The sequence below is a fragment of the Salvia splendens genome, chromosome 10 (genome assembly GCF_004379255.2).
Source record: "Salvia splendens isolate huo1 chromosome 10, SspV2, whole genome shotgun sequence".
Taxonomy (NCBI): Eukaryota; Viridiplantae; Streptophyta; class Magnoliopsida; order Lamiales; family Lamiaceae; genus Salvia; species Salvia splendens.
Window position 1 is genome coordinate 20,611,553 of NC_056041.1, and position 71,340 is coordinate 20,682,892.

Below are 71,340 nucleotides of genomic sequence, written 5' to 3' on the forward strand. Positions count from 1 at the left end.
TTTGGAGGTTGCTGATTCTAGAGAGAGCCCACGACGCCATTTCTCTTCTCTTTCAATGCTGTGTTCCACTCTGTTTCAGAGAAGTCTCTTTGATTTATTCGCAATTAATTACAAATATAGTATACCTATTAACCATTTAATACTCTAATGTGTTCCATGAGTATAATATAATCTATACATATATAAATGGGGAGTTTTGAAAAAATTTACAAAAAATGTCATTTTATTTATAAAATTATATTAATGTTAAAAAGTAATAAAAACTATATTATGGTTAAAAACGTGTGATTAAAAGGGCCTATAAATTTTGCACTTACATCAGCAACGTGATATGAAAAAAAAGGACATTAGGATGACTGAAAGTCATTCATAGAATTCCAAACATTAAATCTTCTATAAATTTGAATTCCTTTAATTAAAAGTATAATTTCAAAAAAATTTTGCAAGTTCTATATCATCACCCCATCGCCTTTATGATTTTATTCGTACATAATGTATTGTATTCTCTATCAGTAAAATGGACATTAGGATGACTAAAAGTCATTCCTAGAATTCCAAACGTTAAATCTTCTATAAATTTGAATTCCTTTAATTAAAAGTATAATTTCAAAGAAATTTTGCAAGTTGTATATCATCACCCCATCGCCTTTATGATTTTATTCGTACATAATGTATTGTATTCTCTATCAGTAAAATGGACATTAGGATGACTAAAAGTCATTCCTAGAATTCCAAACGTTAAATCTTCTATAAATTTGAATTCCTTTAATTAAAAGTATAATTTCAAAGAAATTTTGCAAGTTGTATATCATCACCCCATCGCCTTTATGATTTTATTCGTACATAATGTATTGTATTCTCTATCAGTAAAATGGACATTAGGATGACTAAAAGTCATTCCTAGAATTCCAAACGTTAAATCTTCTATAAATTTGAATTCCTTTAATTAAAAGTATAATTTCAAAGAAATTTTGCAAGTTGTATATCATCACCCCATCGCCTTTATGATTTTATTCGTACATAATGTATTGTATTCTCTATCAGTAAAATGGACATTAGGATGACTAAAAGTCATTCCTAGAATTCCAAACGTTAAATCTTCTATAAATTTGAATTCCTTTAATTAAAAGTATAATTTCAAAGAAATTTTGCAAGTTGTATATCATCACCCCATCGCCTTTATGATTTTATTCGTACATAATGTATTGTATTCTCTATCAGTAAAATGGACATTAGGATGACTAAAAGTCATTCCTAGAATTCCAAACGTTAAATCTTCTATAAATTTGAATTCCTTTAATTAAAAGTATAATTTCAAAGAAATTTTGCAAGTTGTATATCATCACCCCATCGCCTTTATAATTTTAATCGTAGGTAATGTATTGTATTCTCTATCAGTTTTATGATTTATATGTTTTCTAAACTATGTTATGTTATCTTTTATGTTTATCTTATTTTAGTTCTTCTCTTTATTTTTGGTAAAATATTTTTAGTACTATTTTATTGCGGATAATATAGAATAAAGATGGAACTGTTTTACATATATCACCATTTTTTGCAGCATCATGTAACCTTAATTTTTGCATCTAACACTTGGCCTGTCACACGAAAGTGAAAAGAAAAGGTGAGAAGAGAAACATAGTAATAGCATCTCCAATGGGAGAGGTAAACTAATATAATTACCATATTTATCTTTTTTTTAATGAAAAATCATTCTTCAATGGGAGAGGTATTTGAGAAGATATTATACTTTTTCTCAATTTGAAGAGGTATCTTTACCTCCCCATCAATGGAGAGGTAAAATCTTATAAATATCATATTTGTCTTCTTTTCATGAAAAACTGTCTTTGACGATCTCCCAAACATCGACATGTTTGAATTGTTTGGCGGTGTCGTCGAAGTAGACTCGCAAAGCCGACCTCAGAATGTCGGCTCCAGTGGCTCCGCTTTGGTAATGAGCCGCTTCACTCTTGTAGATGACGCAGAATTTTTTGACCTCTTTGTCGACTCGGTCAAAGTGAGCGCGGAGCATCTTAAATGTGCTGCGGCGGGACCCCTTCGGCTTAATCTCGTGGTAGGCCTCGATGACCTTTTCCCAGAAGCACTTCCGGGATTGTTGATTCCCGACGATGGGATCGTACGAGACGTTGATCCAGGCGTTGTACACAACCAGCGTTTCTTTGGGGCTGTACGGATGCCGGCATAGATCCTCCTCCTCCTCGTCGGCCTCCGCCTCCGCCCTGGAGCTTCCACCACCTCGGCCTCCTTCCGGAGTGGGTTCAACCGAATAATCCTCTCGAATCTGGGATAATCCCTGTGAATACCTCGGGGCGGAGGGACGAGCGTATGCATCCACATCAAAATGGGGTGGTTGGTACCCCCGCGGCATCGAAGAACTCTGGCTGCCCGGTGTTATGGAATTTGGGGCAAAACTGAACTATCATTCTTGTAGTTGGAAACTATCATTCTATGAGTTTCAAGCTATCATTCTATGGGTTGTGAACAACTTAGAAAGTTCAAGGACTGATATGCAATAGTTCGGGGACTAATATGCAAATTCTTGTATTTTTCCGTTTGTATTTCCCTCACAATTATTTGAGTATGAAAGGAGAGGGAGTTAGTTAGATTCTTCACTTCTGGAGCCGAGCTGTAACTAGCAAAGAAGAGAAAGAGTTTTTCATCTTGTGTTAGTTAGAATTCTTCCATACATTGAATAAAAGTTCTCCACCAATTTTCATCTGAGTTCAGAGTGTTTTCTTGACTTAATCATTTCAATCAATTGTGTATTGTATTCTTGTTCGTTCCGAGTTTGATCTTGGCTGTGCTCGAGGTCTGGTTTTGATTGCATTAAGATAGCGATTGCAAATTGGCGCCGTCTGTGGGAACGAGAGAAGACAACGCATTCGACAATGTCTACCGCGAAATTTGATGTTGAGCGGTTCACCGGCGAAAATGATTTCGGCCTATGGAGATTGAAAATGAGAGCTGTTTTGATGCAGCAAGGAGTCTGGGATTATGTGAAATCCAAGACGGACAAGAAGGAACTTGAGGGGGTGGATGCGACGAAAGCGCAGGAGCTGGAATATAAGGCATATAGCTCGATCGTCTTATGCCTCAGTGATAGGGTTTTGAGGGAAGTCCAGAAAGAAGATGATGCCGCAGGAGTATGGGAGAAATTGGAGAAAATCTATATGGAGAAGTCGATCTTCAATAGGTTACATCTCAAGCAAAGATTGTTCAACTTTAGATTTACTGACTCCAAGAATCTGGCCAATCAGCTCGAAGATTTTCGAAAGTGTATGGATGATCTTGAGGGTGTTGATGATCCTATGAAGGATGAAGATAAGGCATTGATGTTGCTGAATGCTCTGCCTCAGAATTTTGAACAATTCAGAGACTCCATACTTCTGGGGAGAGATTCCAAGGTGACTTTGGAGGAAGTGTATTCTGCACTTAAATTGAAAGGAATGCAGAAATCCATCAGCAAACCGATTGATCATGCAGCTGAGAGTCTGAATGTGAAAGCAGCCTCAAAGAAACCGTTCAAGTTCAAGAAACCATCATCTGATAAATGGAAGCCAAAATCCACAAAAGATGGGGACCAAAAGGAAACTAGAAGCTGTTTTTGGTGTAAGAAACCAGGACACATCAAACAAAATTGCTTTGCTTGGAAGAAAAAGCAAGCTGAAAATCATAAGGAAGAAGGAACTGCAGCTATCACTGAAGAAATTGAAGAAGCTAGAGCTCTGAATGTGGTCCAGAGCAGTCCCATATCCAAGTTATGGATCATGGACTCTGGCTGCAGTTTCCACATGTCCTCAAATCTTGAGTGGTTCTTGGATTTGAAGGAGTCAGATGGCTCGGTGTTGCTTGGAGATGATCACGTTTGTGATGTTAAGGGTGTGGGGAAGATATCCTTGAGGATGGATGATGGATCTTTGAGAACTCTCACTGATGTGAGATACATTCCATCCATTAAAAGGAATCTGATATCCTTGGGTCTTCTTGAGAAGAATGGCTATAGATTGACTCTTTTTGGTGGAGAGATGATTGTCACAAAGGATGGCCAGGTGATCATGAAGGCTGTCAGAAAAAATGTACTCTATTATCTACAAGCTGAGGCAGTAGCTGGATCGGCTAACTCCACTCAACAGACCATCAATTGGCATGCTAGGCTGGGCCATGTGGGAGACACTGGGCTGATGCAGCTGGTAAAGCAAGGCATTATTCAGATGGCTGAGTCAGAGATACAAAGAGCCATTGGATCATGTGAAGAGTGCATTCTAGGAAAGAGCAAGAAGCTGCCATATGGAGTAGGCAAACATAATTCAACAGAGCCTCTCCAATATGTTCACAGTGACATTTGGGGCCCTGCACCAGTAAATAGCATTGGAGGAGGCAGGTATTTCTTATCCTTTGTTGATGATTTTTCAAGAAAGGTTTGGATAATGATCATGAAAGAAAAATCAGAGACATTCCAGAGATTTCAAGAATGGTGTACTGCAGTTGAGTTAGAGAAAGGAAAGCATTTGAGGTGTTTTAGGACTGACAATGGGCTGGAATTCTTGTCCCATGAGTTTGATGAATTTTGTAAGAGAAAGTGGATTAAAAGGCATAGAACGGTCCCTCACAACCCACAATAGAATGGGGTTGCTGAGAGGATAAATAGAACCATTCTTGAAAGGGTAAGATGCATGTTGATAGCATCTGGAATGTCAAAGCCATTTTGGGGAGAAGCAGCCTCCACTGCTGTTGTTTTAATCAACAAATGTTCCTCTGGTGCTATTGAGAATCAGACTCCGGATAGTAGATGGTATGGATCTTGTGGAGACTATTCCAGATTGAGGCCATTTGGGTGTAGAGCATATGCTCATATCAAACAAGGAAAGTTGGAGCCAAGGGCTCTCAGATGTGTGATGATAGGCTATCAGGTTGGAGTTAAAGGTTACAGATTATGGTGCTCTGAGGAGGGAAATAAGAAAGTGGTGATTAGTAGGGATGTTATTTTCAGGGAATCTGAAATGCCTTTCCTCAAGAAGCAAGTTCAGACTGTTGAGTTTGAGGTGGAGGGTCAGAGGGAATCTACATCAGATGCTATGAGATGTTCACCAGAAACCAATGTTGGTGGATCCTCTGAACATGAAAGTAACAGCAGGACTCCACAGAGACTGATTGCCACAGACAGACCCAGAAGAAGAATCAAGCTTCCCTCCAGATTTCAGGAGTTTGATATGATGCACTATGCATTGGCTATAGCTGAGGAGATGGACTATCATGAGCCTTCAACTTACAAGGAAGCAATAAGAAGCCCAGAAAAGGATCAGTGGCTATTAGCTATGCAAGAGGAAATTGATAGCTTGTACAAGAATCACACATGGATTTTGGTGTTAAGGCCAACTGATCAGCAAACAGTTGGATGTAAATGGATTTTCAAGAAGAAAATCGAGGTTTTCAACAACAATCAAATCAGGTTCAAAGCTAGATTGGTGGCTAAGGGATTCACACAGAAAGAGGGGGTGGACTACAATGAGATTTTTTCACCTGTGGTTAAACACAGCTCCATCAGAATTTTGCTTGCAATTGTTGCACAAAGAGATTGGGAATTGGAGCAACTTGATGTTAAAACAGCCTTTCTTCATGGAGAGCTTGAAGAAAAGATCTACATGGAACAACCACCTGGCTTCATTCAACCAGGGGATGAGGGAAAAGTATGTCTATTGAAGAGAAGCTTGTATGGGCTGAAACAAAGTTCAAGGCAGTGGTATCTCAGATTTAATGAATTCATGCAGAAAATTGGGTTTGAGAAATCTTTGTATGATCACTGTGTATTCATCAAGAGAAGAGGTGGAGTTGCTGTGGCATATCTACTATTGTATGTAGATGATATGTTGATTTCTGCTAAGCATAAGGAAGAGGTGGAGCTAGTGAAATCTGATCTGAAATCTGAGTTTGAGATGAAAGATCTTGGGAATGCTAAGAAGATTCTTGGGATGGAAATTATCAGAGACAGACATCACAAGAAGATATGGCTGACTCAGAGGGATTATATCAGTAATGTGATCAAGAGATTTCAGATGGATAAAAGTAAGCCAGTGAGCATGCCACTGAGTCCACAATTTAAACTCAGTGTGAATCAAAGCCCAAAGGATGATGAACATAGAAGAGAAATGGATAAAATCCCATATGCAAACATAGTGGGAAGTATCATGTACACCATGGTGTGTACAAGGCCAGATATCAGCCAAGGAATAAGTGTTGTGAGCAGATACATGGCTGATCCAGGTCTGGAGCATTGGCATGCTTTGAAATGGATACTGAGATACCTAAATGGAACTCAGGATTATGGAATATTGTTTGATGGGAGTAAGGAAACTGAAGAGCAGCCTCTGATGGGATGTTGTGATTCTGATTTTGCAACCAATATAGACACAAGGAAGTCCCAATCTGGTTATGTATTCTGTTTGTATGGTGCTGCAGTCAGTTGGAGATCAAGTTTGCAATCTGTGGTGGCTCTCTCAACAACTGAAGCTGAGTACATTTCTATGTCTGAAGCTGTAAAGGAAAGCATATGGCTGAAAGGGATCTGCTCTGATTTTGGAGTTGATCAAGAAACTGTGACAATATTATGTGATTCAAATAGTGCTATATGTCTATCCAAACATCAAACATTCCATGAGAGGAGTAAGCATGTGGATGTCAAGCTGCATTTTGTGAGAGATGAGGTTGATAAAGGCTCGGTGAAGATTCAAAAGGTAGCAACTGAGCACAATGCATCTGATATGCTTACAAAAGTGTTACCCGGTTCAAAACTGAAGTATTGTATGGATTTGGTGAATCTAATCCAGCTAAAGTGAATGAAAGAAGTTGGAAGTGTTTGGAAGTTTGTTCAGTTGTGTCCCAAGGTGGAGATTTGTTATGGAATTTGGGGCAAAACTGAACTATCATTCTTGTAGTTGGAAACTATCATTTTATGAGTTTCAAGCTATCATTCTATGGGTTGTGAACAACTTAGAAAGTTCAAGGACTGATATGCAATAGTTCGGGGACTAATATGCAAATTCTTGTATTTTTCCGTTTGTATTTCCCTCACAATTATTTGAGTATGAAAGGAGAGGGAGTTAGTTAGATTCTTCACTTCTGGAGCCGAGCTGTAACTAGCAAAGGAGAGAAAGAGTTTTTCATCTTGTGTTAGTTAGAATTCTTCCATACATTGAATAAAAGTTCTCCACCATTTTTCATCCGAGTTCAGAGTGTTTTCTTGACTTAATCATTTCAATCAATTGTGTATTGTATTCTTGTTCGTTCCGAGTTTGATCTTGGCTGTGCTCGAGGTCTGGTTTTGATTGCATTAAGATAGCGATTGCACCCGGTGTCGACGAACCGGAACCACCACCCAGGACATTGTACATGCCCCCAGTCGCCGAACGCGTTGATGTCAAACCCGTCGGAGCCGCCACCGCCAGAGTTTCCGTCGCCGGACATTTTGTGATGAGAGGTTAGATGAAAATTGTAGAGGATATGGAGATGATTTGGGAAGAATAGATGTGTATTTGTGTGTGATATGAGGATGAATTATGAGTATTTATAGAGTAAAAAAATAAAAAAATAAAAGAAAAAACGGTCAAAAAACGGTAATATTACCGTTTTTCAATTTTTTTTAATTCGAATTTAAAAAAAATAATTTATTGCATCAGCGTGACGATGCCCACTCGCGGGCCAGCGAGTGGGCGTCACGCATGGCGCCGGAGCGCGCCACGTCGCGCGGGCGCGTGGCAAGACGGCTCGCCATCCGTCTCGGCGGGCTGGGGACGAGACGGGGGGCTGCAACGCGTCTCGCCGCCGTCTCGTCCCTGTGTGACGGGTAATGTTTGATTCGATTCACAGGGAAACTATGTCTCAATTTTATGTAATTTTCTGTCTTTTCAAAATAATTGTTTTAACTTGTGGTTAAGGATTTTTTTTGTTTTGGTCTATTAATATCGTATATTGTTTGGCAACAACAAATACACTCTTTCAACTCAAATTTTCCATCACTATTCACTCTATTCATTAGATTATCATGTTAATGTATTTGTTGTAGGTGAAGATTTTTTTGTCTATTAATATAAATATATGTAGTTTTATTTATAATTTTTTATTTTTAATTATTGTGTTTTACGTACAGTTTCAAATTTTTGTTCACAATAATTTAATATTATATACACATTTTTAAGGAAAATACAATGTACCGTGCATCGCACGGGTGTGATACTAGTCTTTTTAATATTCAAGTGTTAAAAAGCGGAGTACTACTCCGTCCCAAGGAATATTTCCTTGGGCGCCACGGGAATTTATGCAAGTTTATTTTGTGTGTGAAGTGGAGAGAGTAAAGTAAGAGAGAATGAATAAAGTAGAGATAAGGATGTTTCTATTTTTAATAATGTGTTATCTTAATTGGGACAAATAAAAAAAGGAAAGTTAGTCATCTTTAGTGGGACGGATGGAGTACTATTTACTTTTATAATTTATTATGGTAATAAAAATGTTGAATTTTAATTTATAGTAAATCAAAAGTATTCAATAGATTTTGGTAGCTTGGGTCAGGTATCATATACACAGATGCACAAGGGGTCGTCTTCTCCATTATAAACACATCACCCAATTGGTCCGAATACGGAGCCGTCATATCGGAATGTCAACAATTACTACTACAGAGACCTGATGCGGTAGTTGTTTGGGTTCGTCGTTCTAATAATACATTAGCACATATTATAGCTCGTAACTCTTTTATGTACCCTCCTTGTATATTTTGATCTTTTATTCTGGATTGTATCGTTAAATAATTTTAATTAACCCATCGTTGTTCTTTCGAAAAAAAGTGTCACGACCGCCCATACTAGGGGTGTTACAAACGAGGCGATCGTGACCTAGGGTCAAACATTTAAGTATAGCATTTAAGGATAACAGTTCATAAGAAATGCTCAATTAGCTTAAAAGAATAGTATTTTAGTTCAAAAATATATATATAGCAGCGGAAATAAGGTTTCAAAGAGAGTCAAGGATGACGCCTATGTATGAAGACACAACGCATCCAAATTCCCTATGCCGACTCAACATCCACCGCAACATCCCGCTCAACCTGCACATAGGGAAAACACATGCAGGGCTGAGTACTTGTTGTACTCAATGGGCTCATGCCGAAAACATTTTCATAAAAACAGTTATGTCATCCATACCAGTGATCTCGAGTTTTATGTAGTTAAGAAATATCACGAGAACACAAAAATATTTCAAAGTCTGGCCAGACAATCAATCTCCCCACTTTCTCATCAATCATTCAATCACATTCTCTTTCCATAGTGCGACGAAAGTGTGGCCACACTATTCGCCCACGAGACCGGCCGACTAGCAAGGACGGCTCACGATCCCACTTGTGTACACAGCCTGATAGGGTTTGCGGCCCTACTCAGACCCGAATTCGTTTCATTCATTCATTACAGCCATATAGCCTAACGGAGCAAGCTCAGACGAACTAGGCATCAGGCAACAATCTCATAAACAAAACATCATGGCATGACATAACACTTTAAACCACCCTTATTTCTCCATAATCATACTTTTGAAAGCGTAAAAGAGTTTAGTAAAAGAAAGCCCACCTCGTTCTCTTAGCAATTCACACCCCAACTTAGCAACTCTCGATCCTCGAGTTCACGAGTACACAACACCCTTGTCAATGACAACACAAGTCAGCCTCACACAACATCATCTTACTATGCATATCCTATCGCTTCTCTCTCGTCGTTTTCCTCAATTTCCCAAACCCAGCATACGTCACATAGGTGTAAGACACGCGTAACACATTTCAACTGATCACAAGTGATTTCAACATTTAAACACGTTTCTTGGACATACATGCATCATATAACACTTTTAAATCTTGAAACTAGGTGTCATTTTAATAAGGCAGAAAACTGGCAGAATTGCGCGACCGTTTTGTAAAAATTACTATAAAATCACCCAACCTCAAAAGATGCTAAATTTTGGTCACAATACATAGGACACATTCAAGTTCATCCATGAAAATTTTCATATCGAAATCACGCCATTTAGTCAGTCATTTCACATATTGAACTCTCTGGTTAGAACATATAATTTCTGACAGTATTGCGCAGTAAACTTCAAAAATTCACCAAATATTCATCCTTCCTCATATGACGCTAAAATTTGGTCACAACACATTAGATACATTCAAGTTCACCCAGTTAAAATTTCACACTGAAATCATATCATTTGGTCAGTCAAAACATTTATGCAACTCTCTGATCGGAACATAAAATTCTAGCAGTACTGCGCAGTTCATTTGAAAAATTCATCGTAAATTCATACGATGTCTAATAAGGCTGAAATTTTCACAAGACTCAGAAGACACTTCAAATTTTCATCTAGTTCAAGAATCACATCGATCGGAGGTCATTTGGTCGGTCAAACAGATTTCGAAACATTCTGGCCGAGAACACACGTTACTGGCAGAATTGCGCAGTCAACTTCAAACATTTTTCAAAAATTTATATTTCGACAAAAAGGGCTGAAATTTATACGAGACACAGAAAACAACTTGAAGTTTACTCAGTAAAAATTTCATAGAAAAATTCGTTCGTTTGATGGGTCAAATACAGATCATAAGTCACTGGTCGTGCATCACAGATTTCTGGTTCAAGTTCGAAAATAGGGTTTTTAAAACTTCCACAACACAAACACCGATTTTTCATGCTCGATAACACATAATCATGCTTACACGTTCCTCATACACATATTTGCACATAAACTCATATTATTCACCAAATATTTCAATCCAACACACATGATTTCAATCAACAGCGCAAAATCAAACAAGTTCTTACGAAACACACTTTCCCTCCCGTTAAACTTGCGATCTATCAAACTTACACCCTCTACATGCATGTAGGACTCAAGAACATGGTCAAAACGGGTAGGATGATAGAAAGTGAACAATATACCTTCTTGAATCAAGAAAAACGAACGGTAGAAACAAACGTTGACACGATTCGTCCCTCTCCCTTCACCACTGCCACGAATCCGCCGTCGCGGATCCGCCGCCATCGGCTCCTCCTCTCTCTTCTCTCTCTCGGATTCTCGATTTCGAAAGAAATGAAATGAAATGAAAGGAGGTTGTATTTATAGAAAATATTTTCATAAAAGACAAAAATTCACGTCTTTTCGTTTCGATGTGACGCGTAATTAATGCAGCGTTGAAAAACGTGCCTGATGTGACGCGATTCTTATCCAATTGGAAAACGTGCCTGATGTGACGCGATTCTTATCCAACTTTTCGTCTCGATTTGTTGTCGAAAGTGTATTTGATACGTGGTTTATTCTTTCGTGTAGGTAACGATTTAATGGGTCGTTACATTCTACCCACCTTAACAGAAATTTCGTCCCGAAATTTGATCGTCTTACATAAACAACTCAGGGTACTTTTCTTTAATTCCATCTTCTAACTCCCACGTGGCTTCCTTGGAACCATGGTGTTTCCAACACTTTCACGAATGCTATTGACTTGTTTCGCAACTCTTGTATCTTCCGATCTAGGATTGCCTCTGGCCTTTCCTCGTAGCTCATGTCGGGGTTTAGGATCACTTTTTCTTGACGAATCACATGCTTGGGGTCAAACACGTACATTCCCAAACTGGGAGGTAACGCCAAACTGGGAGGTAACGCCAAACGATACGCTACAGGACCTACTTCATCGATAAACTCGTACGGTCCTACAAAGCGCGATTTCAACTTTCCCTTCATTCCAAACCTCACAACTTTTTTCGTCGGGGGTACTTTCAAGAACACTTTATCACCAACGTAGAATTTGATTTCCGTTCGACGCACGTCAGCATACGACTTTTGCCTATCTTGAGCTTTCTTGATCCTTGCGCGGATTTGATGCAAAATTTCGGTCATTTCCTTTATAGCGTTGGGTCTTAACATCTTCCTCTCGCCAACTTCATCCCAATATAGTGGGGATTGACACTTCCTGCCATATAAAGCTTCATACGGAGCCATATCGATCGTCGCTTGGTAGTTATTGTTGTAGGTGAATTCAACCAACGGCAGAACAGTTTCCCAACTTTTCCCTCAATCTAAGACAACGGCTCGTAGCATATCCTCAAGCGTTTGAATCGTCCTCTCTGACTGTCCATCCGATTGCGGGTGATAAGCAGTTCTGAAGTTCAATTGCGTGCCCAAATCTCGTTGCAAACTCATCCAAAACTTTGATGTGATTTTCGTATCGCAGTCGGACACAAAAGTCTTTGGCACTCTATACAAACGTACAATCTCACTCACGTAGATCTTAGCTAATTTTTCCGATCCATAGGAAATCTTTAATCGGTAAGAAGTGCGCGCTTTTAGTCAGTCGATCGATAATCACCCAAATCGCAGTGTTTCCCTTATGTGACTTTTGCAAACTCATCACGAAGTCCATGGCTATATGCTCCCACTTCCATTCGGGAATTTCGAGTGGTTGCAACTTCTCATATGGCCACTGGTGTAAGGCATTCACTTGTTGGCACGCTAGACATTGTTCCACATGTGACGCTACGTCTCCTTTCATCCCATTCCACCAAAAACGTTGCTTCAAATCTCGATACATCTTCGTACTTCCTAGGTGAACAGTATAAGGCGTATTGTGCTTCACTTATAATCTCATCTTTTAGCGCCTCATCGCTCGGCACACCTAATCGTCCATCGTACGTCAAAACATTACCCGCATCCTCACGATAATGATCGAGCTTCTCGGCTCTCACCTTCACACGAAATTCTTTCAACTTCTCATCACGTCGTTGGGTTTCTATGAGCTTGGTTCTCAAATCTGACTCAATCACTAGCGTCGTTATTCTTTCTCCTACTGTCTCGGGCTCTTTTACTATTTCCAATCTCATTCTATCGAATTCGCGAATCAACGCTTCCTCTTGCGTTAGGAAATAAGCTATTTGCGGTTGGTTCTTCCTACTCAAAGCATCGGCTACTGCGTTCGCCTTGCCCGGATGATAGTGAATACCACAGTCATAGTCTTTCACGACTTCTAACCAACGTCATTGTCGCATGTTTAGCTCCTTCTGCTCAAAGTACTTGAGACTCTTATGATCCGTATATATCTCGCATCTCACTTCATAGAGATGGTGTCTCCAAATTCTCAGTACGTACACTACTGCTGCTAGTTCCAAATCATGGGTCGGAAAATTCAGCTCATTCGATCTCAACTGTCGGGAAGCATACGCTATCACTTTCCCATCTTGCATCAACACGCATCCAAGTCCTAGTTTTTTTTTGTATCAGTAGAGACGGCGAAGTCCTTGTTGGCTGCCGACACCGTTAGAACAGGTGTTGTGGTCAACTTTTCTTTCAACAGTTGGAAACTCGCCTCGCATTCCAGCGTCCAAACCACTTTGATTCCTTTCTTCAACAATTGTGTCATTGGTCTCGCGATTTTAGAGAATCCCTCAATGAAGCATCGGTAGTATCCCGCCAATCCCAAGAAACTGCGGATTTCACTCGGCATTTTCTGCGATTTCCAATTTTGCACAGTCTCAACCTTTGCGGGGTCTACTTGAATCCCATTTGCCGTCACAATATGACCAAGAAAGTTCACTCGAGTCAACTAAAATTCACACTTACTAAACTTGGCATAAAGTTTCTCCCTTCGTAACGTTTCCAACACAGTTTGCAGATGCCCTCCATGTTCCTCCTCATTCTTCGAGTATACTAAAACATTATCGATGAAGACTAACACGAACTTGTCAAGGTACTCGTGGAAAACTCGGTTCATCAAGTCCATGAAGACGACCGGGGCGTTGGTCAGTCCAAATGGCATCACGACGAATTCATAATGGCCATAACGAGTGCGAAAAGCAGTCTTAAGTACATCCTCTCGTCGGACCTTTAGTTGATGATATCCCGACCTCAAGTCCATTTTTGAAAATATGCCCGCTCCTCGAAGTTGGTCAAACAAATCATAAATCCTCGGCAGTGGGTACTTATTCTTCAAGGTCATCTTGTTGAGCTCACGATAGTCGATGCACATTCTCATCGTTCCATCCTTTTTTTCTTTACGAACAACACCGTCGCTCCCCACGGTGTCACACTAGGTCGGATAAAACCCAAGTCTAACAATTCTTGCAACTGAATCTTCAACTCTGCCAACTCTTTAGGGGCCATTCGGTATGACGCCTTCGATACTGGCGCAGGCCCTGGTTCCAAATCAATAGTGAACTCTAATTGTCTGTCGGTTGGCGGTCCAGACAAAGCTTCTGTAAAACACATCGAGAAAATCTAGTACTACTGCCACTTCTTCCACTCTCAATTCCTTCCTTTCCTCTCCGTTCAAGTACACAAGATACGCCGGACGCCCTTTCCTTATCATCATGGTTGCTTGCAATGCGAAGATTATAGAGGTTTGTCGATTTAAAGAAATCCCTTACAAAAAAAAAAGTCGGCTCGTCGCCAGGGGTTTGAAAAGAAATTTGTCTCTGGCTGGTGCATCACTTTTACGCATGTTTGAGTATAGAAACTTATTCCCCCGTGTGCATTCGAAAAGCTCAACCCCTCCCTTTTCTCCAAGTCTAGTATCAAGAACTCGAAAATTGATCATGCAGTCTTACTTGGATATGAACTGAATTCAAAATTGTAGCAACACTGCTGAATGTGTCTTAATCAGAAAGGTTGTAGAATTAATCAAGAAAACAAGAACAACACTTCTAGTTCGACTCTTTTAGATCTCATCACCAACTTGCAGAAATTGGTTTGAAAAAGTAAGGCAGGGTCTAAGTTTCATTGATCTTGATCATGTTCATTCTGGAAATTAAGGTTTCAAATAAACTCATAAAGGTTGAGACTTTACTTCTGACGAGAGCTCGAAAGAATATGAGATAGGCCTTGAAAACAGGATGAAACTGAATCAGGTCTCAAATTACATAGTAGGCTGCCAAATAAGATATTTCAATTGTCAAATCAAATTTGCAAAATCAATGAATGATGGTTCACACATGTCATGACACGAGATGATCAATCGTGGGAGGATTTAGAAGCATAGACAAATGTCATGAGGTAGCACTGATCATGGTTCGACGACATCATGTTATTGAATAATGGTGTCACATCAATGGATTCACAGGGTTGCAACCAACGTGAAGTGAACTTTTTTTTTTAGGAAGATCGGCTAGATCAACCACGTTAAGGAAAAAGAGACACAATAGCCTTAACTTGGTGTTGCAGAAAAAAAAACATTGAGCATGAAACAATATGTGTAGTGAAACTGAGCAAAAACAAAAATTTCACTTCTGCAAGGAAGAACTTGCCGCATGCATAGTTACGAAATAAAAAGGTGTACAAAAGTTCCAAGAAGAATATTCCATCCTTTGAAGAAACATGTTTGGGAATGAGATCGTACTGAAAGTCATAACTGCAAACAACTTTAGAAATGAAGCTCAAAGGCGGAAGTTCATAAAGTCAAAATATTGTCCTTACAAAAGATGAATCAAAGAAGACTACTAATCAAGATGTCCAAAGTTACAAAGACAAGCACAAATTTTCAAGAACTGAAAAATGAGTCATGACATGACATAGGAAAAAGAAATAATGAGCATTACTTGCAAGGTTTGAGTCAAACAGAGTCTTAAATTGAACAGGGCTCCCCGTTAATCGAAAGAACGTAGAAATAATTTCTTAGGATCCAAGTAAGTACTGCTGATTAAAATCATTCATTATAGCCACGAGGGTCACACTCTCTCGTTCATCTTTCTGAGGCCGAACATGGTAACATCGTTCTACGAAATTGCGGATTCCAAGTTGAGATTCATCGTGTCGTTACAACTAATAACAGTAGTCGAAAGCCATATCTTCATATATTCCTTGCACGTGATAATCGTCATTTTCTTAAAACGTTGTAGTTATACTCGCGCTCTCAACATGATATAACGGTCGTTTTCGCCGAATCGCTACTTTTGACCGAAGATCGGATTTATCTATTAGATCGCAGGTATGATCTCTACATCCGTTGTAGGATCATTTCGCATCTCTTCTTGCCTCGAACATTTTCTCGTTTGGAACATCTCTTCAATTTGCACTTCTTCTTTTCTTAAACTCTTTATCATATGCTACGTCCTTTCGCATTCTCCTTGTTCTCGTCATTCAGGGAAAAACGATTCTGAATTTGTAATCATTCGATAAAGTTCGAGTTCACACCACATATTTCCATTTGTCCTATCACTCGGAAAAGTGATATTGCAGTTGTCAACAACTAAATTCGATATCATTTAATCTAACATACTTCTTAGGCACTCTATGTTCGCATACAAAGTTCATAGCGTCATTCCAAGAAATAGAAAATTTTCATGGTCCACTGGTCTCCATCCTCTATCTCGATACTCTAGTCTCATATCTCGATAATTTGGAAATTTCGCCCCACTTTTCATTCTCGTTCGTTTTCATTGCTCGGGGAAGCAATAGGTGAGTTTTCAAATTAGAACTACGGTCCGCGTGGTCAACTAGGTCTACATCTTCGGCACTCTAAGTTCACGACACATTTCATCATCTCGTAGATAGCAAAATATCACAACAAGTACTATAACACACGAAATTTTCACATCTCAAAGCAAAACACTTTCACACTTCTCATTATCATTTAAAACTTTTGAAATAAAATTTTCTTCAGACTCTCACACTTTCATCAAAATTTTCACATCTCACTTTCAACTTTAGAGTAAAAGTTTTGACTCAAAACTCAAAACATACTTGAACATCCACTTTCATCACTCGTATAAAACACTCCATAGAATAACGCTTCATACTTCGCACCTCATAACATATATAACATCACACTTCCATAGCTAAATTTTCCAATCGAAAAGGAATTTTTTTTTTTTTTTTTTTTTTAAAAAATTTCAAAATTTTTTTTTTCATTTTTTTTTACAACTTTCCACAACATAAACATTTTTTCCTCAATCAAACTCCACTAGACAACGAGTCATTAATATTACAAAACATCAACCACAAAATCATTTTTCCATTTTTTTTTCTACATATCAAACCATGCAAATCTTTCAAAACTCATAACACATTTGTATTCCAAACAAAACACTCATGCACTTCACATATATGTTTGAAACAACATTCTTAGATTACTCATTTATTTTCTAAAAATTTTAACATTCTCAAAACAACTCATCAACTTTCGTCATTCATGTAAAACACTCCATCATCCTATGTTGACATGCTCACGTCGTAGTACTTTCACACATATAAAACATACTTAGTCATCATACTAGTCTTGCTCATGCTCCATATAATCACATCATAACAATATCATGATCAACATACCACACGTGCTTAAATTTTCATGTCAATCGTACTCATATTCCACATAATCATATCATCAAAATTCAGCTTCACGTATAACATTCATTCACATGCGTACACTTGCCAAAACATCCTCATCATATCATCATCAATTTCATACATCTATCTCACATTCTTTCAACAACTTAAAACATACCTCACTTTCTTTGGTTGAGCGTGATGCTTTGGATGTTGAGCCTTCATGACACTCCAATTTAAGGTTTACTATTCTAGACTTAAGGTGAAAGAAGACTCTCGGACCAGAGCGAAAGAACGAAGCTCTGATACCACTCTGTCACGACCGCCCATACTAGGGGTGTTACAAACGAGGCGATCGTGACCTAGGGTCAAACATTTAAGTATAGCATTTAAGGATAACAGTTCATAAGAAATGCTCAATTAGCTTAAAAGAATAGTATTTTAGTTCAAAAATATATATATAGCAGCGGAAATAAGGTTTCAAAGAGAGTCAAGGATGACGCCTATGTATGAAGACACAACGCATCCAAATTCCCTATGCCGACTCAACATCCACCGCAACATCCCGCTCAACCTGCACATAGGGAAAACACATGCAGGGCTGAGTACTTGTTGTACTCAATGGGCTCATGCCGAAAACATTTTCATAAAAACAGTTATGTCATCCATACCAGTGATCTCGAGTTTTATGTAGTTAAGAAATATCACGAGAACACAAAAATATTTCAAAGTCTGGCCAGACAATCAATCTCCCCACTTTCTCATCAATCATTCAATCACATTCTCTTTCCATAGTGCGACGAAAGTGTGGCCACACTATTCGCCCACGAGACCAGCCGACTAGCAAGGACGGCTCACGATCCACTTGTGTACACAGCCTGATAGGGTTTGCGGCCCTACTCAGACCCGAATTCGTTTCATTCATTCATTACAGCCATATAGCCTAACGGAGCAAGCTCAGACGAACTAGGCATCAGGCAACAATCTCATAAACAAAACATCATGGCATGACATAACACTTTAAACCACCCTTATTTCTCCATAATCATACTTTTGAAAGCGTAAAAGAGTTTAGTAAAAGAAAGCCCACCTCGTTCTCTTAGCAATTCACACCCCAACTTAGCAACTCTCGATCCTCGAGTTCACGAGTACACAACACCCTTGTCAATGACAACACAAGTCAGCCTCACACAACATCATCTTACTATGCATATCCTATCGCTTCTCTCTCGTCGTTTTCCTCAATTTCCCAAACCCAGCATACGTCACATAGGTGTAAGACACGCGTAACACATTTCAACTGATCACAAGTGATTTCAACATTTAAACACGTTTCTTGGACATACATGCATCATATAACACTTTTAAATCTTGAAACTAGGTGTCATTTTAATAAGGCAGAAAACTGGCAGAATTGCGCGACCGTTTTGTAAAAATTACTATAAAATCACCCAACCTCAAAAGATGCTAAATTTTGGTCACAATACATAGGACACATTCAAGTTCATCCATGAAAATTTTCATATCGAAATCACGCCATTTAGTCAGTCATTTCACATATTGAACTCTCTGGTTAGAACATATAATTTCTGACAGTATTGCGCAGTAAACTTCAAAAATTCACCAAATATTCATCCTTCCTCATATGACGCTAAAATTTGGTCACAACACATTAGATACATTCAAGTTCACCCAGTTAAAATTTCACACTGAAATCATATCATTTGGTCAGTCAAAACATTTATGCAACTCTCTGATCGGAACATAAAATTCTAGCAGTACTGCGCAGTTCATTTGAAAAATTCACCGTAAATTCATACGATGTCCAATAAGGCTGAAACTTTCACAAGACTCAGAAGACACTTCAAATTTTCATCTAGTTCAAGAATCACATCGATCGGAGGTCATTTGGTCGGTCAAACAGATTTCGAAACATTCTGGCCGAGAACACACGTTACTGGCAGAATTGCGCAGTCAACTTCAAACATTTTTCAAAAATTTATATTTCGACAAAAAGGGCTGAAATTTATACGAGACACAGAAAACAACTTGAAGTTTACTCAGTAAAAATTTCATAGAAAAATTCGTTCGTTTGATGGGTCAAATACAGATCATAAGTCACTGGTCGTGCATCACAGATTTCTGGTTCAAGTTCGAAAATAGGGTTTTTAAAACTTCCACAACACAAACACCGATTTTTCATGCTCGATAACACATAATCATGCTTACACGTTCCTCATACACATATTTGCACATAAACTCATATTATTCACCAAATATTTCAATCCAACACACATGATTTCAATCAACAGCGCAAAATCAAACAAGTTCTTACGAAACACACTTTCCCTCCCGTTAAACTTGCGATCTATCAAACTTACACCCTCTACATGCATGTAGGACTCAAGAACATGGTCAAAACGGGTAGGATGATAGAAAGTGAACAATATACCTTCTTGAATCAAGAAAAACGAAAGGTAGAAACAAACGTTGACACGATTCGTCCCTCTCCCTTCACCACTGCCACGAATCCGCCGTCGCGGATCCGCCGCCATCGGCTCCTCCTCTCTCTTCTCTCTGTCGGATTCTCGATTTCGAAAGAAATGAAATGAAATGAAAGGAGGTTGTATTTATAGAAAATATTTTCATAAAAGACAAAAATTCACGTCTTTTCGTTTCGATGTGACGCGTAATTAATGCAGCGTTGAAAAACGTGCCTGATGTGACGCGATTCTTATCCAATTGGAAAACGTGCCTGATGTGACGCGATTCTTATCCAATTGGAAAACGTGCCTGATGTGATGCGATTCTTATCCAACTTTTCGTCTCGATTTGTTGTCGAAAGTGTATTTGATACGTGGTTTATTCTTTCGTGTAGGTAACGATTTAATGGGTCGTTACAAAAAGATAGCATCAACAGTATCCGACATGGTTTTGAAGAACTATGGTGTAGCATTTTAGATGATTATTTGATCTTATCCATTTTCACTACATTTATAAATGAAAATAGTTTATACCGATGTAAAGCCCTCTTACTATAGTATCATAGAAAGAAATAGAAATTTCAGTTTGGGAATTCTGATGTTCCATTCATTGTCATTCACTAGATTTGTGAAGTTCTAATTTTTAGCTCGATTTAACTCGTAGAAAACTCATTACCAATAATTGTACTAGTACTTTCTAACTATCAATTGTTAATTTACTTATGAATTGTCAATAATTGGACTTGAATGCATGACCTAAAACCTAGCAAAAAGATTATGCAATAGTGGAACCAAAATGAAACATTTATAGATTAGATATTCCTCAGTGTTTCTAGCATATATTACAAGCTGAGTTAACTTCAATCCTTGAGAAGTTCACTTGCCATATCTTTGTAGCTTACTTTCCGTTTCTTAACTGCTTTATTTTCTGCATCCATTCCCACTTTATATTCTTCATTGACTGGATCTGGAACTCTTGTTCCAGCCTCTTCGCGAACCGGTCCCACACTCTCCACCTTGTTCGTTGCAAGCCCCGGTAACATGCTCAGTAGCATTGATTGAACCGGATCAACATATTCTTCACTTGGGTTCTTGCTGCTGCTCTGCCCGACACCAGACTTGTCAAATCTTGCCTTGTAGTCGCTCTGTTCTGCAATCTCTTGTTCGACTGCTTTGCCAGTATCTGATTTAGGACCTTTCACTGCCTCGGTCTGATGCAAATCGGGAACGGGCTGTTGGCTTGAAGTGTCGCGGAGCCTCTCATTTGTTGTTGGATTGGGCTTGAAATTTCCAACCGTAGTTTTCTCATCTACTGCTGCTGCTGCGCCTTCATCTGATTCGTTGTCGTTGATCTCGACGGGCTTGTTTCTAAGCCGGGCTGCCCTTGCTCTTCTAGGTTGGTTTAGAGCTGCTCTCTTTCTACTGTCAACCTTCGCGGAACTCCCACAATCTGCGCTGCTGACTTCAAAGTGTGCCATGTCACCAGAAGAAGCATCATTATCGGATTCATATTCACTGATCTTAGCAGGCTTTTTTCCAGCCCGTGGTCTTGTTTTCTGGGGCAGATTGGCAAGTGGTTTGCGTTTTCCGGTACTCGTCCCGGTGGGTCCGCCTCTTCTCCTTTTCGTGCCCCTATCCGGCAAGCTGACTACTCTTGGCTTGTGTGGTGCAGCATTCTCTTCTCTCACCCCTCCAAAAGAAGATGAAGCATCTCTGGACAAGCTATCATTTTCTTCTCCAACAAGTTTGTGTTCATCACTGCAAGTAACAGCACATACACAATAAATACAAGATAGAATTAAATTGTTGATTTTTTTTGGCGTTAATATCATAGCACAAGCTCGTCGTTTAGGAAATAAAAGACATACCAACCTCCCACCCTCCTAGAAAGCTAGAATTAGTCCGTTCGACTACCCAGAGTGTTGATTTCAAGTTACATTCTTTACCCAAACCAGTAGTAGTGATGGTTACAGAAATTTTATTGTTCTGAAAGGTAGTTTCACCTAATACATTCTCCATTACTGAATCAGACAGTCACAATATCGGGAAAAAGTTTAATTCTTTTAGAGCTCCTGCACCATCCCCACAGTGGGGCTTATCTATGTGTCAGAATCTGACAACCGTCGTCTCACCAATAGAATTTCAGCTACACTGTTACTACCAGGAATCATATTACCATGAGTCACTATGATACAATCATATCATAACATACTAGAAAACATTCATAAAAACACTTACCTCTCCCCACTTGATACTTGTTGAAACTGCAAGGGCTTCAAATTATATATGTCCTCAGGCAACTTCTGGTTTCTCTCAAAACAATCATCTAACCACTGGGACTTTACAATTTGCAAACTTCTACGGTGCAAAAGAAGCCTCTGTGCTTCAGAAAAACTGACACAACAGAGAAAAGAAAAGGTCATGATCCTTTGACATTGAAAACTCCTCAAAATTCGATTCAAAGCAATGATCTAGTATTCTAGTTCAATTCCATTTTCATTTAAATGTGATTAAATCATGCCACCGTCTACATAGAGATGAATCAATGGTCTACGTGTAGTTCCTTTGCATGTAAAGAATATAATTTCACTTATAGAAACACTGACAAGAATTTAACAAATAAAAATCAATGATAAACTAACTTCAAGCTGGAACAGCAGCTAAAATAATGACTACATTTTGTGTGATGGAATTACTTATGAAAACCTTAAACTTTAATACAACTTTTTTTCCTTCAAAAACACTAATTAATGGTGGAGGATTAGAAAACACCAACCAGTGTCATACAATAGGAAGAAACCAAAAGTGTCACACGACTTCATTTCCACAGCCAGATTATATTTTACTAGAAAGCCTAAAAATGCTTTTTATAGCATAGCTCACCTATTCAAAAGTGTATCTAAGTCGAAACCAAGTTCTGGACTACAGACAATCACCAAATGAGTAGCATGAGAAAGAGTGTCTGCAATACTGCCACCTCCAGTGCAGATTGCAACCTTCATCCTTCTAATAGCTAGTTCAAATGGAACTTCCCAGTTTCTATATTTTCTGAGTACCAAAGAAAAATGAAAGTAAATGCCTCAAATGCTTACCAGGATGAAGTTAATTCCAATCAAATAATAAATCTCAAGTATCTTACAAAGATTGCCTTGGTAGGTGGAAGTAAACACGCCAACCATGAAAGCGAACCCACTCCTCCCTGGGACAGAATTTCTTGCAGTACTCTATCGCTTTGGAGTCTTCAATCTTATTGATGTTGTTTAATATCTGCAAAGCAAGTAAGCAACATTAAACCCAATGAAGATGGAAATAGGCTTAACGTCCGTGTTTGATACAGTAAATTTATATCTCCCAATTCACAATTTCACACTAAGCAATAATAGCTAACCTTCTCATGAGATTAAACATGTATAACTAATTAATATGCGTACCTGTTCCAGTTCTGTCACATTCAAATCCAAAAAGTAGGAATCGGAGAACTCATCAACTTCTTCTTCCAGCTTTTTCTTTGTTTCCTCGGATAGAAAAAGAAAATACCTTCAAGGAGAAGAGAACGGCCAGTTAGAAAATAAAGGAAATAATCCAAGAGAGAGAGAATTGCTAATAAACGAGTCTATGACTGACTTTGGGTGTAAAGGGAGAGACTGCTTCTGTGTACAACATTCAAGGAGCCAAGAGTAATGAATAACATCTCCCTGGCGCTTTGCAGCTTGAAATTTGATTCCTATTAAATATATTCAGCAGTCATTCCTTTTGAAGCACATGTTACTTTACTTTTCTTAAAGTTGATGGCCAAGTTTTGTTACGTAGAGTGACTAGAGTCAGAGATTGTTCGGACAAGAGTGACTGACCTTTACTTTCAGATGCTATACAGTGAGTAACCGTACTGTTCAAATTCATTGAAAAAGTGCCGCCATTCTCAACCACCAATTTGTGCAAGGAATCAAGAGAATGCAATATAGGCACGTTAACAAAGTCTAAATGTCAAAGAAGACCAATTACGAATGAACTTTCGTCATCGACTATACAAATTAGAAGGTGTCATGATAAGGTATCTGTGCAGCATTTGACAAACATTACAAGCTCTTCAAGTGACTTTCAGAAGTAAAAGATAAAATTATGATTAATTCTTCAGTCTTATTCAAGTTAATAACATAATACCATGCTAGTGTTAAAGGTCATGCTGCATTCCTCTCATGGATAGGAAACATCATAATCAAGATGCATGATAAGTCAGTGATGTAAATGTACGTGGTAATAGGATACAGAATATCATGTTTGAAAATATCGATGTTTCGCCCTTAACCCCAGAAACATCAGTTTGAATGAAATGGGAAGGAACAACAGAGACATATTTCTTTGTTCCTCTAGATAACTTTTTACGTCTTGGGTTATTTTCTGGGATAACTGCGTCGTCCATTGCCCTTTGCATAGTACCATTGCTTGAATGGACTAATTCAACAAAAGCTGCAAGAGGTAAATTGGTCTACATAAGAAATCCTAAAGTGGATGAGAATGCTTGTCACTAACTCACACTGGACATCAAGGCACTCATGCCAAGGCTTGTCATATCTAACTCGATCAATCCGCGGAAATCTCAAGCTATATGGAGCAGCAAATACCTTGATCACCAAAAATTGCAAATTATATTAAATTAATTCCACTGGACACTGCCCAGAAGGATATAGGGTAGTGTTGCAGAATTAAGTAATTGCAGAGAGTTAATAATAAGAATAAGAATAAGAATAAGAATAATAATATTTAAAAGGAAAAAACAAATTTACAAGAAACTGGAGCACAATCAAAGTCCCTGATAGTTTTAAGTATCACTGCACAATGAAATACTTGTACGCAACTATGCAAAAAATGAAGCAGTTCAATTTGCATACCTCTGACCTGACTGTTCGAATATCACTGGTTATGGAAACTATAATTGATCTGTGTATACAACAAGGTAATGGTAAGAAAATAGATAAAAACTTTAACGAGTTGTACATATCACTGAAGCTTTCAGCTCACTTTTCTGGGCTCTCAACCCAAACATCTGGCCTCTCTTTTGAATTATTTGTAACTTGATAAAAGTTTGGAGGCAGTTTCTTTGGATATTCATATTTGCTGGAATAGAGAGTACAATGTAGGGAACTGTTAGGGCATAGTGTTGACCGTTTAAGTAGAAACAACTCAGCAAAAGAGTAAGAATGCATGCATCTTTGTGGTATGCATATAAATAAGAAGTAACGGAATGTATTAAAAAGATAAACAGTGGCCGAAGTTCCTAAACAACAAACTATGTAAATTATGATAAATATCAAAATTGGTGACAGTTTCCCAGCAGGAATTCTAACAATGTGCAGCCAAAAAACTTGTAAACCCGATTCCCAATCTCAAACATGGAGTAGTTAATTAAGAGTCACCTGAAATAGGGCTTCAATTTGGTGACAACAGTATTGAGCTCTTCGTCAGAAAGTCCTGTACCCACTCGGCAAAATGAAAGAAATCTGCAAAACCAGAAAAATCAGAATCGCAGATAATACCAACACGGCAACTTTGATGATGAAACCCCCCACAGCATTCCAACGCTAACTATCTTCCAACTAATAGGAGTAGACTGCAGTAAATACCATTAATATGCTATAGTATATGAGGAAGCAAATGCATTCTGAAAAGGAGAAAGAAAATTTAGGTATAAGACGAGCTAGGGTACATCATTTACTTCTGTACAAAAATATACCGCAAAGTCCAAAAATAAAAATATCCATTTACATCAGGAGCTTCACTGATTATATTGCATACAAGATAAACAGGGTTTTAGTATTCCAATTACCTAATGTCAAACAAGCAGTAGGAATCTTAAATCAAAATAAATATAGTTAGTATGGCAAGATAATAGTGTACAATTAACATGACTAAAAAACAGGAATGATGGTTTAGGGTGTTGTGTGTTGTATGTATTGTCATTTGTAAGAAGCAGAACTTTTAAATGAGAAGATAAGATACAAACAGTGGATAAGGAATCCACTCCAAATCTTTGCCTATTAAAAAGAACCTTATTTTAAAATTTTACGGCCCAAAATGTTACTAAGATCACATGTGCCGAAGTTCCACCGGGAGAGCGGATCCAGAAGCGGGGCGAACCCATTTGAGAAATAAAAGTGGATAAGCGAAACAAACGATTGGTTATGGAATGAAGGTGCCGATATAATGATGGAGACCACAGCAAAGGAAACATCCTCCCTCCAAATATCCTCCCCAAATCTCACTCTAACACAGCCTACAGCTGGAAACTCCACCGCTTGAAAGAAAGATGGATAAACTCTAGAACTAGATTTCGATGGCATGCATCTTTTTTCTTGCATAACTTACTAAGAATTTATCTTTCTCAATATAGCTTCAAAGATGTCAGGCCAAGATATTTGAATGAAGGACTTGGGGATATCTAGTTAATATTAGGACATGGAACATTTATTAATCAAAGCAAGGTTGTTCCTCTCTCAACAAATGTATACTTGCCTCTCTCAGCTGAAACTAAGCTTCTTAGCTTAAAATTTACTTGGGTGAACTAAGGTGGTAGAATCTATCCCACTTAAGAGCATAATTGTGTTAAAATAAGGCGGTTGTAATGGACAACAAAAATAAGACAAGCAGGAATATCATCAAGGGACAGAAAATAAAACTGAATATAATTGATAGAAACTGAACGACAGACTACATTACAAAGATAATTCTCTTTCGAGGCCCTACAGCTAGCCTAAACTACCATCGCTACGATAAATTGTCGGCATAATCTAATTTTTCCAAAGACCCATAGCTCATCTAATGAAGAGCTATTTATCACAATTACATAAAGACACCACTCCTACTCAAACTCTGCTAATTAAACCTATCTCTAAGGCTCCACTAATCAAAAACTAAGAAAATAATAACTAAAGATAATAACAAAATCCATGTATATAATACTCTATATCTACAAAATTTCATGAGAACGATCAGTAACAAATTGCTACAGTATACTAGTATAGTAGTAATGCCTAAATATACCGATTATTATAAATAGTGAAGTTTACATATATGATGCAAAGACAACTTTCATCCACAAAATGTGAAACAATTAACAATTAACAGATGAATAAAGTAAAAGACATACATTTTTAACACTACACACAACTCCAATGCATCACACAACTAAACACTGAATCCAATGATTGCAGAAAGACTAACCGTTTTGGATATGCATTTGGGCTTGGACGCTCTGCAAGGCCCACAAGAAATTGTGCTACCTTCAATGATTCAATCATCGAACACAATGTAAATAGTTTCTTGAGGGAGTTAGATGGCAATCATAATCAATCAGCTAAAGCAACTTTTCTTACCTCGCCTCCGTGACGTCCAGAACCGTAGTAACCTCCTGCATTGAATAGCTTAAGCACAGGATGGTAATGCCAAAATTACTTCTAAAATTAAGTTAAAAGTGTAAATCTCAGACCTATTATAAGAGCGTCTAAATCAGAGCCTGCTCGGATGTAATCAGGCTTCAACTTCATCCACTTTGCACTACGATCACTAGGTTCCCATTTAGAGCCGAGATCTTTCAGAACGATTCCTTCATCTCTAACATTGCCAGTAGAAGAAAGGAAACTATGTTCAGCTGGATATCAAGAAATGGGAACAAAATAAATACAGCTTCAAGTGAAAGCATCATTGGAAAATGCAAACTGCGTCAATTCTCCACGTCTGCTATCCTCTTCCTTCATCCTCATATTTGTAGTCCCATTTCCCTAATCTTAGATTATATTTAAACAAGAACCTAGAAATGAAGCTCAAAAAAAGATATGTGCTGCATAGAAACAAATAAATGTATGAAGTCTGGCTTTGAATATTGTTTGGTTTCAGCATACACAACTACACAAGGTGGTCACAAAGAACCTAATCCCTGTAAATGAAATCAAACCTCTGATCATTATTAATTAGTTAAATAACAAGAGACAGACCAATTCTACTTGTTCATTGCCATCATTAAATGGAGCAAATCGTCTTCTTTGTGACATGCTAGATAAATCGTGATGATTTAATGGGCTTCATTAGTTATATTAATTTCTAAAGATTGCAAAAACCATGCAAGACACAAGCACCAAAAACAGCTCAAAGAGAAGAGAAATGGGGAAGCAAGAAAGTGAGGAGGGGGAGGGGGGGGGGGGGACAATAACCTGTTATCAATGGTTTCTTTGAAAAACCTCTCAATGCCATCAACATCATGAACAATTAGAGACCAACATGGTTCCCCTGTGCCATAGCAATATGCTTCAGAATAACAGGAAACCTAAGAACTTTAATATCCTTATAGCAACATCAAAGCACTGCCAACTAGTACTATACAATGGTAAAAACCTATCACACTATCATAATTACAAAGTACTCCCTCCGTTCCCTTAGTCATTTATCCATTTCGGAAAGTTCCTTCATAGTTGAGCCATTTCCATAAATAGTAACTTTTCTCTCTCTCTTACTTTACTCTCTTACTTTATTCCCTCTACTTTATTCACTTTTTACTTTATTCTCTCTACTTTTTTCCCCCTCTTACTTTTTTATCTATTTATTTAACACACCCAACATCCCTTCCTTAAATTCCGTGTCGAAAAGTTTAGCCTCAACTATGAGGGAATGGAGGGAGTAAAACGGAGTATTATTTTCCTTAACATTGACATTTATAAATATAGCAGCAACAGGTTATACAACAAAAGAAAGTAAGAAACAAGTGCATTTTCTTTACCAGCAGGACGATGTGTATTAAGGCCACCATTAGGAACCAAAATTTCCAAACAACCTGCTATAGGTTTGACAAATTGCTGAAGAAGTTGATGCCTCTCCTTCAAGCTCTGGTGAATAACACTGGTATCTCCAGCATAAAGGATGTCAAACGCAACATCTAGACAAATGTCATGTTAAGGCAAATTCAAAAAGGGGGGAGGGCTGGGAAGTAGCAGTGAAGAAAAATAGGAGAACAAGGGAGGAGAAGTTGTAACAAAGGCCAGAAAAATTCTTAACAGATAGGAATTAATTTTATTTCTTGTACACCTCAACTAGAACCAAACATGAAATTCAAAAGAATCCTGTCCCGTTTTGCTTAAACCATATATGGATACAGCACAACTGCATTAGAAGAAAGTGAAGGTCAAAAATAGAATGGTTGTAATTAAATTTGAAAAATTATTTGCATATATTACAAATAAAGAGACCTGTCGATCGCTATCAAGCCCATCCTTGGCAGCCTTGGCTGACAAAACAAGGGATACAGAAGACTACTTAACATTATACACATAGCAACTAGAGATACAGCAAAAACAGTCAAAGGCAGTGAAATGAAACCTATTTCTTGATTTGAACCAAACTCTGCAAAACGATTTGCAGATTTATCCCAGACCAACATTTCACCATCAAGAATACATCTGCAGTAGAGATAGCAACTAGTTATGCCATGTAAGTATCAGTTGACATGAAGATGAAGTAATGGAATCTAAAATCTGTTCAGATCCTTTTGGATATGCTGCTAAGGTCATGATATGATTTCGAATTTCCTAAAACCATGTTTCTTGATGTAGAGACTAGAGTGAGAGTGGAAAAGGAGGGATCGGATGAAATATTAACCATGGTTGCAAAAGGAAGGAAAGAAAGTTCAATTTACTATTTTTAAGGGATCCCAAAGTTTAGTTTATTAATTAGCATTATTTGGTCAAAATGTTATTTCCAGCCAAGATGCCCTTTCCAATTTTTTCAAAGGATGGAGTTTTTTTTTCAAATAATAACAGCATTTCTTTATAAATCAAGAATAAAATAGGTAATCAGCATTTTTTAGATGATATAATTAAATAAAGGTTAAATATAACGAAAAGCTGAGGCAAATTACTGGTTTTCGCAATACTCACCTGTCCACCAGAATATTCTCTCTTATAAAGTTTGACATGCCATATCCATATTCTGGATGATCAAGAAAATTCCTGTCAAGTGTCAACATTAAAAAGAAGTAACTAATTATTGAAGCATAGCTGTTTATAATTCATGTGACCTATAAGGTGACAACTAAATTATGGGGAGCAAACTATTAAACTGGACTGGAGTGGCCGGTTCAGCTGTAAATCAGTGCTTGGTCCCATTCTGATTCGAACATTAAAACCAGCATACTTTTTTGCCGCTAGAACCAGAAAAAACGGTTTGTCCGGACGTGAACAGTCAGCCAGTTGAACTGGTTTGTTATGTTTTTTTGAAGCATTTCCAAAAAAATGAAGTATGAATTTGTGACTAATGGGGTTCGATAATTTGACAAGTGAATAAGGAAGAAACACCTTACCAACTGCACTACAAGCACTTTCATGACATCTTGTGAACTTTAAATTGGTTTGAATCGACTTAGTTTTGTTTGGTTTGTATAGACGATCCCAAGTTCACTTTCAAAATTGACACTCAGGTAACCAAAAATAAAAGGTTGTAGTACCAGCCAGCCAGTTAGAAAGGTGCATAATTATTTGAACTACTCAGCATATGTAACTAAAGAGTTGATTTTAAGAAAGCAAACTACCTTGAGAAAAATTTTATATCAGCTCCATTTTTGTGGATTTGGATGCGATCACCATCAAATTTGCACTCAACGACTACTTCCTTTCCATGAAGCTATTTGGTCGGAAAGAAATATGCAAGAAATGAAGAAGTGGGATTCAGGGGCAAAAAGGCAATTTTATATGCTTCCAATAGTTGAACTCTATGTTGCCAATAAACAAAAAAAATAATAGGAGTAATATATAAATAAAATAGTTTCTGACAAATGATTCTTCTGACTGAATGGCCTACCTTTTTCCAGGCAGCAGCCGCATTGCTCACTCTCAAAGCTAGTTGAGGTCGGACAGGTTTGCCAACTTCAATGTCCTACAGAAGAATAAAAAACATCATGGTCATAAACACATGTTGCAGATGAAAGGACTAATTATCTAATACGAAACTTGAAAAGAGATAACACAGCGAGGATAAAAGAAAAGACATGCGAGCATGGATTAGAAATTTAGAATATTAAAGAACCGAGCTATTTGAGTATGAATAATGTTAAATAGGGTGTTTTATCTACCGACCAGGGGATTTCAGATGGGATAGAGGAAAAAAGCAAAGAGATGCTCCATTTTAGCAGGGAAGAAAGTGGGTGAGGTCTCATTTGTGTTGCGGTTGAGAAAGAAATAGAAGTCACAGCTTGACAAACCTTAATTTATCCGTAAAATCGGGATATTAATTTCAGAAGTGCTACGGTTGACAAAGCATAGTCTGCTGAGAAGAGAATCTATCTAACGTCAAAAAGGCCCCTTGCTTTTAGCCTAATATTGGCAATGGAGTAAAATCTAGTTAGGAAAATAAAGAAAAGCTAAACAGCAATACTGGTCATGAAAGTTAAGAACTTTTTCAAGAGTCTAATAGATATAACTGTCCAGTATATCACTTTCTAAAACAAAGAAAATACAGTGAATGCAGCATGGCGTAGAAAAAATCCAAGAGAACATAAAATTGTGATTCTGGAAAGTGCAAACTCGACTGGTAGAGTCTTAGAAATAATTAGACCAGGTGAATAAAATTTCATTAGTTAAATAATATACATCTATTGATTAGGTCAATTCTAATACACATACAGGCAATATTTTGTTTTATAAAAAGTTGGACACAGGAAGTTTTTTGCCTCCCCGTGAATGGTTTTTTGAAAAATAAATGTCATTAGATATCATACTCAGTCCAGAGTCTGAGACCAACCTGTCGCTTATGCCGCTGACTGCGATCTTGCAACTTTTCACAAACTAGTTTTAGATCACAGGTGACATTGAACAAGTCCTCAGCATCAGGGTGAAATTCATGAAATATGCTCTTTTCACTTATCCCCAGCTTAAGATCTGAAATTTGGTAGAGTTGCAGAAGATGAAGAAGGTTAAAGCTTAAGAGAAAAACATCAAAATAAGAGAAAAATTAAACGTAAACCCAAACCACCTTTGAGAATTATCATGATTATCCACTTCATTTCTTGAACATTTGTTTTCCTTATCAGTTCGGAAAGAACAGAAATCTTTTCTGGTCTGCACCAAGAACCCCAAATCCAGGTATTAATTCATGATGCATATGAATCAACCAAAGTATCTATCTTCTTGATTATTTAATGTGTGGTCTACAGAGTGAGAATAGGATCCATTTGTTTCTATTCCACGAGACCAGATCAAAAACAATTTCAAGACACTAAAAATGAAGGCCAAAAAGAACATAGATTGAAAGGCAAGCTGTGAATGCAATCACTTCACTGGAAATAGAGAAAATATGCTGCGATGGGCCTATAGGACAAATTCTACCTATTATCAGAAGTGGCCAAACGATCAAGTAGTTCATTTAACTCTAGTATAGTAAGGTCCCCTGAAGACATTCCCTGCCTCCGCTGAAGCACCTGCCAACACATGCAAGAGCTAATGACATCTTATAAGAGAGTAAACCATGACACCAATATGTGGGTACATAATATGCGTGAAAAATGCAAAGATAGTCAATTAAATCAACAAATTGACATAGAATAGGAGAGCAAAGGATTATTATTAAACTAGTGGGAAAACAGTAGCATGCAGGGACTGGAGACTGAATACGGGCTCATAGCCTGCCGACTTATCAAACAATCAAGGCCAAATATGACAAATGCTAGAAAATCAAAGTTAGACGCTCTTTATGTCAGGTAGGAGCAGAACTATTGAAAACAAGCAAAAGATCAAATTCATAACAACAATGAAGATTTGAAAACAATGGAGCCATGTGGAACAGTAAAATGCATTTCTCCTAATTATAATACTATCACATAGATGGGAGTAATCAGAGTGATACTATGCTTCAGAAACACTTGTATTCCAGAAAACTATCAATCACCCCCCAACCAATTTTTATGTTTCATCTATCCTTATACTACTATTTAATATTTTAGATTCTATCAAACTATTTGCCTTCATTAGCCCCTAATCGTTGGACAACTACAAGCGGCCAAAATGGTGAAAGTAGTTCCCAAAATGTAATTCGAATTAGGCATATTAAAACTACAAAACCTAAAATAACATTGAAAACAGTTGATTGCTTTATGGAAGAAAATGTGAATCAATTGCATAAGCGACCTCGGCGGCGACGAGAGCGAAGTTTCCAGCGAAGGCACCAGACTTGGCGCCGCCCTTGCGCCAGTTGAGGAGGCGCTGGGAGTCGGGAGAGTCGCGGGAGATGCCGAGGGCATCGATGAGGCAGGTGGCGAGGACGTGCTCGCGGAGGCCATAGGAGCCGCGCTCGCGGTCGAGGGGGGGGAGGATGAGGCGGATGGCGGCGAAGTAGTCGGCGCCGTTTTGGGGGCGGCAGAACGTGTCGAGAAACTTGCGGAATTTGGAGCGCTTGAGGGAGGAGGACTTGCTCTTCTGCATCCAGTTGAAGAGGCTCACCATCACACTGAACTTAGTGGCCGACATTGTTGCCGGCAGAAGGAAGACGCTATGTTTTTTCTGCTTGTTTTATGCCTGACCTGAGTTTGTCAACTCTGGAATTGCAGGGAAATCAAGTTTGATCGATTTTGGACGACGAAAGTGTTGGGAAATAAACACATGCAATCACGAATATGAAAGAGAATGAACACAAGAAGTTGTTTACCCAGTTCAATACAAAGTGTATCTACGTCTGGGGGCTATGTCAAGCCAGGGATTTCACTATATAATTTCAGGATGATTTAACAATGAGGGAGCACATCTATTTATAAGTAACTAGAGAGCCCTAATTCTAGTCAAACTAGGAAACATATTCCATAAGGAAATATCTTTTAAGGAATAAATCTATCACAAGGAAATATACTTCAAGGAAACAAATCCTAAACATGGTAGGAGATATTTTAGGCTCCATAATTAACAATCTCCGACTTGGAGACTAACAACTCCTAAACAACCATTTCCTCGTGATCTCATCCCTTCATCCGCTTAGCATCGCCTAACCTTCTCTTCAAGTTCCAAGGCCAATTGAAGCTATGCATAGCTTCAATTTCTCTAAGGTCACCACCTTAGTAAACATGTATGCAGGATTCTCACTTCCAAGTATCTTCACAAGTTGCAGGATTTTCATTTCCACTAGGTGTCGGATGTAATGATATTTCAACTCCACATGCTTTGTCCTAGAATGAAACGCTGGATTCTTCGCCAAGAAAATAGCACTCTGACTATCACTGTAGAGTATGCTACTCTTGTTCTCCTTCCCAAGTTCATCTAAGAAACTCTGCAACCACACCATCTCATTGCTTGCCTCTGTCGCAGCTACATATTCAGCCTCCGTAGTAGACAAAGCAACAGTCTTCTGCAACTTAGAAGTCCATGAAATAGCAGTACCACCATAAGTAAATACATACCCGGTTGTGCTTCTTCTCCCATCAAGATCATTGGACGCCAAGTCTGCATCCACATAACCTGTCAGCTCGACATTCTTGCCATTGAAACATAAGACGCTTTCTGTAGTACCTCTCAAGTATCGAAGGATCCATTTAACTGCTTCCCAATGTTGCTTGCCCGGATCACCCATGAACCGGCTCACTACTCCCAACCACTGCTTGTGCAATATCAGGCCTCGTACACACCATTGCATACATAATACTGCCAATTGCTGAAGCATAAGGAATTTTCTTCATTTCAGCACGTTCTTCTTTTGTACTCGGCGACTCCTTCTTCGACAGCTTAAAGTGACTGCCCAAAGGCACACTTACTGGCTTCGAATTATCCATGTTGAATCTTTCCAAAACCTTACCAATGTAAGCAGCTTGCGAAAGATACAATTTTCCTGCCGCCTTGTCACGCTCGATTCTCATGCCCAAAATTTGATTAGCCTCTCCAAGATCTTTCATGGAGAATCGTTCAGACAATTGCCTTTTCAACTTATCCATCTCCTTTTGATCACCTCCTGCGATCAACATATCATCAACATATAATAACAGAATAAGATAGGTCTTGTCAAACCTCTTGTAATAACAACAATGGTCAGCGTAGCATCTTTTATAGCCAATCTCCATCATGAATCCATCAAACTTCTTGTACCACTGCTTTGGAGCTTGCTTTAAACCATACAAGCTCTTCTTCAACTTGCATACAAGGTTTTCCATTCCTTTTACTATGAATCCTTCAGGCTGTGTCATGTACAACTCATCCTCCAAATCACCATGAAGGAATGCTGTCTTTACATCCATCTGATGTAACAATAGATTTTCTGCAACTACCATACTCAACACTAAACGAATAGTAGTTAGTTTCACAACAGGAGTGAACACATCTGTATAATCAATACCGTATCGTTGCTCAAATCCCTTGACAACCAGCCTAGCCTTGTAGCGCTTGCTACCATCAGCTTCACCTTTGATTCGATAGACCCACTTGCAATGCAATGCCTTTTTCCCTTTAGGAAGTTCCACAAGCTCCCATGTGCTATTTAGGAGAAGAGATGCAAACTCGTCATCCATGGCAATTTTCCACCTTCGTTTATCAGGGCCTTCTCCTGCCTCTGCATAACACTCGGGCTCACCACCATCAGTAAGTAACAAATAGAAATTAGAGGGCGAGTACCTATCAGGTGCACGTCGCTCTCTAGTCGATTTAGGCAGCGGAATAGTCAGTGGTGGAGTGCTTGGTTCTTCTTCAAGCACCTCTTCAGCATTCTAACTCTCCTTGCTCCCACTCGAGTTTGAGATGTCTAGCTCGACCACTTGTGGCTCAGAACTGCTGGGACTTGACGCCTCCAATCTATCCTTGTACAATACATGTTCATTGAAGATGACATCTCTACTGCGAATAACCTTACGGTTCTGCTCATCCCAGAGTCTATAACCGAACTCATCGCCTCCATAACCAATGAACGTACACTTAATAGATTTAGCATCCAACTTACTTCTCTCAACGGAACTAACATGAGCATAAGCAACACAACCAAAGATGCGTAGGAAAGATAGATTTACCTCTTTTCCTGTCCAAACCTCCTCGGGTATCCGAAACTCCAAGGGAACGGATGGACCTCTATTAATTAGGAATGCAGCTGTGTTGACTGCATCTGCCCAAAAACTCTTTGGCAATCCACTTTTCAACCTCATGCATCTTGCTCGCTCATTCAACGTTCTGTTCATGCGCTCTGCGATTCCATTCTGCTATGGAGTTCCTTTCACAGTTTTCTCCATGCGGATTCCATTCTCGGCGCAGAATTCCTTGAACTTTGCAAGTTCATATTCTCCTCCATTATCGGATCTTAGACACTTCACCTTCATCCCGGTTTCAGTTTCAACAAGGGCTTTCCATTTCCTGAAAGCGTCAAACGCATCGGATTTACTCTTCAGAAAATAAACCCATAGCTTTCGAGTAGAGTCGTCGATGAAAGTCATATAATATTCAGAGCCTCCTAGGGACTTCACAGGTGCTGGTCCCCATAGATCAGTGTGGACCATCTCCAACTTCTGTGTCTTCAATTTTCTGCCTCCTCTTGAGAAACTCACCCTTTTCTGTTTCCCAAACACGCAATCCTCGCACAGGCCAACTTCAACAGTTTTCAAGCCAGGCAGTAAACCTCTTGAGCACATTATCTTCATCCCTTTCTCGCTCATGTGGCCAAGACGACAGTGCCACAAATCTGCATTATTTGCCTCACTTGCAATATCAATGCAATCTTTGGAGTTAGTTGTGGTATACAACGTACCCTCCTTCTTACCTCGAGCTACTATCATAGCTCCCTTGGTAATTGATAAGGCTAATTTCATGCATCGGTCTAGGGGTTCATTTCATGAAATTATTGGGCCTAACGCATTGAATTAAGTCAGGTATGTGAAGTTTTTCGCCAGATCCAGGAAAAGAAGAGGACGCTTGCATGGTCCTAGGAAACTGGCGAAAGGGTGAACAATTGGAACAAAATTGCTAGACGGAGGAAGCCTCGGAGTTGAAGGGTAGAATAGGGATTTCTACGAAAACTCTAGAAGGCTATGTCCGCATCTATAAAAGGGAGAAGCATGCAGGTTGGAGGGACCTTCTCGGGTGGAGGCCTCACTAACAGCCCATTGCTCGATTCACCTTTCCACACACTTGACTCCAAATTCGGGAGAGATTCCAGTTAGCACTTGGCCGGGGTTCACGTTTTAGCTTTCCGAGAGTGGTTCGAGGGTTGTAACACCGTCCTAGTTCAAGGGCGAAGAAACAATTTACATTTCCGTTGCTATTTACACTGATTCCGCTGAGCTTCGCTGTTCGAAGCTCGGTTTTCTTTTGTTAACCAATATTTCCTGTTTTATTCCGGATTTTTACTTTCGCTTATGTCTATTGTGTTCATTTCTGGTTTGCTGGTTGAGTTCGCTTGATGTCGAGTTGGATTGTCGGAGTTGTTTATTTTTTTTGCAGTTGGTTTCTGATTATTTGCTGATATTTTTCATTTGGATCTGAAGAATGGTTCTGTTTTTGGATGAATCGGAGGTTGGGTTTTGCTGGAGTTTGTGATTTGTTTGCAGATTGTTCTAGATTGATTGAATTTGGCGGTGATCGGAGCAGATCTGTTAGAATCGGAGTTATGGAGTTGATTTGGTTGATTGTTGAGTTTGGATTGCTTGGATCCGGAGTGGATTAAGCGTCCGACGTGATTCTGAGCAGGAGTGTTTAAATTTCATGCCTAGCTTAAGTGTTTTCATTTCATTCCGCCTAGTTTACGTAGATCTGGTTTATTTACGATTCGTAGCAAGTTTCCGGCATCCAAATTTCTATATTCTGTTCGAATCTGGAAGTATGCTCTGTTTTCTGCATTTGCGTTTCTGAATCTGTTAGGAACTTTGCATGCGAAGCTAGCTGGAGCTGATCTGTGATCTGCAGCTTTTTACCGTACTTGCTATATTTGGAATCATGTTCCCCGCTGTTTTATTCTTTCTGCCTAGTCTCAATCAGTTAGTTATTTACTCAGTCAAGGAAGTGATTGTGTCTTTCGGATTTGATGTCTGATTCCAGTAAGTTTTCTGTGTCCTAGGTCTAGCGTTTACATTTCTTGCCTAGATCTAGTGGTAGTTAAAATCTCAACCCCTTTGCGTGGCAGCAGCCGTTTGTTTCCATAGTCTCTTAGCACTACCCTGCGAATCCATCTCTGTGGGATCGACCCCACTTCCCTATACTAATTCATAGTATTCGGGTTGAGGGATTTATTTTTGAAGGGGAGTCGAGTGTGTCCAACGACAAAAACACTGTAGTTCTCTTGAGTTCCTGGACCCAGTGATCCAGTGGATTTAAGGAGCGTTGTGTCTGGACCGAGCCTTGCATTAATTCTCATATGTGCACACTTGCTTACTCCTGAGTCTAGTCATTCGACATTAGAGTCGAGAGGCAGGCTCAACCAACTTCAGTAATCTTCCAATTGTTGCAGCCAAACGTCACGGTGTACCCTTCTGCATCAAGCTGCCCAATCGAAATCAAACTTCTCTGCAATCCAGGAATGTGTCTGGCTCCATTCAGTTTTATTACGGATCCATTGGACGTCACTACCTTCACGTTTCCCTTTCCCACGATATCTAAGGGCTCGTCATCAGCCAGATGTATCTTCCCAAAATCGCCAGAAACGTAGTCTTCCATTATCTCCACATTGCTGCAGGAGTGAAACGACGCCCCAGAATCCAATACCCACGATTCCATCGGACTACTGACGCTCAAGACCAACGCCTCGCCATCGTCATCAGACATGGTAGCGTTTGCTGTCTTCTTGTCCTTCTGATCCTTATTCTTATACTTCTTCGGTGCCTCACATTGATTTCTAAAATGCCCAAACTCATCACAATTCTAGCATTTAACTTTATCCAAATCCTTCTTGGATTGACTCCTTCCTCTGGAATTTGATCTTCCACGATTTTGCTTTCCCTTCGATCTGCCTCTCTGTTCTGTATTCAGTGCTGATCCCGAAGTAGAAGATCCTGATTCTCTCCGGCGAACTTCCTCACCAATCATCAGATCTCTTACTCTGTCAACTGTTAGTTTTGTCTATGCAGCAGTAACTGCTGTCACCGTGCCAGCCCAACTCTCAGGCAGAGACGATAGCAAAATCAGGGCACGAATTTCATCATCGAATTTTATATTAACCGAGTTCAGTTGCGAAGTAATCATGTTGAACTCGTTGAGATGTTGTTGCACCAGCTTTCCCTCTTGCATTCTAAAATTAAACAATCGTCTAATCAGATGTACCTTGTTTGCCGTTGATGGTTTCTGATACATGTCCTCCAAGATCTTTATCATCTCCTTTGTCGACTTTGCTGCAGTCGTGTGATAAGCCACATCCTTGGACAACGATAGCCTAATCGCGCTCATCGCTTTTCTGTCCAGCAGCTCCCACTCCTCATGTTCCATCTTTTCGGGTTTGGTTTTTAAAGGCTTCCAGAGATCTTTACCGTACAGGTAATCCTCAATCTGCATCTTCCAAAATCCGAAATCAGATCCATCGAACTTCTCTACAGTAATTTTCTCGTCGATCCCCATCGTGATTTCTGCCTCTTAAACTCTAGGCTCTTGATACCAGTTGTTGGGAAATAAACACAGGCAATCACGAATATGAAAGAGAATGAACACAAGAAGTTGTTTACCCAGTTCGATACAATGTGTATCTACGTCTGGGAGCGATGCCAAGCCAGGGATTTCACTATATAATTTCAGGATGATTTAACAATGAGGGAGCACCTCTATTTATAAGTAACTAGAGAGCCCTAATTCTAGTCAAACTAGAAAACATATTCCATAAAGAAATATCTTTTAAGGAATAAATCTATCACAAGGAAATATACTTCAAGGAAACAAATCCTAAACATGGTAGGAGATATTTTAGGCTCCATAATTAACAGAAAACGTATATGCTACTCCACTTGCTGAAGCGTTTGTAGTACTCTTTACACGATTATACTCTCATTTTGTTAAGCATGGAAGTCAGCCCATGAATTTTGTACTGCAGTCACAACTCAATTGGAGTCTGTTTCAAATATTGAGTTTAGTTCATACCTCCTTCATTTAGCCAATTATATGTTATTTCAATTGTTGATATATTTTAATTGAAACATAATAAAATTAATTAGATAAAAATAATTAAAAAAAATTAGGAATACATTGTATTTATAGAAATAACTTAAGAAAAAAAAATCAGATACCGCCGCCGTGGCGGTCGGTGGTGCACAATAGGTCGTCGCGGCTGCACACCTAAGACCGTTGCCACAGCCCCGTCCTTGCCGCCTTCCCGACGCTCTCTCCCCCGCCGCGGCGTCATTATTGTGGACACTCTTAAAAGTGTCAATTGAGTCGGTCCGCTCCAGTCACACATAAAAGGACAAAATAGCAAAAATAAAAATAATTCTAAAATCAATTACTCCAAACCCCCCTCTCCCCATCCCATTGTTTGGTGTCACCTTGTGACCCATTGATGCACTATTTATTAGCACTAAAAATACCTGCAAGCATACAGGGTAGATCTAGTATAGCTAAAGGTCAGTACCGGATATCGAACACAGGGAATAAGATTGCAACTGACTACCATATACTAAGCGTCATATATTATCTAGAGACACGTGATTTTTGAGTTGATTAATTAAACTAGACTGAAAGAAATAAACAAAAAAAAAAGGAAAACATAAAAAGAAATAATACAAAGCAGGCTTAAGAATGTAGAATTTTAGGATCCAAAAACACAATCGACTTCCTTGAATTACGGTCTCCAGAGCTATTAAGTCGATCACAATTATAGATTAAACCCCCTCCCGGGGTGAGAAACCTGTAGATTAGGTGATAGGATTGAAGTCCCCTTCTAACCCTTAAACCCCTAACTCCTAAAAGCATATAAGATCAAAGACCTCACTCAAAACCTCAACTCTCCCGAGTTCTATTGAATTAATGTGTGAATTATCCCTTTTTCCAAGTCAATTATTTCATCTCCCGAGTACTCTAATCAACTCTAACATGTATTCAAGAGGTAGCTAATCAATTGAACATAGAAAGCACCAGATAAATCAAATAACTGCAAGAGCTAACAAGGAAAATCAATTGAATATCTATACCAAAAATTCTACAAAAGATGTTCTACTCATAGACAAGTAAAAACTACAATTAAAGTACGAGACATGAAAGAAATTGATAAAACCCAAGGTTGAATCTTCAATCTTCAGTCTTCTCTTGCCTGGATCTGCAGAGCTCCGCTCCAATGGAAGATGGATGAATTATGTGTGTATTATGGAATGGAAAGAGGTGTAGAGATGGAGAAGGATTGGAGGCTCTGAGATGAAGATTATAATTTAGGTTATGGGTATTTATAAGCTAGAAAAAGATTTAGAATGGTAAAAAGTATCCTCCAATTAATTGAAAATATAATATTTTCGAATCTGCAATTAAAAGGAGGGATTTGGGCAATAATTTGTTCATTCCTTGAATTTTCGCCTAATTTCCGCCAGCTTTGACTGCACTGCGCAATATTCGTAGAATTGTCATAACTTTCTCCACAGAAATCCGATTGAGACATGCAAGATATCCACGCGAAGCTCTTTCGAAGACGAAGAGAATAGCATGTAGTAAGCACTGACTGGACTTCAAAATCGCTGGCAGAATGGGCTCGAACAGAGGCTGCTGCACTTTGGCCTTTTTCACCTTTTCTATCTTTTTCTATCATTTATCAACAAACACGTCAAAAATACCAAATGTATAACATATGCAATTTAAGAACATAATTTGCATGATTGACATTTAAAAAAATCAAATCTAGTCCTTAAAAACATGCAAAATCCGTGTTTGTCAACTCCCCCAAACTTAATTATTTGTTTGTCCTCAAACAAAACAAGAGAAAAACTAATAATGAAACACAGATGCTAAGAACTAGACTTCATAGTTGCCTCAAAAATTGTAACAAGAAATAAAGAGTTTGACAATAATACAAATCAAATCAAGCAAAGCTTATTAGTGCATTTTCATTACTAGCTCGTTGATCAACTTGAAGTACATGCGCTAACAAGTGTTTAGAAGTGTGTTTATCACTCACTCACAAAGTGTATATTGGAAAAAGTGTATGCTCTCAGATCATGCAACATGCAAAGTTTACCATAGGCTTGCTCGATGTCTAATCCCTCCTCTACTTTATGTGATTAAAATAAAAAATCCGAAAGGTCTTTATTTTCGGTTATAATGTAGGCTCTTTGGTAAGGTGAGGAAATAAGGCTAAAAAGTGACTAAACCCAAACATAGCAAAAGTGATCAATTTCTACTACATCAAACTTAGCACCCACCAACAAATCAAATCGCAGTAAATTCTAGACTTTGTCTAAATTTCTTCTCACTTCCCAAATTCCTTTGTTTTTTTTTCTTTTCATTTTTTTTTCTTTTGTACATTTTTTTTTCTTTTATGCACAATCAAATATCTCATTCAAACCACAGGTGTCTATGCACTTTTCACAAGTAAGCACACTACTTTTCTTTCTACCTTATCTCTCCAACTCTTTACACAAAATATATACTAAATTTCACCAAAGAGCGTATGGATATTCCCCTTTATTTAGCTTCCAAAGAAAAAGGCTTTAAAGACTCAAAGTGACTAGCTAGGGAAAAATATTTTGAATAAGGTCATAAATTTGGATATATAAAGTAGCTAAGAAGGATGACCTAACGTCCTCTTTTATCATTTAAACACTATATAGACTTAGGCAGACCAGGAGCAAGTTCTAAAAACAAATACATGAATGCAGATAAATCACACAAGAAAGAAAATATAGCTCAAGTCTCACAAGGTATAAGCATGATTCAAGGTAAACAAGCAATTCTTAATTATACACCTTTTTACAAAACTCTCAAATCAATGTATCAAGTCAACTCAACCAACACATAAACAAAATTTTTATCATAGGCAACTCGGTCTGATGTCCTTAAACATGAGTATTTCTAAGTTTTCTATGTTATGTTCATGACAAGATTCACCTCGGGTTTATTAAATAAAATAAACAAAAACAACTAAACGCACGGTCCACCACTTCATCCCCCAAACTTATTCAAAACTACGTTAAGAATAAGTTTGAAAAGTCGGTGGAGATGTGAGTAAACTAAGAAAACAAATCAAACTAAATAAAAAAGATACCAATGTTGGGTTGCCTCCCAACAAGCGCTTGGTTAACGTCTTTAGCTTGACGCTCTTTGAGGCTCATAAAATATCCCCCATTCTCGGGATTTTCTTTGGGATGCCTTATGTACCCACGCTCTACGAAGTATATCAAATGTTGTACCAGATAATTGCATCTTCCATAGGAGCGCAGAGTAATCCATTCGTGCGCCTTGCAAAACAAATAAAATAAAAACAATTAAAACAAAACTATACAAAATATTACACTCCAAATTAGTATTATCAACCGTTCTACAATATCAGCTTAAAGCAATAATATTCCCTGGCAACGGCGCCAAAAACTTGATGCACTATTTATTAGCACTAAAAATACCTGCAAGCATACAGGGTAGATCTAGTATAGCTAAAGGTCAGTACCGGATATCGAACACAGGGAATAAGATTGCAACTGACTACCATATACTAAGCGTCATATACTATCTAGAGACACGTGATTTTTGAGTTGATTAATTAAACTAGACTGAAAGAAATAAACAAAAAAAAGGAAAACATAAAAAGAAATAATACAAAGCAGGCTTAAGAATGTAGAATTTTAGGATCCAAAAACACAATTGACTTCCTTGAATTACGGTCTCCAGAGCTATTAAGTCGATCACAATTATAGATTAAACCCCCTCCCGGGGTGAGAAACCTGTAGATTAGGTGATAGGATTGAAGTCCCCTTCTAACCCTTAAACCCTTGGTTAAAGAAATAAACAAAAAAAAAGGAAAACATAAAAAGAAATAATACAAAGCAGGCTTAAGAATGTAGAATTTTAGGATCCAAAAACACAATCGACTTCCTTGAATTACGGTCTCCAGAGCTATTAAGTCGATCACAATTATAGATTAAACCCCCTCCCGGGGTGAGAAACCTGTAGATTAGGTGATAGGATTGAAGTCCCCTTCTAACCCTTAAACCCCTAACTCCTAAAAGCATATAAGATCAAAGACCTCACTCAAAACCTCAACTCTCCCGAGTTCTATTGAATTAATGTGTGAATTATCCCTTTTTCCAAGTCAATTATTTCATCTCCCGAGTACTCTAATCAACTCTAACATGTATTCAAGAGGTAGCTAATCAATTGAACATAGAAAGCACCAGATAAATCAAATAACTGCAAGAGCTAACAAGGAAAATCAATTGAATATCTATACCAAAAATTCTACAAAAGATGTTCTACTCATAGACAAGTAAAAACTACAATTAAAGTACGAGACATGAAAGAAATTGATAAAACCCAAGGTTGAATCTTCAATCTTCAGTCTTCTCTTGCCTAGATCTGCAGAGCTCCACTCCAATGGAAGATGGATGAATTATGTGTGTATTATGGAATGGAAAGAGGTGTAGAGATGAAGAAGGATTAGAGGCTCTGAGATTAAGATTATAATTTAGGTTATGGGTATTTATAAGCTAGAAAAAGATTTAGAATGGTAAAAAGTATCCTCCAATTAATTGAAAATATAATATTTTCGAATCTGCAATTAAAAGGAGGGATTTGGGCAATAATTTGTTCATTCCTTGAATTTTCGCCTAATTTCCGCCAGCTTTGACTGCACTGCGCAATATTCGTAGAATTGTCATAACTTTCTCCACAGAAATCCGATTGAGACATGCAAGATATCCACGCGAAGCTCTTTCGAAGACGAAGAGAATAGCATGTAGTAAGCACTGACTGGACTTCAAAATCGCTGGCAGAATGGGCTCGAACAGAGGCTGCTGCACTTTGGCCTTTTTCACCTTTTCTATCTTTTTCTATCATTTATCAACAAACACGTCAAAAATACCAAATGTATAACATATGCAATTTAAGAACATAATTTGCATGATTGACATTTAAAAAAAGTCAAATCTAGTCCTTAAAAACATGCAAAATCCGTGTTTGTCAACTCCCCCAAACTTAATTATTTGTTTGTCCTCAAACAAAACAAGAGAAAAACTAATAATGAAACACAGATGCTAAGAACTAGACTTCATAGTTGCCTCAAAAATTGTAACAAGAAATAAAGAGTTTGACAATAATACAAATCAAATCAAGCAAAGCTTATTAGTGCATTTTCATTACTAGCTCGTTGATCAACTTGAAGTACATGCGCTAACAAGTGTTTAGAAGTGTGTTTATCACTCACTCACAAGGTGTATATTGGAAAAAGTGTATGCTCTCAGATCATGCAACATGCAAAGTTTACCATAGGCTTGCTCGATGTCTAATCCCTCCTCTACTTTATGTGATTAAAATAAAAAATCCGAAAGGTCTTTATTTTCGGTTATAATGTAGGCTCTTTGGTAAGGTGAGGAAATAAGGCTAAAAAGTGACTAAACCCAAACATAGCAAAAGTGATCAATTTCTACTACATCAAACTTAGCACCCACCAACAAATCAAATCGCAGTAAATTCTAGACTTTGTCTAAATTTCTTCTCACTTCCCAAATTCCTTTGTTTTTTTTTCTTTTCATTTTTTTTTCTTTTGTGCATTTTTTTTTCTTTTATGCACAACCAAATATCTCATTCAAACCACAGGTGTCTATGCACTTTTCACAAGTAAGCACACTACTTTTCTTTCTACCTTATCTCTCCAACTCTTTACACAAAATATATACTAAATTTCACCAAAGAGCGTATGGATATTCCCCTTTATTTAGCTTCCAAAGAAAAAGGCTTTAAAGACTCAAAGTGACTAGCTAGGGAAAAATATTTTGAATAAGGTCATAAATTTGGATATATAAAGTAGCTAAGAAGGATGGCCTAACGTCCTCTTTTATCATTTAAACACTATATAGACTTAGGCAGACCAGGAGCAAGTTCTAAAAACAAATACATGAATGCAGATAAATCACACAAGAAAGAAAATATAGCTCAAGTCTCACAAGGTATAAGCATGATTCAAGGTAAACAAGCAATTCTTAATTATACACCTTTTACAAAACTCTCAAATCAATGTATCAAGTCAACTCAACCAACACATAAACAAAATTTTTATCATAGGCAACTCGGTCTGATGTCCTTAAACATGAGTATTTCTAAGTTTTCTATGTTATGTTCATGACAAGATTCACCTCGGGTTTATTAAATAAAATAAACAAAAACAACTAAACGCACGGTCCACCACTTCATCCCCCAAACTTATTCAAAACTACGTTAAGAATAAGTTTGAAAAGTCGGTGGAGATGTGAGTAAACTAAGAAAACAAATCAAACTAAATAAAAAAGATACCAATGTTGGGTTGCCTCCCAACAAGCGCTTGGTTAACGTCTTTAGCTTGACGCTCTTTGAGGCTCATAAAATATCCCCCATTCTCGGGATTTTCTTTGGGATGCCTTATGTACCCACGCTCTACGAAGTATATCAAATGTTGTACCAGATAATTGCATCTTCCATAGGAGCGCAGAGTAATCCATTCGTGCGCCTTGCAAAACAAATAAAATAAAAACAATTAAAACAAAACTATACAAAATATTACACTCCAAATTAGTATTATCAACCGTTCTACAATATCAGCTTAAAGCAATAATATTCCCTGGCAACGGCGCCAAAAACTTGATGCACTATTTATTAGCACTAAAAATACCTGCAAGCATACATGGTAGATCTAGTATAGCTAAAGGTCAGTACCGGATATCGAACACAGGGAATAAGATTGCAACTGACTACCATATACTAAGCGTCATATACTATCTAGAGACACGTGATTTTTGAGTTGATTAATTAAACTAGACTGAAAGAAATAAACAAAAAAAAAAGGAAAACATAAAAAGAAATAATACAAAGCAGGCTTAAGAATGTAGAATTTTAGGATCCAAAAACACAATCGACTTCCTTGAATTACGGTCTCCAGAGCTATTAAGTCGATCACAATTATAGATTAAACCCCCTCCCGGGGTGAGAAACCTGTAGATTAGGTGATAGGATTGAAGTCCCCTTCTAACCCTTAAACCCCTAACTCCTAAAAGCATATAAGATCAAAGACCTCACTCAAAACCTCAACTCTCCCGAGTTCTATTGAATTAATGTGTGAATTATCCCTTTTTCCAATTCAATTATTTCATCTCCCGAGTACTCTAATCAACTCTAACATGTATTCAAGAGGTAGCTAATCAATTGAACATAGAAAGCACCAGATAAATCAAATAACTGCAAGAGCTAACAAGGAAAATCAATTGAATATCTATACCAAAAATTCTACAAAAGATGTTCTACTCATAGACAAGTAAAAACTACAATTAAAGTACGAGACATGAAAGAAATTGATAAAACCCAAGGTTGAATCTTCAATCTTCAGTCTTCTCTTGCCTAGATCTGCAGAGCTCCACTCCAATGGAAGATGGATGAATTATGTGTGTATTATGGAATGGAAAGAGGTGTAGAGATGGAGAAGGATTAGAGACTCTGAGATTAAGATTATAATTTAGGTTATGGGTATTTATAAGCTAGAAAAAGATTTAGAATGGTAAAAAGTATCCTCCAATTAATTGAAAATATAATATTTTCGAATCTGCAATTAAAAGGAGGGATTTGGGCAATAATTTGTTCAATCCTTGAATTTTCGCCTAATTTCCGCCAGCTTTGACTGCACTGCGCAATGTTCGTAGAATTGTCATAACTTTCTCCACAGAAATCCGATTGAGACATGCAAAATATCCACACGAAGCTCTTTTGAAGACGAAGAGAATAGAATGTAGTAAGCACTGACTGGACTTCAAAATCGCTGGCAGAATGGGCTCGAACAGAGGCTGCTGCACTTTGGCCTTTTTTCACCTTTTCTATCTTTTTCTATCATTTATCAACAAACACGTCAAAAATACCAAATGTATAACATATGCAATTTAAGAACATAATTTGCATGATTGACATTTAAAACAAGTCAAATCTAGTCCTTAAAAACATGCAAAATCCGTGTTTGTCACCCATAGAAAAAGTGGGGGTCAAGTCCAAATGTCTTCCTTTTTTTTAGTAAGTTGAACATTAAAATGCTTTATTACTTTTATTTATTTAGGCATTATCTTACAAAAGTTTTTGAAATATCACATGCATCATTGTAAGTCTGTAAGTGTCTATCACATGTTTTGGTAAAAATATGATTTCCGGCATGCATTATCCTGCAAAAATTATTGATATGCCACATGCTTTACTCCAAGTGTGTCTCACATGCTTTGGTTTAGTGTCACAGGTAAATATATTTAGTTTATAAATAGCTTGTGGATTTTTTTTGAAGATAACACGAACTACACATTCCACCTCCAAAACAATGTCTTCCAGTGAAAACTTATCACTTTCATCGAATTCAAGTTCTGATGATTCAAATAACATAACACTCAACCAATGGGAGGAACGAGTTTCTCAACAAAATCATCAAATCTATACAATTGTTGAGAACATGTTATCCATCAATCTCAATTTAACTGTTGGGGCTCAAGCTTCACCAGTCAGAAAAAGGTATTGTGAAAGGCAACACGAGATTGGTGCCGAGCGTTTGATCAATGGCTACTTTGGTCCCAACCCGACATAAGGACCAGAGGTCTTCTGACGCCAATTTCGCATGCACAAATCCGTATTCCTTCGGATAGTAGAAGTTGTTACTGCTAATGATGAGTATTTTCAAGAGAGACGCGATGCTACAGGGAGACAAAGCTTGTCATCGTTACAGGAATGTACATGAGCAATGCGGGCGTTGGCTTATGGGACATCATCCGATGTCGTTGATGAATATTAGCAGATGAGTTCAACGGTGACGAGAGATTCTGTAATACATTTTGTCGAAAGTGTTATTTTATGTTTTGGTGCCACGTATCTTATACGACCTACTAAACAAGATCTGACTAGACTTCTATATGTAGCAAATCAACGTGGTTTTCAAGGCATGATTGGGAGAATAGGCTGCATGCATTGGGAATGGAAGAATTGTCCTAACGCATGGGTTGGACAATATACAGGGAGAAGTGGAAAACCAACGATCATTTTGGAAGTTGTTGCATCATACGACTTACATGCAATCTTTGGAACTCCACGTTCGTGCAATGATAGTAATGTACTCCATAGGTCTCCTATTTCTGATGATGACTTAAAAGGTCGAACACTATATTTTAATTACATAGTAAATGGTCATCAATGTAATATGGCACATTATCTTCCTGATGTCATATACCATGCATGGGCTACATTTGTCAAATCAATCACTTTTCCACAAACTCAAAATCATAAGTTGTTTGCTCAATTATAAGAGTCTATCATAAAAGATGTAGAGCGAGCATTTGGAGTCCTACAAGCGCGTTTCGCATTTTTGCGAAGGCCATGCCTTGCCTGGGACAAGATGTTGATGGGAAAAATTATGATTGATTGTATCATCATGCATAATATGATAGTAGAAGATGAACGTGATACATATCAAAATTATTATGATCATACTGAGTTTTTTGAAGATACACCTACAAGAGCACAAGAAGGAAATGTTGAAGCTTTTCGCTACTGTACTCAACGGATCGGGAGTTTGTTTTCTTATATAACAAATCGAGATCAACTCCGTAATAGAGAAGCTCATATTGCTATTCGAGATGATTTGATTGAGCACATTTGAGAAAAAATTAGCAAATAGTTGAATGTGTAATGTTTATCTTTTTTAGTTATCTTTCTTTATTTTCACTTCAGTCTGTAGTTTGGTTTATTTACTTTCTATTATTGTACCGTATTTCTTTTATTTGTGTATTTTTATTATGTTGTACTTCAATTATATATGAATGTGTAATAATTTTTATAATAAATTTAAATTATAAAATAATTTATACAATTTTTATATGAGTTTTTAAATATATTTGAATAAACTTATAGTGAAATTTATATTGATTAAAAGTATATGAAAAAGAAAATATGTATTGGGGTTGAGTTGGGGTCATTGATGGAAGTAAAAGTTTTAATAATTTGGGGCATTGGGGGTTGTTCTATATATGTGGATGAAAGAGAAATTAGTATTTTATTAAAAAATTGATTGAGTTGGGTTGGGTGAGTGTCCCTGACGAGGACAGTCTTAGAGTGTCCACAATAGAGGCTAAACAGCCACAAAAGCACTTCCGCTCGGTCAGTACAGCCCCAAAAACTTGTCCATCCCAATAACAGCCACGCCACATCCACAAATCACGTTATTTTATCAGTTGTTGGTTTATTTTAATTGGACTAGAATAAAATTAATTGGACAAAAATAATTAGAGATTGGAATGGAATGAAAAAAATGAATTAGAAATAGGCATATATAGATAACAATTAAAGAAATTTAAAAAATAAAAAAGGGAAAATGACCGCTGTAGCGGTTCCGCGGCTCGCAATAGACCTCCGCAGAACCTCCATCCCGTCCGCCACACGCCACATGGCTCAGCCGGATACTTGGGTATCCGGCACCCTTTTGTAGCGACTTGTCCATTGTGGACACTCTTAATACTACTAATATTTCATCCTTTTGTATTATATCATTCTAAATTACTTCTTTCGTTCCATAATAGTTGAGTTATTTTGGTACATTCTATAGTAGTGGAGTCATTTTTTTTTTATTAAAAGTTAATATATTTATTCTCACTTACTTTTTACTCTCTCACTTTATTCTCTCTTCATCTTTCTACTTTTTTATATCACACTTTAGTTTTCCTTTATTAACTCATTTAATACAATTTTTTTTAAATCACGTGTAAAAAAAATACCTCAAACTAGTTATATTTAGTTGTGGATGTTATGAGATTAATAGTTTTGATTTGGCAGAGTGGTTAAATTAGCCGAAATATGAGTATTAAATTTACACATGGTCTTCTTTGAAAGAAAAAATAAATTGTAATTACAAAAATAATTTTGATAAAAAAAAATAAAATTAAGCGCATGATTGGCGGTTGATAACTAAACTCTTCCATCACAAACACAAACTGAGCAATTCATGGCGCCCAACAGCCTCACACTCTCTCCCTCCATTGATCTCCCACTTCCAGTAAAACCTCCCACACAAACCTCTCCCTCCCTCCCTTTTTTTCCTTTCCGGACTCTCAATTCTCCGTATTCTCCTCGCAACTTGAAGAGAAAGCCAACACTAGCAGCTTCCGTGCCCCGCTCAAACGCTTTTACCGAACAAGTTATTCAATCCGACACAAACCAAACTAGCCTTTCCTCCTCCAAGCTTGTCCTCGTTGTTGGAGGCACCGGTGGCGTGGGTGAGTCATTCGCCTCTTCTTCCAATTTTTCGATTTTCACTTTTCACTCGGTGTTTCTATATGATGATGATTTCGGGGGAAACAAAAATCATTGCAATTTTGGTTATGAATCGAAAGCTAGGGTTATTGTTCTTATACAGTTTTTGATTTTTCACCTCTTATGTGGAGTGACATTTCAAATGAATATCTACATATTAAGATGATCAATTCAGTTGCCAGGGGTGTGAATTTGAGCACGGATCAAACAAGCCTTTATTCCGAAGTGATGGCTCACGAAATCAATTGATGGAATTTTGGTTTTGCTGCCTTGATGATTAATTTTGTTAAGGATAAAGGTTTTTGGAGTCGATAAGTGTTTGTTAGAGTAGGAATTTCCTTGGCCTCCAATCCTTGCTTTTTCATTGCCTCGTTTCACCAGTTTCTTCTACCTGTTGAATGGTTGGATAATGTAAAATGAGCCAGTATGTGAAATGATCTTTTACAGTCTAGTTAGGGCCATAAATGATATACTTCTAGCCATGCATTAACCTCTTTTTAAACAGAAAACTTCTTATTAAACCTCTAAACTACAGTATTGCAATTTAGGGCAATTGGTTGTAGCATCACTGCTCGATCGGAATATTAGAGCACGGCTTTTACTCCGGAATCCGGAGAAGGCCATCACTCTCTTTGGTGAGCAAGATGAGGAAAAACTGCAGGTTATCTAGTTTAACTATGGACCAAGTTTTCCTGCTATAGTTTGACATCTGAAAAACTAACTAGCATTTTCGAAATTCTGTTCTTATTCTTAAAGTATCTTTCTATAAACTTGGTAGGTGCGGAAAGGTGACACGCGGAACCCAGAGGATTTGGATCCTTCGATATTTGAGGTATGATGGTTTCCGTCAAGTTTAGCTCTTGGTCTGTTGTTTCACATATGAAAATTTTCATCCATTTTAGCTCTAGGAGTATGTGAAATGATCTTTTAAAATCTGGTCAGGGCCATAAATGATATAAGTTCATGTTGCAGGGTGTTACACATGTTATATGCTGCACTGGAACAACAGCCTTTCCATCTAAGAGATGGGATGGAGACAACACACCTGAAAGAACAGGTTAGAATATTCCTTCCCCAATCATAAGCTTGGTGTTCGTCTGTATTCAGTATTTCGTTATTCTCTACCATCATCCTATGATATATCGGTCCCCAGTGCCTTATGTACCATTTATGTCATTCCTTCTCAGACTGGGAGGGCGTGAGAAATCTTGTGTCAGCATTGCCCTCATCATTGAAAAGAATCATTCTTGTTTCTTCAGTTGGAGTCACCAAGTTCAATGAACTTCCATGGAGGTATGCTTTCCATATTGTGATATATTCAATGACAATGTTTAGTGAGAGCACGTCACTCTGAGGTAAAAATGGTTGTTTTGTATAGGGTGAAAGGGGCATGCTCTCTTAAAATAAGTTTGAAATGATACTTTGCATTCTCATATTTGAAGTGCTCAGATTTACATTGACTACTGAGTTTCTCTTACTGGCTTAGAAGCTGAAAAAATATTGCATGTGCGGAGCTGTGTTTTTTTTTTTGCTTAATTTTGCTGAGTTACAGCCCCACTAAGTTCTTAATGAAGATTCACAAACTCTTTACACACACTTGCTTGCATAGCAATATCTTCCTTTATATATGCCAATTGCCAGAATAGATTTCAATAAACGATGTCGGGTTTTTTCACTCAAATGAATTTATGGAAGAAAGCAAACTTTTTCTTAACTCCATCTTTCTTCTATGCCCAGCATCATGAACCTTTTTGGTGTTCTAAAATACAAGAAAATGGGGGAGGACTTTGTTCGTAATTCTGGCTGTCCATATTCTATAATCAGGTTCGATATAGTTTCTAATTGGATGTTATTTTTTCTTTTTTAACTTTTCTGTTATCAAAACTTATTTTCGCATTTCTCTCTCACTCTCTTTGTGCAGACCAGGTAGGTTAACAGATGGACCCTACACATCTTATGACCTGAATACTTTACTCCAGGCCACTGCTGGGGAACGCCGAGCAGTTGTTATTGGCCAAGGTGCTGAGTGTTTTCACGTTGATGGCTACTCTTTTGCATTCATTTCTGTTCAATCGCACCTAGAGTCAAGTTTGTCAAACAATGGTGATCTATTCACCCGTCAATATTATGTTATCTTCACTTTGCTGATGTAGCATATGGGTTTTGCAGGGGATAAACTAGTCGGGGAGGTAAGTAGACTTGTCGTAGCAGAGGCTTGTGTGCAGGCGTTGGACATCGACTTCACTCAAGGCCAGATCTACGAAATCAACTCAGTCCAGGTTCCTTTCTTACCACCAAAACTTGTTACAATCCATGCTCATTGAATATAGAACAATGTGCTTTGTGTTTATTTCAGTAACAATCAAATTTGTTGGTATATCTGTTTGAATCCAAGTTTTGGTGTGGTTAAACTGAATGTTAATGAATGCAGGGGGAAGGACCTGGAAAGGATCCCAGAAAGTGGGAACAGCTATTCAAAGCTGCAACTTCAAACTGACCCAATGCACATAAACTTCAAAAGCCTGTATATAAAAATTACCAAAGGAAAAATGTATCATTCAGTCTCTTTTGGAGTAGCTTATACATGCAAAAAACTATTGCGATTGAAAATCATTTCAAGTCCCGATTTGTACAATATTATTTTTGGTGGTAAGAAATATAAATTAGTACTACTATAAACTTGAAATATAAATTAGTAGTAAAATTTAGTGATCCCAATAATTAAATTGAAATTTAGTACTACTATAAACTTGAATTAATTAGAGCACCCGCAACGCGTGCCGTTGCGGTGCCTTATTTCGTTCCGGAGGAACGGAACCGCGGCGGCACGCGTTGCAGCCGCCCGTTCCGTCGCCATTCCGTGCCGGTGCCGTTCCCGCGAGACGCGGCACGACACGTTCCGCCACGCGCCGAGGCGACGTGGCGGCCTCCCATTCGACGCGTGACGCCCACTCGCTGCCTCGCGAGTGGGCGTCGTCACGGTGATGCAATAATTCGATTTTTTTTTTAAAAAATTCTAATTTAATAAAAAAATTGCAACGGTATTGTTACCGTTTTTTTGGCCGTTTTTTATTTATTATTTATTTTTTTAATTTATTTACTCTATAAATACTCCTATTTCATACTCATTTCACTCACAAACACACATCTATTCATCTCAAATCCTCTCTATTTCCACCCCAATTTTCATCTCAAATCAACTCTGTTTTTCTTCTCCCAAATTTAATCAAATTAATGGATCCTTTTGAACAAATGCGTCAAATATTGGAACAATCACTTGAAGAAGATCGACGACGGGAGGCGGAAGAAGCCGCGCCGCCCCAACGACGCTCTCGTACGTACATCCATCGTAACCGGGAGGAAGCCGCCGCAAGGTTAGTACACGACTACTTCTGCGATAACCCGGTTTGGGGAGCTACGTACTTCCGTCGCCGTTTCCGCATGGGGAAACCGTTATTTCTCCACATCGCGAATACTTTGGCAGCCCGGGAAGAGTTCTTCCAGGAAGGGTTCGATGCGGTCGGCCGTCCCAGCCACACGACGCTGCAGAAATGTACTGCAGCAATCCGCCAGCTTGCGACTGGACAAACGGCCGACATGTTCGACGAATACCTCCACATCGGAGACAGCACTGGGCGAATGTGTTTGCTCAAATTCTGCAAAGGCGTCCGGACAGCCTTCACCGACTAATTTCTCCGGAGGCCAAGCACGACCGATTGTCAGTTCCTGCTCGACCTTCACGAAACAGTGCACGGATTCCCCTGGATGCTCGGCAGCGTCGATTGCATGCACTGGCAATGGAAGAATTGTCCGGTGGCGTGGAAGGGGTCCTACACGAACGGCCACAAAGGCACCCACCCAACCGTTATACTCGAGGCCGTTGCCGACTACCGCCTTTGGATCTGGCACGCGTACTTCGGGGTCCCCGGGTCGAACAACGACGTAAACGTGCTCCACCAGTCCGACCTCTTGACCGAAGTTTTGGATGGTAAAGCGCCGGCCATCAACTTCGTCGCCAACAACCGGCTTTATAAAATGGGGTACTATCTCGCCGATGGTATCTACCCGAAGTGGCCTACCTTCGTGAAGACGTGCAGTGGGTCTTCTAACCCAAAGCAGGCTCTTTTTGCGCAGAAGCAGGAGGCTGCTCGCAAGGATGTGGAGAGGGCGTTCGGGGTTCTCCAAGCGCGCTTCAACATCATCAAAGCCCCGGCTCGTACGTGGTTCATGGAGAACATGGTCGACATCATGTATACGTGCATAATCTTGCACAACATGATTGTCCAAGACGAAGGACCCGAGGCGGGAAATTGGTTCGACCCCGAATCCCCCGGAAGCTCAACCGCAAGTAGTCCGCCTCGAAGTGGAGCGCATCCGTCTATACAAGAACGGTTATCTATTCGTGCAAGGACACGCGACTTTAGCGCCCACACCCAACTCCAACAGGATTTAATTGAGCACATTTGGGCAAACTTTGGCGGATGAAATTATTAAAATTGTGTAATTTTATTTTTTTAGGATTTTAATTGTGTGCTTTTTATTTTTTTTAAGTTTAAGTTGTAACTTTGTTTTAATGTTGTGTGTTTTTTATTAAAGTGTGTTTTTATTAATTGAATTTGGTTGGAAATAAAAATAAAAAATGAAATTGAATGAATAGTAATTTAAGGAACGGAGGGTCGCAGGTTCCGTTCCTTAGTTAAGGAATGGAGTAAAAATGTACAGTGGGGCCCGCAAATAGTAGTTTAAGTAACGATTTAGGAACCGTATAGGAACAGCGTTGTAGATGGCCTTAAACGCTAGGGGGCGCGAAGTGAGAGTCTAAAGCAAGGCCACATCATCATCATCATTCATACTATCAATCAATAACGATAAACTGATAACTGCGGGAAACAAATCAACAGATTAAACATGGCGAGCTTCTGCCTGCAATTGAACGCCGGCAATGGCATACCCAGAAATCTCACAATCGCTTCCGCTAAAGACAGTGCCACTAATATCGAAAGAGTCGAGCTACCTGAAAAAGTGAAGACCTCCAGAATTCTGATACTAGGCGGCACCGGAAGAGTTGGAGGTTCCACTGCCCTCGCCCTCAACAAATTCTGCCCTCATCTTCGCATTCTAGTCGGTGGCCGAAACAGGTAACGAATTCAAAGGAATTTATTATATAAAGCTATTCGTGATTGTTTGATTTGAATTGGTATCGCCATTAACACGGTAGTTTAATTAGGGCTTAAGTTAACTAGGGCAATTTGTGGTTAATTGGCAGGGAAAAAGGTGCTGCAGTGGTGACAAAATTGGGCAACAACTCTGAATTCGTGGAGGTTGACATCAATGATAGTTTATCACTAGATAATGCTTTGAAGGGTTTGTGATTCTTCCAATTGCTTTTCCAGTTCCTTATCATTGTGAGATGAATTAGATTATACAAGTGTTAGCTTCAAATTGCTGAATTGGCTTGGTTTCAATGAATATCATTAATCAGCTAGCTATGTGTAGGTGTGGATCTTGTTGTTCATACTGCCGGGCCATTTCAGCAGTCCGACAAGTGTGCCGTGCTTGAAGCTGCAATTCAGAACAAGGTGAGAGAAAGGTAATGAGCATGCTTTTGTTCCAGAACCTACTTGGGCTTTATATCTCATTGTTATTCATGATTAGCTCTGTATCAATGTACACGCATGATATTGATTGTTTTCATCTCCCAGGTTGCCTATCTTGATGTGTGTGATGATTCAAGCACTGCGCAGCGTGCAAAATCATATATGAACAGAGCGCTGGATGCAAATATTCCAGCAATAACAACTGGGGGGATCTACCCAGGAGTGAGCAACAGTTCTGTCGCATTATCTAGAGAAACCCTTCAAGTTCTTTCACAACTTTCTATTTTTACCTTTATCTCAGTTGCTGCAACTCTTTATGGGGATGAAAAAGTCCATTTTATTACATTCTTATTCATTTGTCCTCTCCCATATTGCGAGTTGGTTTTCGTATCATAAATATTTCCTAAACTTACTTCATGTATCAATTGATTGTCATTGCTATCCTTTAGCCCCGTTTGCATCACTGTCTCATTTGACCTACTTTTTCTCTGTACATGGTTGGCTTTAAGGCACATATTCAGTTCCTGTCATAAATAATTCCCCGTACTATTGCAGTAATGGCGGCAGAGCTCGTTCGTGCAGTCAAAAGTGAGGGCAAAGGTGAACCAGAGAGACTAAGGTGATTTTTTATCTTTTTTTCTGTAAACTTGTAGTCATCATCAACCCCTCCTTCATTAGAATGATCATAACAGTTGATTGATGAAGGGAAAGTTAATTGGAACTTACTGAACTGGGGAGCTTGATTATTATGAAAATTACAGGTTGGCCTACTGCTGGCTTTATCTTATTGTTCAGATGAAATATTGATGCCTGTAACAGGAAGATGCACTTATGACCTTAGAAGGCTTAGCAGCAAAATATGTGTAACTAGATATACAAATAATATGGAAAACAAAACTACTCGTTGATCTCCTTTTGTCATTTTGTTTCTAAAATTCTAGTTCAATTAACATGCTTTTGTGAATGAGCTGGAAATCCAAACTACATATTGATCTCCTTTTCTCATTTTGTTTCTAAAATTCTAGCGTAAATAACATGCTTTCTTGCTTTTAGGTTCTATTACTATACTGCAGGCTCTGGTGGTGCTGGCCCAACAATATTATCGACTAGCTTTCTACTTCTAGGAGAAGAGGTAGTTGCATATAACAAAGGTTGGGTGATGATTGTTGCCTTGTCTGCTCTCTTTGTTCCATGACATCATATTGATAATTTTGGTTAGATGCTTACTCGGTATTTGACAGGAGAAAAAATTAAACTGAAGCCTTATAGCGGGATGCTCAACATTGATTTTGGACGTGGGATTGGGAAGAGGGATGTTTTCTTGTTGTAAGTTTATGAAATAGTACTCCATGTTGTTAGCATCAATATTCCAGATAAAAGATAGTACTGTTAAGTTATTGCCCAGCTAAATTACAGCTACTACTTTCAAGTCCACGAGATTTGAGAGCTACACAATTAGTCAGCCATGTTATACATTTATGGAACGTGCTCCAGTACGCTATATCTGGATGGATATCATACTCATAATGTCATCAATGTCGTTTTCTTATGGAACCAAACCATGCATTTCACTACACCACTGCACACATTAACAGAACACATTAGTATAGAGCTTTCCCATGCCAACTGTTAATATGTTGTCAAATTTGGGAGTTAGTTATGTTACAAATTATTTGTAAACAGCCTTTTACAGAAGAATGGTCTTTGAAGACGCCCTTAATATTTCATGTGGCCTTATGAGCAAACACATTTATCAGACCACTACTGTGATGTTTTGGTAAAGCATGTTGGAGTAATGATTTTTGACTAAGACATCATGAAAAAAAGGGACTATCCAATCACTTTTATCTGGAGAAGGTAATTGAGAAAATTATTCTTTCAGGAATTTACCGGAGGTCAGAAGCACCCATGAGATTCTCGGAGTACCAACTGTGAGTGCACGGTTTGGGACTGCACCCTTCTTCTGGAATTGGGGGATGGTAGCCATGACGTACTTACTTCCAGCTGTATGTATATTAATCTCTGGAAACTGAAATTCATTTTTAAGTGGTGCAGTGCTCCTTTATAGGAGAGATCTGATTTTCTTTTGCAATATAATTAAATAGGTGTATGTGTCAAATAAAAAATCCACTAGGTGTAGTGGTCTCATGCATCCTATTTCTCATGCATATAATCTCCCCATCTGAAGATTTGTAAAAGTTTTACGGCAATAATAATTCAGTCCTGAGTTTCATTGTTCCATTGCATATAATATACTTCAAAATTCTCTATCCCTCTCTCTCAAATGAGACATACTAATTATTTTTAACTGCTTCACACTTGAATGAGTAATATAATTACCTCCTTCTTTAGTGGTTCACGTTGCTTTCTGTTGAATATAATATTGTGAGAATCATAATCTTCAGGAAACCCTGAGAGACAGAAGCAAAGTTCAACAGCTAGTTGACTTGTTCGACCCTTTAGTCAGAAAAGTTGATGCAATTGCCGGAGAGAAAGTGTCGATGAGGGTACAGTTACTTATGTTTTCCGGATCTGTAAATTGTTAACTATGCTATGAGGAAGTTTGAATTTAAGCAAGTGATGTTTACAATGTTTAATGCAAAACAGGTTGATTTGGACTGTTCTGATGGAAAGTCTAGAATAGGAATATTCAGCCACAGAAAACTATCTGAGTAAGTACAGTTTCATCGTGTTTGTTTCTGTCTGATCAATGCATATCTGATCTTTCTTCCACTTCAAGTATTTAAGTGGACTCTGAGGTTAATGTATCACATGCTATGGTTTTACTTATAGGGTGTTCCGTTAAATCCTTTTCAGATCAGTAGGAATCTCTACAGCTGCATTTGCCCTGGCAATTCTTGAAGGAAGCACGAAGCCTGGAGTTTGGTTTCCTGAAGAGGTATCCTGAAGCACGAAACATAAACCATACTAGTCTACTCCCATCATAATCGTTTCGTCACTTGCTTGTAGCCTGAAGGTATTGCAGTGGAGGCAAGGGAAGTCCTTCTAAGTCGTGCTGCACAAGGAACGTACAATTTCATCATGAACAAGTATGATCTTTTATCGGGAAGCCTGTCTATTCCTTGCATCGTCTTACTCAATCGTTTGTTACGTTTGATAGGGCTCCCTGGATGGTTGAGACTAATCCTAAGGAGATAGCTTTTGGGATCTACAATTGAAAACTCCTGTACATCTTGTTCACTTTTGGCTGTTGAGGATGCAAAGGTAATTTAGCTTTTCTAATAGTTTTCATGTCAAGTGAATTTAGACCAAAACGTTTCTGTATGGTATGGACAGACTGAATTGTGTAGGTATCATTCTTTAATTGTACAAAATGATCCTATGGTGAGAATCTAGGGATGTACTTATCATTCATCTATTTGACATGTATTCAGTGGTGGACTTATAATGAAATAAAATTAAGTTCAAGGAATTAGGTTCTTGCACCAAACAAAGTTTACAGGAAATAATTCTGCTTTAAAGCATATAAACATCGGAGAAAAGTGCCAAACCACCACCTTTTTTGCAAGACATAGTAATGGTACGTACATGCACTGCACTCAAATTATTAAATGGTGGCAACAAATTCAAATATTCTTTGCTCTTGCATTTACAAATTCGATCATATTTAGATCAACTAAATAACAATTGATATCTATAAGATTTATGATAGAGATTCTACGGCCAGAATCAGATACTAAAATTAGTTGACTTATATTTATTGGCCATTAATTTATATACCAGGTAGTCTTTGAAACCTTTTTCTTTTTTTTCTGTGTGTGAAAGCCTTTTTAAATAAATTTTCAATCATAAATAAATAGTTATATTTGTGTCTTTCCCTTTTTGTATATATGATCCACTCATTTCTGAAAGTACTTTTGCATTATAGTTTTTCCATTCCAATGCAAGTTGGTGGACCAGATATATACATTACAATTAAAGTTGCTCCAGTCTACCAGCACCAGCAGATTACACTTGTAATAATATTTAATAAATTAAATGGAGTAATTTTCTTAGTTAATGCATGACGGTAGCCGGTAGGCATTTCAAATCTTTATTAAACATTTATTACTGAGAAATCAAGTGTTTGTTCATTAATTTTTATTTTTTCATATGGACTATAAACTGGTACATCCACTAAAAAAACAGGGTCAGCCATGACCCAATCAATAGGATGCCTAAAGATTTTGTAGATTTTACTACTAATATTCACTATTACTATATCTATGTAATTATTTAGACTAATTAACGTCGTTAATGCAAAGATTAACTGCCTGGGAGCAAGAATTTTACCAGCTTTCCAGAATTGAGAAGTAAAACAAAATTATGTGCCTTGGAATCACAAGAAATGAGACATAGCATTATTGCACTCCATTTCCCTTTTATGACTTATTTTCAGAGAGGTGGCCAACACTTTCGTTCACAATGTCAAAACCAAAATAAATAACATCGTTGTGATGTGATGGGCTCCCTCCCTCCAACATGATTTTCCCTTCATGTCGTAGCGCTTGTTCGTATGCATTGTGGATCAGTGGCGGATCCAGGACCCGAAAATAGCGGGGGCGAAACTTATATTTAAATATTAAATATTTAATTTAATATTATTTTTAATAATAAAATAAATAAATATTATATTAATATTTAAGTAGCACTAGCTTCATTAATAAAATATAAACATGCTTTAGCTTGCAAATATGTATTATTCATTTTAAAATAAAAAATATATATAAATATAAACATGCTTTAGCTTGCAAATATGTATTATTCATTTTAAAATATAAAATTATTGTAAATATATGTACATTTTAAATCACTGTAAATATTATATACAAAAGTGATATAAGTAGAGCACTAAATATTTATATTTCAAAAATATTTAAAATGTTTATTTTGTTACATAGAGAATAATTAAGATGCATGGATCAAATTATAAGTACTATAGGATAAAAAAGACTTTAACACAAGATTAAAAATGATTTTAACTAAAGAATAAATATAACAACATAATATATGCAACTTAGTAAAAGTTTAGATTACATAAAGTATTTAAAGGTATTATTTTGATAATAAGAAGAAATATGAATGGATAAAATAAAAAATGAAAAATGAAAAAAAATATGTTTTTGTTGATGATTGAACCATAGACATCTTAGTTAAAAATCCAACAACCAAACCATTGAACTACTACATTTTATATGACATTTATTGAAAACAAAAATATTTCTACACTCTACGGAGAGAGCGGATATGCTATTTTCGGCTTAATTCAATGAAAAATTTAGGCTCTCCGGACGGTCGGGTAGGGGCGACCGCCCCCACCTGCCCCCTGGATCCGCCACTGTTGTGGATGTACGAATGCCTCGCCTCACAATAAATTGAGACCCAAGTCCTAAGAGTGTCCACTATAAGTATAAGTATAAGGCCCTCCACAGTAGGAATAGCTCAGTCATAGCCTAGCCACAAACTCCTTTTGCCACATCATCAGCACTAAAAATCCTCCTGTCACATCATCAAAACAAGCAAATAGCACAGCCATAGCCTAGCCACATCACTAATAACAATTATATAAAAATGAAATAATTAACAATCACACAATATACGGAATTTAATTTACGAGACATATACGGAAAACATTAATAATACTATTAAAATTTTAAAAAGTACAATAATTTTTAAAAAGTACAATAATTTAAAAAATTACAATAATTAAAAAAAGTACAATAATTAACTCCTCGTCTCTGTTGTCGTCTCCTCCGTCGCTGTCGCCACCCCCGCCTCCGCCTCTGTCGCCACCATCGCCGCCGCCTCCGTCGCCACCGTGGCCGCCGCCTCTACTCCCGCCGGTCTCCCTCCGTGCCGCCTCCATGTCCTGCATGCTCATGAGCAATGTTTGAAGCAAACTCTTCTCCACGGGGTCCACTGCCGCCAGCCATTCGGCCATCGTCTTGACCATCTGAGTGCGCGTTTGTTGACGCACGAAGAATTTGAGATCCGTTGTGGATTGGCCAAGGGGGGATGCCGACTGGACCTCCTGGGAACCCCCGGCGACCCCCCGCCTCCCGTTGAGCCCGCTTGTGCCCAACCGGGAGAGTTCGGCGAACGAACGAACGAGGGGTCGGGACCTCCTGGGCCGTCTCAGGGAGGTCGTGGGAACCACCGCTGCTGCCGCTGTAATCACCGGTATAGTTCAGTCGTTTCTTCTTCGGCCAGCCAGCGTCGACACCTACTCGGAACTTCTCGGAGTCGTTCAGCACAAGATAGCAGTTTCAGTAGGTGAACTCCTTATACAACCCGGGCTGGGGGAAGGCTTTCTCCGCTATCCTCCTGCAGTCTTCCTCTGTTTGGCCACTGCTCTGCATGCGGAGGGCGTTGGCGTACAAACCCGAAAATCGGGAGACGGCAGCCCTGATTCGTTCCCACCCCTTCCGGCAATCCTCCTCGTTGTGTGGCCTCCCCTCCGGGCAAAATGTCTGGTAGGCTGCTGCTATCTTGCCCCACAAGTTGACGATCCTCTGGTTGTTCGAAGCGAGAGGATCATCGCAAACACTGGCCCACGTCTTCCACAGCGCGACGTTCTCAGCGTCCGTCCACCTCCTCCGGACCTGGCTATCCTCACCCGGCTGCGACGACTCGCCCTTCTTCTTCCCCTTGCCCTTCTTCTTTGGGGCGCCCCGCACTGCTCCCCCCGCGGGAACAGGAGTTTCCGGAACACCGAGCATATCAATCCCCAACTCCTCCAAGGAGAAAGTCTCAAATTGCGTGAACTGCGTCTCCGTTGGGGTCGAAGTGTGTGAAGAAGCAGTCAAAAAATCAAAACTGGGGCGATAGACGTTTTCATCCCCCGGCGTCCCCGGTACCCCCCTGTCGAGGGTTGCACCGCCGGTACCCACCTTGTCGTCCCATGCATCGGGGGCTGCATCGTCGTCCCCCCAGGCATCATCTGCATCCCGGGTGCCCACCCCGGCATCATATGCACACCGGGCTGCATCCCTGGTACCCCCTGCCACGCCGGCATACTCCTCTCAGCTGCCATCCCGGGTATCATCCCCTGCCAAGGGTACATGTTGTAGTACCCTGGCATCGGACCCCATCCACCTCCCACGGGTACCGGGGGAGTTTGAGACCCGGTCGTCACTGGAGTACCTTCGTTGGTGTTCTTCATTTCTCGGTGTTGATCTTGTACAGAAATTAAGATAGAGAGAGTACTCGTTAAAACAAGTGGTGCGAATGAAAATGACGTGCAAACCGCGTATATATAGTGTTTCAAAAAAAATCGTCTAGGCGATGCGCTAGGCGATTCGGACGCTGCAATAGCGCCGAGCGGATCGCCCAACGCATCGCCTAGCGCCACGAAATCGCCGAGCGCTAGGAGGTTTTTAATTCCGAAAATGGCTGGGCGGTTGCAATGGACCGCCTAGCGCCGACGCTCGGCTAGGCGGTGCGCTAGGCACCATTGCGGATGGCCAAGTATAAGTATAAGGTGGACACCCCAATAGGCCCTCCTCAGTTTTTGTCCACAGGCCCAAAAATTTGTTTCCGCCACTATGGTGGACACTTCCAATAGCCCCAATCTTTTTTCCGTTTATGTTAATTCAATTATAATTAATTTTATCGGAGTATACATAATTAGAAGAAAACGGTTATACGTGAAGAAATTAAAATTAAACACTAAATTTTCATGTACAGAAAAAATTATACAACGAAAATTTAATCTAGTGCAAATCACAAAGGTGTTCACATTGCGCCGCCTCCCCTACGTGCCAAAACTTCTTCAATCAAATCGGCCTGGAGTGTGGTATGTGCTGTGGTCCCGCGCATATCAGTAAAACGGTGGATCAAATATTCATTGCTCCGTGGTACGCCCATCTAGATCGGCGCGGATGCAACACCGTGACTTGTACTTGCTCCCTCTTCCGGTGCCCAGCGTCTTCTATTATCATATTATGCAATATGACACATGCTAACATAATATTCGCGACATCATCTTCGTGCCAAACTAGTGTCGGGCACCGTATAATGGCCCACCGCGATTGGAGGACACCAAAAGCCCGCTCAACATCCTTCTTGTTTGCGCGCAAAATATTGTTTCTTCGGTCCATCCGGTTGGCGAATTGTCTTGACGAATATGGGCCACCGCGGATATATCCCATCTGCCAAATAGTATCTCCTACTGCACTGCGTGCCGTTGGCTACGAAGCTGATTTCTGGACCCTCCCCCCGGCACTCATCGTTGAAGAGCGGCGATGACTGAAGAACATTAACGTCGTTGTTCGAACCTGCCACACAGAAATACGCATGCCAGATCCGCAAACGGTAGTCAGCAACGGCTTCCAGAATCATCGATGGATGTTTGGTTTTGAATCTAGTTCTGAACTGGCCTTTCCAGGCCACGGGGCAGTTCCTCCACTCCCAATGCATGCAATCGATGCTTCCTAACATTCCTGGGAACCCATGGATCGAACTGTGCATATCCAGTAGTCTCTGACACTCATCAAGGTGGGCTTCCGTAGGAACTCCCCACCGAAAATTTCTCGGATCCCTTTACAAAACTGCCTAAGCACCGTTAGGCTAGTCGTCTCACCCATCTGTAGGTATTCATCAAACATATCGGCTGGACCGGCGTAGGCAAGCTGCCGGATTACAGCGGTGCACTTCTGATGCGTAGACAGTCTGATCCGGCCAGCACAATCACGCCGGAGGGTGAAGCACCGATTACGCTCCGCCAAATTCGTCGCTATATGGTTGAAGAGCCGTTGCGACATTCTGAATCGCCGGCGGAAAATCTCGGGTGGATAACGGGGGTTATCCACAAAGTAATAAGCCATTAGACGCTGGTGTGCACCGACGTGGTCTCGTTGGATGGTCCGCCGATGAGTAATCACACGAGGGATCGCAGCCTCCGCCTCCTCCGCCAAGCGCACCGCATCCTCCTGGGCGGCCTGATGTTGCACTTGTTGAATCAGAGAATTCCACGCGTCTTTCCACAAATTGTCCATTTCAGACCACAAATTCTAGTGAGAGAAAGTTTGAGTGATGTAGAGTTGGAATAGTGTGAAAATAATGAATGGAATGGGCTGTATTTATAGGTGAATTAAATTAAATTTAAAAAAAAAAATTCGCCGTCCACCGGTGCACCGGGCACCGCCCCACTATAGCCGGCGCGCCTATTCTCCGCGTCCACCCCGGACCAGCGCGTCCTCGCCCTGAAGACGACGATTGATTGTCCGCCCCGGAAATTTTGTCCGCCTCGGGGCGGGCGTGCTCCCCACTATGGATAGCCCCGAGATCACCCCGGTCGGGGCTATAGCCGCTCCTGGCTTATAGTGGATACCATAATAATATTACATTGATGATGCAACTTAGGCCATCCACAATGGGGCGCCCTAAAGCCCGCCCTATGCACCGCCACGTCAGCATTTTATCCTCCTACCCTTCCACCTGCAGTGGGCGCCCTAAGCATTTTCTTCTATTTGAATATTTAAAATAACTACAAAATTGAGAAAAATCTTCATTTCATTTATAAAATTAATACATTACAATACGGATTACAAAAAAATACGCAAACTCAGCGATGACGGTTACGGGCCCACACTTCTTCAATCATGTCGTTCATGAGCTGCGCATGGTCGTGTTGGTTGCGCATTGAGGCCTGTCTAGATAGGACCTCATTGAAGCCCGTCGGTAATCCACGAGTGCACGGCGCGGTCGCCGTGCTGGAGGACCTGGATGCAATTTCGTCATCGGTCCAATAGGTGATGCTCCCACCTTCATGTTCGACTATCATGTTGTGCAAGAATATGCACGCATACATGACATTGGCGAGGATTTCCTTGAACCAGAGATGCCTCGGCCCTTTCACTATTGCCCACCGTGATTGGAGCACACCAAATGCCCGCTCCACATCATTGCGCGTCACCTCCTGCTTTTGCGCAAAGAAAAACTCTTTTATCACCAATTTGGCAGCTGATCATCTTCAGAAAATGTCACGCCCGCCCACCCTAGGGGTGTTACAAACGAGGCGATCGTGACCAAGGGACAAACATTAACAATAGCATTTAAGGATAACAATTCATAAGAAAGACTCAATTAGCTTAAAAGAATAATATATATCAGAGTGTATGATACACAGAGTGCAAACTCGACTTTAGCTCCAAACAAATGGGAAAAGCTCGAATAAAATAAGAGTGTCTTTTCAACAATCAGCAACTCGAGATAAAATTTTCGAGCACAATACTTGGCGAAAGAAACCATATTCAGCGGAAGCATTTCGAGAGTAGAATAATGTCATGTATGAAGACACAACATATTCTGAAACTTTCATAGACATCTTCTTCACTTTTATGCTCAACACCCACCGCGCTCGTCACCGCTCAACCTGCACATAGAGAAAACATATGCAGGGCTGAGTACTTGGTGTACTCAGTGGACACGTGCCAAAATATATTTTATAAAAACAGATTTTGTCAAGCCACTCTTTGAGTGAACTCGGGATTTTAGGAAAAGTCCGAGAACACTAAACATTTTTCTTTTCCTTTTTCAAAAGCGATCTTTCGATCTATTTTCCTGGAACATATGCCGTATCTGACAAACCCGATTTCACTATCTCTTGTTCATTCATCAGTCCATTCATCATTCATCGTTCCTTTCATCATTCATCATATCTTAACATTCAAGTGCCGGGGAAGTGGTTACCTCCCACGGTCTCCCATCAATCCATTCCATTCATCGTTGCAGTCAGATAGGCATAGTTCCAAAACAAAATATGGCTTGACATAATCTTTTCAACTTTATTTTCCTCAAAACGTTTTTGAAACATAAATCATTTTTTCTCCGTCATGATCGAGCACATCTCATATCACATCAACAAGTCGAGCAAATCACAAATCAGTCGATAAATCAACACATATATCACAACATAACATGCGCAACAACACTTTCACTTTGATCACATATAACATGATGCTCAAACCGATATATGAAAGTTCTTGGAAACACTTTAGTTCGAAAGCCCACGTAAAAACTTCTCGTAAAAACTGTACGGTAACTAGAAAGCCCACGTAAAAACTTCTCGTAAAAACTGTACGGTAACTAGAAAGCCCACGTAAAAACTTCTCGTAAAAACTGTACGGTAACTAGAAAGCCCACCTCGTTCGTTTAAAGCCTTCACGCCGTGCTCCTCTCTTTCTCCTCTTCTCTTTCTCGGCTACGCTCACGCCGCTACCACGCTACCGCCACCGCTGCTGTATGCGCGGCGGCTCGCCGTCGCGGTCCGCCCCAGCCACCGTCGACGAGGATCTCCCCCAGCCGCCGACGCCGTTCCCGACAGGTAGGTGGTCGGAAATTCGTTCCTCCATCCCCTCTCTCTTCTCTCTCTCGGATTTGGTTCTCGATTTCAAAAGAAATGAAATGAAATGAAAGGAGGTTGTATTTATAGAAAATATTTTCATAAAAGACAAAAATTTACGTCTTTTCGTTTCGATGTGACGCGTAATTAATGCAACGTTGAAAAACGTGCCTGATGTGACGCGATTCTTATCCAATTGGAAAACGTGCCTGATGTGACGCGATTCTTATCCAATTGGAAAACGTGCCCGATGCGACGTGGTTCTTATCCACTTTTCGTCTTGATGTGACGCGGTTCTTATCCAACTTTTCATCTTGATTTGATGTCGAAAGTGTATTTGATACGTTGTCTATTCTTTCGTGTAGGTATCATTTTGGGCTCGTAACAATTGGGTTTCAAATTGGGCTAGGAAAGAATAATTGTTTGGCCCCAAAAGTGAAATACTTCTCTCGACAAAAGAAACAAGGTCGAAAAATTTTCAAGTGCACAAACGACGGTCCTTTCAAGAACACAATAAAAAGGTAGAAAAAGTCGGGGTGTTACAGAAAAACAGGCCACCGTGGGTATATGTCATCGGCCAAGTAGTACCCTATGTGGTATTGACGCCTGTTGGCAATGAACTCGATAGCAGGGACGTTACCGTTGCATTGCTCGGTGAGGAGGGTGGATGAGTTGAGGACGTTGATGTCGTTGTTCGACCCAGCTACACCAAAGTAAGCATGCCAGATCCAGAGCCGATAGTCAGTGATGGCTTCGAGGATCATCGTCGGGTGGCCTGAGAATCTGCTCCGCCGCCGCCTCCGCGCGTTGAATTTTGGCTAAGCATTCCGCCATTGCGTCGTGCACGGCTGCATTTAAGGCTCGAGTCAAGGTCGGACTACTGTCCCCCGAGGAACTCCGGTCGTCGTCGTAGTTCATTTTGGATTGTGAGATTTGGAGAGATGTGAGAGATAAGAGAACTGATGCAAGAAATGTTCGTATGAAAAATTGAATGACAATCGAGGTTTAAATAGACAAATTTCGAATTTAAAAAAATTCAAAAAAAATAATTAAAACGCGTTGCATCGTCCGCGCCATCGTCCGCTTCGGCCACAGTGGGCGGACGATGCCCTATCGTCCGCGGACTAAGCGTCGGGCGCGGATGACGCGTCGTCCGCGATGCCACAGTGGCTGACGATAGCGCGCCCGATACATCGGGCGCGCTATCGTCCGCCCCATTGCGGGTGGTCTTAGAAGTCTTAAATTCTATTTATCGGGCGCTATCGTCCGCCCCATTGCGGATGGCCTTATAAGTCTTAAATTCTATTGAAATACTATGGTCATGAATATAAATATGATATTCGTCTTTACTAATTTGATTTAAGTTACTACCATTATAATCTACTACTGACACATCAGCAAAACTCGTTATGAAATTAATGAAAAATAATATAAATTAAATTAGTTACTACTATTAAATATACCTTTGTTAAAATGATGTTCGACTGTTCAAATTAATTAGTTTAAGAAACTACTCCCTTATTTCGTGATTCACAGGAGCATTATTTTTAGATTGACTACTGTTTTTGACAAACATTTTATTTTTAATATCACTTAAGTTATTTTATTTTCTACTTTATTATATAATTTATGTTAATTTTTCCCCACTTAACTAAATAAACATCAATTTTTTAAAAATGCCTCAATACTAAGAAAATGAAGGCGGTAAGAGTGTTCACTATAGAGGCGGCGCGCCGGCCGCTCCCTTCCCGCCGCCCCCTGCCGATCTATAATGCGGAGGACGTCCGCCCCGAGGCGGACGGCATTTCCGGGGTGGAAGGCCCTTTGGCGAAAGTTGTGCGAGGACGCGCCCGATCGCCGCGCCTATAGGCGCGCCGGCCGCCCCGGTGAATTTTTTTTTCGAAAATTGTAATATAAATACCACTCCTCCACCACCCATTTTACACTCTTTTCATACACTCTCCATTCATTCACTCTCTATAGTTTCACTCTCTAAAAATGCACGGTGGAGACGACGAATCACCCGGCACTGACGAATGGGGATATGGCGGCTATCCTTCCCAGCCGTCGGGATATGGCGGCTATCCTTCCCAGCCGTAGGGTTGGAGTCAAACTCCCCCTCCGTGGGGATCGAGTCCGACCCATCCTCCATCTCAGCCGTGGAGGTCGAGCCCCACGTCCCAACCTTTTCAGAGAAATTTGAGCCGCTCGGCGTTTGGAGATTACAGACCCAACCTCGACGCGCTTAACCATCCGCGGCCGGAGACCCCTTTGCATTCCAGCCAATCTCCTTTAACCGATGCAGATCGAGACGCACTAGAGACGATGATGGGTCTGCTCAGTCCGAGCGTACCGGATATGCATGCAGTGGCGGTGGCGGCGGCGGGTGAAAGCAGTGGCGGTAGCCGCGGTGGCAGCAGCGTCGGCAGTAGCGGTGGCGGCTCGGGCAGCGGCGCCGACAGCAGGGGGTGGACGGGCCGTGCACTACACCAAAGCGGAGTCCCTTGCTGTTGCGCGGGCGTGGGATGCCGTCACATCGGACCCCATAGTGGGCATCGATCAGACCGAGGGGAGCTTTTGGAAGCGCGTCCTGTTGGCATACAACGAGTTCAAACCTCGAGGCGCCAAACCGCGTGACGGGGAACAGCTTTGCAAAAAATGGTCTAGGATTCTGCATGACACCAAGCGGTTCGCGAGCATATATGAGAACACCCTGCTCAGTGCTGAGAGTGGCCGAAGCGAAGCCTACGTGAAGGCATTGTCAATGTCCCAATTCAACACGGAAGGCTGGCCGAAGTTCACCATGTGGGAGGAGTATTTTGTTCTCGAGCACTGTCTGAAATTCAGGGCCATCTGTGCGCAAGAGCGGGCAGGAGCTCCTGGGGCGAAGCGTACTAGACACAACATAGCTGGGGACTACAGCAGCGGCAGCGGCTCGCAATCATTCGACCTCAATGACGAGCAAACCAAAGAGCCCTCCGCTACACACTCTAGGGGCCCACGCCCTCCGGGACAACAAGCCTCTATCTGAAGCACTACAGTGGCTTGAAGTTCCTCTCGCCTATCGTCGGCCGCGTGTGGATCGCACATCGCGCAGCCGGCCCCTATACCGCAACCCATGGCCCCTGGTCCCCACTAGGTCTTGAGGGAGAACATAGATGTGC

The 71,340-nt window shown here is 39.4% G+C and overlaps 4 protein-coding genes across 8 annotated transcripts in view; 2 read left to right on the top strand and 2 right to left on the bottom strand.

Moving 5' to 3' along the window:
- Positions 1-110, bottom strand: part of LOC121750138 (pseudouridine-5'-phosphate glycosidase-like) — a 5,749-nt gene extending 5,639 nt beyond the window's left edge. For 2 of the 3 annotated variants that reach the window (XR_006039819.1, XM_042144608.1), the window contains exon 1: positions 1-110. This exon is cut by the window's left edge and continues 32 nt beyond it. Coding sequence is in view for 1 of the 3 variants with exons in the window: in XM_042144608.1 (XP_042000542.1) it covers positions 1-40 (40 nt within the window). In the remaining 2 variants the exon portion in view is untranslated. The other variant, XM_042144609.1, reaches the window with a different exon arrangement.
- A 20,523-nt stretch (positions 111-20,633) lies between these two features.
- LOC121751473 (DNA ligase 4-like) lies at positions 20,634-33,478 on the bottom strand. 2 transcript variants are annotated; one of them, XM_042146223.1, is made up of 27 exons: positions 33,008-33,478; positions 32,210-32,301; positions 31,857-31,942; positions 31,626-31,762; positions 30,687-30,761; positions 30,418-30,509; positions 29,768-29,839; positions 29,211-29,290; positions 29,081-29,118; positions 28,988-28,994; positions 28,615-28,770; positions 28,052-28,127; positions 27,331-27,455; positions 27,218-27,252; positions 27,066-27,124; positions 25,262-25,345; positions 24,867-24,962; positions 24,737-24,785; positions 24,382-24,469; positions 24,114-24,299; positions 23,699-23,824; positions 23,472-23,571; positions 23,279-23,384; positions 22,987-23,114; positions 22,731-22,895; positions 22,086-22,241; positions 20,634-21,605 (listed from the first exon to the last, which is right to left on the bottom strand). In XM_042146223.1, exons 1-27 carry the CDS (start codon positions 33,344-33,346, stop codon positions 20,708-20,710), a joined length of 3,651 nt encoding a protein of 1,216 aa, XP_042002157.1. In that variant the 5' UTR covers positions 33,347-33,478; the 3' UTR covers positions 20,634-20,707. The 2 variants fall into 2 exon arrangements, with proteins under 2 accessions (XP_042002157.1, XP_042002156.1); XM_042146222.1 differs by having other exon boundaries at positions 24,114-24,314.
- Positions 33,479-50,901: 17,423 nt separating this feature from the next.
- LOC121750477 (protein TIC 62, chloroplastic-like) lies at positions 50,902-53,907 on the top strand. Its single transcript, XM_042145012.1, has 9 exons — positions 50,902-51,198; positions 51,784-51,896; positions 52,014-52,067; positions 52,208-52,292; positions 52,423-52,528; positions 52,973-53,059; positions 53,157-53,254; positions 53,405-53,514; positions 53,667-53,907. The coding sequence occupies exons 1-9, from the start codon at positions 50,928-50,930 to the stop codon at positions 53,730-53,732; spliced, it is 990 nt and encodes a 329-aa protein (XP_042000946.1). The 5' UTR covers positions 50,902-50,927; the 3' UTR covers positions 53,733-53,907.
- A 2,172-nt stretch (positions 53,908-56,079) lies between these two features.
- On the top strand, positions 56,080-60,265 carry LOC121750583. 2 transcript variants are annotated; one of them, XM_042145143.1, is made up of 13 exons: positions 56,080-56,373; positions 56,502-56,599; positions 56,732-56,814; positions 56,938-57,064; positions 57,388-57,451; positions 57,886-57,983; positions 58,074-58,158; positions 58,715-58,838; positions 59,238-59,339; positions 59,440-59,504; positions 59,650-59,731; positions 59,803-59,882; positions 59,954-60,265. In XM_042145143.1, the coding sequence occupies exons 1-13, from the start codon at positions 56,144-56,146 to the stop codon at positions 60,009-60,011; spliced, it is 1,296 nt and encodes a 431-aa protein (XP_042001077.1). In that variant the 5' UTR covers positions 56,080-56,143; the 3' UTR covers positions 60,012-60,265. The 2 variants fall into 2 exon arrangements, with proteins under 2 accessions (XP_042001077.1, XP_042001075.1); XM_042145141.1 differs by having other exon boundaries at positions 57,886-57,964; positions 58,052-58,158.
- The last annotated feature ends 11,075 nt before the right edge of the window (positions 60,266-71,340 follow it).

Coding starts and splice junctions, on each gene's coding strand:
- LOC121751473 (XM_042146222.1), bottom strand. CDS start 33,346: ATGTCGGCCACTAAGTTCAGTGTGATGGTGAGCCTCTTCAACTGGATG. Junction 22,896..22,986: donor CACCTACCAAGGCAATCTTT/GTAAGATACTTG, acceptor TTTGGTACTCAG/AAAATATAGAAACTGGGAAG. Junction 22,242..22,730: donor TTAGATACACTTTTGAATAG/GTGAGCTATGCT, acceptor CTGTTGTGTCAG/TTTTTCTGAAGCACAGAGGC.
- LOC121750477 (XM_042145012.1), top strand. CDS start 50,928: ATGGCGCCCAACAGCCTCACACTCTCTCCCTCCATTGATCTCCCACTT. Junction 51,897..52,013: donor AAGATGAGGAAAAACTGCAG/GTTATCTAGTTT, acceptor TAAACTTGGTAG/GTGCGGAAAGGTGACACGCG. Junction 52,529..52,972: donor TTCAATGAACTTCCATGGAG/GTATGCTTTCCA, acceptor TTCTATGCCCAG/CATCATGAACCTTTTTGGTG.
- LOC121750583 (XM_042145141.1), top strand. CDS start 56,144: ATGGCGAGCTTCTGCCTGCAATTGAACGCCGGCAATGGCATACCCAGA. Junction 57,065..57,387: donor CTACCCAGGAGTGAGCAACA/GTTCTGTCGCAT, acceptor GTACTATTGCAG/TAATGGCGGCAGAGCTCGTT. Junction 59,732..59,802: donor GAGTTTGGTTTCCTGAAGAG/GTATCCTGAAGC, acceptor ACTTGCTTGTAG/CCTGAAGGTATTGCAGTGGA.